The 70489-nt window shown below is 58.2% G+C and overlaps 1 protein-coding gene across 1 annotated transcript; it reads left to right on the top strand.

Moving 5' to 3' along the window:
• Window positions 1-30443: 30443 nt before the first annotated feature.
• Window positions 30444-43363, top strand: dac (dachshund family transcription factor; the record flags this gene model as incomplete). The annotated part of the gene is made up of 4 exons (XM_025306222.1): window positions 30444-30783; window positions 32227-32484; window positions 40942-41028; window positions 42947-43363. Coding segments are annotated over 4 exons (738 nt in total), but the record flags the coding sequence as incomplete, so codon positions are not given.
• Between the last annotated feature and the right edge of the window lie 27126 nt (window positions 43364-70489).

The raw sequence follows: 70489 nt of genomic DNA, 5'->3' as shown, positions 1-70489 counted from the left end.
CCGGCGCTCTCACAGCGATGTTTGTTCGATCTCGCGTCATCAGGGTGACAAACTCGGCGAGCGATGCTCGCTCGCTCGGTTCTCCCTCTTGCCGGCCAGACCCCAGCTAACCCAGCAATCGTACTGGCTAGCTGGCCCAGCGAGCGATGGTGCCGCCGTGGTCCCAGGAACCGGCGTGTACACGTCGTTCGTTGATTTGATTGTTGGTCAAGCCTTACACAGCGCGGGGTTAGTGCCGCGGCACTTTGTGAACTAACCTGGTTTTGCCCGCTGATTTTAATTAAAGTTTCTCGCCTAGATACTCGCCCTCTCTCGGTCCCACCTCCCTTTCGCCCGTTGCCAACCCTCCCACAGCGCGTTTACGAACAACCCCCTCCCCCCCTTAATTCGCTTCTCTCGACTCCGCCCCGACTCCGGCTCACGGACACTCCTTTCCCGCCGCCACGACCTCGTGAATAGACTACTGTCCCTTCGACACGCGGAGGGCGCGACGTGCTGTGCGAGCGAGCGATAGCGAGCGAGCGAGATAGAAAAGAGGAGAGAAAGAGAGAGAAAGAGATGATTAGAGACGAGAGATGAGAGAAAGAAGAGACGGAGCCGAAAAACAAAATTTAAATCGCACCCTACTGGTTAGACGCGCGAGCAAAGGGTAACCGAAACGCCCGGCGCGGTCGCGCCGCGCCCTTCCGCCGTCGTCTTCCTTCCTGCCGTCGTCCTGCTCTCGCGGCAACGCGCGGACAAAAAGGGAGAGAATGAGAGAGAGAGAGAGAGAGAGAGTGTGGAGAGGGTGCCCCTCCGAGATTCGTTAATAACTACGAATGCGAGAGATGAAAGCGAGCGAGTCGAGTGTCGCGGCGCGTCCAACGAGGGATAATGGAATCTCTCCGGCCGTGCGCGAGAAAGAGAGAGAGAGAAGAGCGAGCTCAGCTTGCGAGAGTGCGCCCTTTAGGGAGCGCACGTCGATCGGTCACTCGAGATCCCACCGTTCACCGGTGAGACGAGCACCGTTCCCGTCTCCTCTGGTCCGAAGCAGCGACGCGCGGATAGCTAATGAGGGGACAGAGAGAGAGAGGGGGGGGACAAGATGGATAGATAAATAAATAGATAGATAGATGTATAGAAGATCTCCCCCTCCTTGCGCGATGTGTGCGTTTTTTCTTCCCTCCGTGCCGCACCCCCTCGACCTCTTCTCTCTCTCTCTCTCTCTCTCTCTCTCTTTTTCTCTTTTCTCCGGGACCCGGAGGCACGCGTATGAATTCGCTCGCGCGTAACAGTGAGCTTCCGTAATATAATTGTTAATGCGCTGATGGACCTCGGGCGGCGTTTATGCATTGCACACGCCGATGTGGCTGGCAGCGGCGCGTCGGCATGGGTGCCAGCCCTCCTTACCGTAAAAATAGACGCAGAGCGGCGCATCAGCGACTGCAGCAACAGCAGCGGCGGCGGCGGCGGCGGCGGCGGCGACGGCAGTGGCGGCACAGTGGCCGCAACAACGGCAACGGCAACGGCAGCCATTACGGCACGCCTCGTTCGCCACCTCGCATTACGGATGATCACTGATCGCGAAGCGGAGAGAGCGCTCTCTTTAAAGAAGTACGCGCGCCGTGTGCGCGTGTCTCTCTCTCTCTCTCTCTCTCTCTCTCTCTCTCTCTCTCTCTCTCAGCCTCTCCCGCACGGTTCTCGCACGCGCGACTCAAAGGGACGCGCGCCGATGGCTGCTCGCGAAGAGGAATCGTTATATCCGAGATCGGCTCGGTGTTTGCGTCAGACTTTTTCCTCTTCCACCCTGGATATCTTCGCGCTGATACTAAAGATAACGCCGATAACGCGACAGCCACGCGTGCACGTAGCTCGGCGTCAGAAATACGCCGGCAAAGGGGTACCGTTCTCGCGGCGCACTCTTCCGCGGGAACAAACCGCCGTCCCCTCCCCTCCTCCTCCCACCCTCGGCCGCCCTCCTTTCCTACCCTCGTCGCTTTAGCTGGCGATGTTCGTTTCGATACGCGTATAGACAGCTCTCTCTCTCTCTCTCTCTCTCTCTCTCTCTCTCTCTCTCTTCTCTCTCTCCCTCTCTCTCTCTCTCTCTCTCTCTATCTAGCTCGACTCTAGTCTTGTCGTCCTCGCGCGAGACACGTCGATGACGGAGCTGACGATATAAAAATCCGCTCGTCACTCGCTCAGAATTAGCCGGCGGCGATGCGTCCGGCGTAACCCGTCTGTATCCACTTTCGGATTCGCCGAGACTCAGCCTTCCTCTGCCTTCCGGTCTCTCTTTCCCCGTGAGAGAAAACGAAGAGAGACTACCAGAGAGCGACGTATCCAGAGTGCTTTTCCGAACGGAAGCCGAGCGATGATACTTAAGCGGCCGCGAGGGGGCGGCTGACACGCCGGAGGGGCGAATTTCTCGGTTACCTGGGCAAGTGTGCGCGATGCGTAATATTCCCGGCGGGCGGACGGGCGGAAAATATACCGCGAGCGACGATGAAAGAAAGGAATAAAACGCGAGAGCTTATTTACGCGAGCGCGCGCGCTCGCGCTCCGCCGGGAAATAGGCGGTGGCTCCGGCTTTTCTCGCGGATTTGTATACGTGCGCGCGCGCGCGTGTTGCAAGCCACCCGCTCTCTCTCTCTCTCTCTCTCTCTCTCTCTCTCTCTTCCTCTTTCATTCCGACGCGCGCGCGCGAGATAGGAGAGCACGCGATTTTCCGTTGGCGAGCGCGGTGCGCTCCGAGACGATTTAGCCGGCGAGAGCCGGCCAGATAAAACCGCCGCGATTATTCCACTCGAGTCACGTTATGCAACGAGAGAAGTTGAAAATCGCGCCGCGAGATACCGCCGCGCTCGCGCGGATAACGTCGCGCTAATGGCACCCGTGGCAATCTCGCGGAACCGTTGATTAATCGTCAGCGCCCTTCGCACGCGCTCTTCAACACCTCGCGGCGCGGAGATACGGCCAGCGGGAGGGAGGGAAGAAGGGGGGATGTCTGCGTCGCGTCGTCGGTATCGGCGAATGCCGATAACGCTGAGAAGCTCGCGAGAAGCCGGCGACGGTGACGGAGCGTCCGTCAACTTTCTTCGCGTTTGTCAGCGCGAGAGCTCTCCCTTTCTCTCGTTCCCTTCCTCGGCGACGAGCTTGGAGCGGCCGCTCCAAGTGTACACCGGGCCCTCGACGAGTGCATGAATTCATACACGTGGGGCGCGTGTCTCGCGCACGAGAAACATTCCCGCGGATATTTACGCGGTGGCATTTGGAGTATCGGTCGCGCTCACAAAGGCTCGGATGTCTCGGATGCCTCGAATCGCCGCCGCGCGAAAAGTCGCCGCCGAGGGACACGAGCGGACAGAGGCGACGGGTGGGTGCGAGGGCTAGGGCGAGGGCGAGGGAGAGGGAGAGGAAGGGGGTGTGAGAGAGAGAGAGAGAGAGAGAGAGAGCCGCAGCACCTAATCATATTTCACGATACATATAATGCCGCACCGAGCAACTATAATAAACAAAAATGGCGTAAGAAACGCGCCGGTGTACGTGCATGCGCCCGTACACGAATACGAGAGAGAGAGAGAGAGCGAGGAGGGGGGGAGGGAGAGAATGAGCGCGAAGGAGAGCGAGAGAAAGAGACAGCCGGTGTCTACAGCCGGTGCTCGCATAAATTCGGGCGCACACCCACCGTGTACACTTTCCCACACACACACACACATACGTAGAAAGAGATACACACACACACGCGGCGACCCGCGCGAACGCAAACGGAGCATTCGTACGCGGGCGCGGGTTTACATAGGCTCGCTTGCTCGTGCGCGAGGAGACGACGACGCGAGAAATTTCGTCGCTACGGAATTTAGATGAAATTGCGCGAATTACTTGGGAGCCCGGGCGTACACACATATTTACGCCCGAGCACACGCTCGCTCGCTTGCCCACGCCAGAATACACACGCCGTGTGCGCGGATATGCGCTCGCGATGCTCACGTCGTCGTCCTCGTCGTCGTCGTCGTCGTCGTCGTCGTCGTCGAATCCGCGCGTGAGAGGTTGACGCGGCGAGGCGAGGTGCGGATCCGCGTACGTGTGCGAACGCCGCGCACGTGTCTTGTACGCCGCGCGTACTTGCAGGGGAATTCTGAGCGCCCCGGCACTGCGTCTTCTTCCGGGGGCGCGGAATGTATGCACGCGGAGAAAGAACACGCGTAATATTTCGTAACGACGACGAAGCCAGGGCGGCGACAGGGGGTTGCGGGCGAGTGCACTTTTCACGGTTACCAAGAAGAACCGCGCGACAGCGGGAGGGAAAGGGAAAGAGGGGAGGAGAGAGAGAGAGAGAGGCAGAGAGATAGGGAGAGGGCCGCTCATGGAGAACGGATTTTTCGCGATCCCCCGCGAAATTTGTACCGCGACGGGAATTATCGGTTTTCCATCGGGCTCCATTCACGGCCGGGGACCGCGATTGGAAAACGCGTAACGCAGCGAATATTAATACACCGCGCCGGCTAAATGTATCTTGCGCGGCGGCCGCGGCGTTACATGAGCGTGATAACCGATAAGATTACGCGTAACCGAATGTAACCACCGGTGGCTGTCTTCGGTGGCTCTCTCTCCACCCTCCGCCGGCCCCCACTCTCCTTGTCTCTCTTCTCCTTCTCTCCGAAAATCTAATGCGCAACGCGTATAACGAGATACATCCGGAACGGAGGAGAAAAAATAGAGAGGAAATAATGTAACGTTCGCGCTCCTTTTTTTTTTTTTTCCGTGTTTTGCCCGGCGCGTAACCGATTTTGGCTCGCTCTCGCCGGTGCGACCGTTAATGGAGATGTAATATTTAAATGCGCGACCGGGCCGGCGTTGCGTAATGAAATTATTAATAATAACGATCGCGCGCTGCGGTTCTCGTAGTTTCAACTGGTTATTAGATTTTAATCGCACTCTCGCGTTGAGCCGCTCCGCGCTGCGCTGCGCGCTCACACAACGCGAGAGCGAGCGAGAGAACGAAAGGGAGAGGGGAAGAGAGAGAGAGGGAGAGAGAGAGGGAGAGAGATTGATAGAGAGCGGGAGGGAGGAAGTCGAGAGCGGGATTCCACCGGGCCCCGACCATTTTTTCCGGGTGCCTGCCGACAGGCGGGCAGACCGCGCCAACCCGCCATTTAAAAGTGATTTTCCCCCATGAGAACGGAACCTCGAATTATGCGAAATTACCCGGCGGTAGGTGTAAATAAATAAATGTCCGTACGCGTAACTGGTAACCCGTTATTACGTGTCGCCCAGCCTCGACATCCCGCGCCACCGCCACCGCCGCGATCCTAACACCCTGCGCGTTCCTTCCTCCCGCCCTCCCACCTACCTCCCTCTCGCTGCCTCTTCTTCCCTCCCATTCCTCCCTGCCGCCCCCGCAGCCGCCGCCGCCGCCGCCGCATGTGAATATCTCACCCTCTGCTCTGCTCGCTCGGAGCCACCCCCGTTGCCTCGGCAGCGTAACACCGCTACACCGGTGGATGTCAATGCGGGGAATCACGCTAAGCTCGATTCTCTCCGGGCATTATCATCCTCGCGCCTGTACCGCCGGTCGACGGGTCCGTTAATAGCTACAGTTATCGTTACACGCGATATTCGAATCGCGTTAGCGAGTCCCTCTCGGCCGATTGCGAGTATTCGAGTGCATCGTCGGAGGAGATCCGCCCGAGCGTGTTGCCCTACGACCATGTCTCTTTTTCTCTCTCCCCCCCCCTCTCTCTCTCTCTCTTTGCTCGCTCGCTCGCGTTCCCTCTCTCCCTCTCCCTCTCTCTCTCTCTCTCTCTCTCTCTCTCTCTGTTTCGTCCGGCGGCCTTGGCTCTTCGACAGAAGCGACGTAGGCCGTGGCTCGTAAATTCGCTTTTTGCGAGAGCCGCTGGAAAAATACGCCCATATATTCCGCATTATATTCGGGAATCTCGGGAGAAGGGACCGGGAAGCGCCGGGAGCGCGATGCTCCTCCGGGCGATGCGTGCGTGCGGGCGATGTGCGGGGCGCGCGCGCGCGCGCGCGCGCGCTCGCGTATGAAAGACGACGAATCCGCAACCCTCGTAATACGAGTCGTCGTAAAGTAGCATTCTCTTGTAAGTCCTTCTGTCGGTCGGCCGGCTACCATCTACGGCTTTCTATTATGCATGCGTCCCTTATTGGCAGTAAACGCGCTCACCCTCCTTCGACTTTGCCGCCGCCGCCGCCGCCGCCGCTGCCGCCGCCGTCGCCAACGTCGCCGCCCCAGTATTCGGAATTACGGTCGTAAGCATATTTCTAATTATAACATCGCGAGGAAAGACCACCATGGACAGACGGAGAATTCCATAAATTATGTAGGAGCCGAGACTAACGCCCGGGCGTTTTGCCGGCAGTAAGAACCAAGCAACCCTACTTTCTTGCCGAGGGACGCGCTGATGAACGCGAGGGCTGGGTGTTCGCGAGACGCGAAAGTCTCTACAGCCCTTTTAGAGCGATTTATTATAGAGGTGGTCGCAACGCGCGCAACGCAGCATCGCCGATAGTTGATGCCAGAAACAGAGACCAGAGAGAGAGAGAGAGAGAGAGAGAGAGAGAGAGAGAGAGAGAGAGAGAGAGAAGAAGAAGAAGAAGAAAAGAAGGAGATAAAGTGTTCTCAAGCGTTGCAAAGATTAAAAAGTAACGCACACGCGTAACCGACATATCTCACACACGCCATCTTGCAAAAGCGGATTTAATTAAAAAAGTACAAGCGGATTTAATTAAAAAGAAACGTCGTGTTTAACGAACGGTAGCGAAAAAAAAAAAAAGGGAAAAAGGAGGCGAGAGGCTACCGGGACTAAAAGCGGAGTGTGTAAGCAGTATAATAAACGAAAAAATATGAATTGAAAACCGCGCGCGTTCGTATTCATGGCGACGTTAAATGAACATTGTGGCGCGATCGAGCGGAAAGTTGATTCGAGTGGCGTTATTAATGCCGCAGCACGCTCGCTCGCTCGCTCGGCCGCCGCGCCGCGTCCGCGCTTAATTCGATAACGTGCGCGGTGCCTTTAAATTTTGATTTGTCATAACGAGAATTAACGTCCGCGTAAATACGTTCGTCATCGGCCGTGGCGTCAATTCGCCGGCGGTTCGCGCGCGCGCTGTTTCACGCGGTTACGCGCGCGCGATACGCGCGCGATTCCGGCCGCCAGCAATTTGGCATCGAGAATGGTCCATAGTCATTAATGGGTCGTACGTGTTAACGATTATGTTTTCGGCTGTAATCATCGGATCGATTGTGCCGATCGTCGGAGTAATAAAGCGTGATAGGGAAAGAGAGAGGAGAGCGAGAGAGCGAGAGAGAGAGAGAGAGAGAGAGAGAGAGACAAAGCGTGCCGCCTGCGCGACGCACATACATGCCGATGACAATGACGATGGCGCGGCCGTAATTGCTGGCCGCTCGGGCCGCCGTAACTTTTGCGGTCATCGATGATCCCCGCTCAATAATCGTACTTTTCGCGCCGGTCGTTCGCCGATCGGGGCCGGCGCGGGCGCGCGCGCGCTTTACGAAAACGTATGAATATTCTTGTTACATATTTGCAATTTAAAGGAAATATCTCCTGTGGCGTGGCGTAATCAACTTATTGCTGTCGGCCGACATAACTCGATTAATAAACGCGACTCGACTTTACGTCCGTTTTTCGGAGAAACTGGCGCGGCTAATAATTTGCCGGTACTTTGCTTTTTGTTATATATATATATATATATGTGTGTGTGTGTGTGTGTGTGTATATGTGTGTGTAAAGCCTCGAATCTCATAATCTAGCCGGAATTTGCGCGAGAGAGGCCTCCTCTTCGGGAGTCTCGCTCCGTCGATGGGCCCGATTTCGCGATTACGGTATTCGAGCAATTCGCACGCGCGAGGCGGGCGAGCGGGGAGGGCGGAGGGAAAATCGCGGAGGTCGGAAAACGGCCACGGGGCAGGGGGCGGGGGAGGGGCGGGGGTGGAGCGAGGAGGGTAGTGAGACGGCGGCGAGGGTGAGCTAAGACGTTCGCGGTTTCGCGCAAGAGGCCGACGGAGGTCCTTCGCCGTAATTACGTTAACCGCAACCGCCAAACAGCGCTACCGGCACGAGAGGGTCCCAAAGTGCCCTAACCCGCTCGTACCTACCACTTCGTCTTACCCTTACAGCCGCCGTTCACCGTCGAATTAGAGACGCGTACACGAGGCCGCCGTCGCGCCGCCGCTCGTGGAAATCGCGGGTTCAGCCGAATTACGCGCGCTCACTGCAATTTTTCTTCGCGATATTCCACATTAAAACACAGCTCGCCACCCGCCTCCGCCAGAGTCGCGCAACGACGCGACGGAGGGATGGAGGAAGCTTATAATTCGCGAGACGTCGTTGCGGGAAAGAGAGAGAGGAGGGGGGCGGATGAACAAGTTCCCTTCGTGAGAGCTAGACGGATTCGCGTCTTTTCCCTTCCAAGCTTCCAAGCTTCAACCCCAAGTATGATAACAGTACACCGGACATGGAAACAAGAATACACGTGCTCCTTCTCTCTCTCCCTCTCTCTCTCGTCCACGAGAGAGCGTCTGGCCTATTGACTATTTCAAGAGGGTTGAAAAGCGACCGGAGAAAACGAAGCCCCGACCGGCAGCGGCCGCCGCAGCCGCGCGCGCCGGAAACACATCTCTACGCGTTCTCTACATTGAATTAGTAATGGCGGCGGTCTTAGAGCCGAAGGGACTTGTGTGTAAGCTGTAATTGCATTAATCGCGGTGATATTTTGGGCTCAGGTGCCTTCGCGCCCGCTACGGCTCGTTAATAGCTACCATTATCGTTCCCGCTCCTGACGTAGGAGGACGAACTGCTCGCTGCACTCGAAACTCCGCCTGTCCCGAACTTTCGAGATGAACGCCCGCGAACCGCTTTGACGGTTAGACTCGTCGGCGGAGAGCCCCGGCGGGAGAGAGCGGGGCTGCTCTCCGGCAGGACACACACGATTCACAACAGCCGCCAAGTCGTTTCACAGTTACCGCGCGAGTTTGCTCTCCCTCTCTTTCGACCCGCAGCCTCCCCCGAGCCCCCTCGCCGGCGAAGTAATTCGCGTCCGTCAAAACTCAGTCGTCGATTACACGTGTTTACGAGAGAAGAAGGTTCATCGATCTCTCGATGCGCTCGGCCCGTACGATCGAGCGGCGGCAGCGCAGGAGGATGGGGAAGAGGAGGAGGAGGAGGAGAGGAGCTTTCGTGCCGCGAATCACGAAACGATATTATCTCGCCCTCGATCGTCGACGACGCGTCCACTCGCGCTGGGACGATCGAGGGAAACGAGCGAGAGATGCACAGGGGGAGGAAGAGACAAGAGTCGGAGAGAAAGAGAGAGAGAGAGAGAGAGAGAGGGGCACACCGGAGAGAGAATATGCCGGCGCGTCCGCGCTCGCGCTTCTGTGTGTGTGTGTGTGTGCGTGCGTGCGTACGACAGAGGACAGGTTACGACGAAACATTAATCTCTCGCGGTGGCAATATCGGGCCGATGATATTCGAGGCACGAGTATTATACGAGGCGGTGTCATTAGTTCGCGGTGTGTGCGTGCGGCCGAAGCACAGAGCGAGCGAGCGAGCGAGCGAGCGAGCGAGCGAGCGCGGCGCTAAGCGGGGCGTTTGTGACTACGGGAGAGAGACGTCGAGGTATGTGTGCCGTCCGCGCGTACGTGTGTGCGCGTGCATGTGCCTTTTCGCGCGAGCGTCCGCCCGGTGTTGGACGGTAGTATCGATATGCAGGACCGTGATAATCGATTGCCGCATTCCTCGAGACGGAGCGACGTTGCGCACTTTGAATACGCCAGAGGGGCTCGATCGTGCACGACGCATACGAAGCGCGAGCGAGCGAGCGCGCGCGCGCGCTCGCGCGCGCGCTGCAGAACGCCTCTGTCGTGCCCTCTCTTCTGCCACTGCATCCCCCGCGCCCGTAATATACCTCTCTCTGTCCGTCACGCGGCCGTTCACACGTGCGCGAGCGATCCAGCGCCCACGCGCTGCGAGAGAGAGAGAGAGAGAGAGAGAGAGAGAGGGAGGGAGGGAGGGAGGTCTCCTCGAGCTCTCTCTCCCGCACGCCTCCTCTCTCGCCCTCTTCGCCCGCCCGCTCTCGCTCGCTCGAGGCCGATCTCGAAAATTGCTTTTTCATCTCGCCCCGTTCGCGAATTCGTCACGAGCCACCCGATATCCGCGGTACCTCGTCGCCGCGAGTATCGGCGCGATCGGCTGTATCGGAGGGGGCGACCTACCGGATTTTTGCTCACCTCGCCGGGATCGCGGCACTACCGGGTCGACACGGCGCGACGCGCCGCGTCGATATTCTCCTTCGTCTAGATTCGATTCGCGCGCTCACGCGAAAGATGCTCTCGCCCGCCAAACACGCACCATGATGACGACGCGTCATTGCGCGTATTCAACCAACAGCTGTCATTTCGCGAATATAATCGTGCGAGCCGCACCAAGGGTCCTCTCTCTCTCTCTCTCTCTCGCTCTCTCTATCTGTCCATCTATCTCTCTCCCATTTTCTCTCTCTCGCCCTGCGTTGACGCGCTCGCCCGCCGTCCTACACAACACCCTACTACACCCTTGCACCCTCCCTCTCACGGCTCGGTTATTGTTCACGTTAATTGATGCGTTATGTTTGATGCCGTTGTGATAGCCATTGTACGCGGGGTGTCCACTGATAACTGAGTTACCGACTGCGGCGGCCGGAGTGCACTCAAACCTAATTATCTCGGCCCAACTGCGACTGCCGCATTGCGTTGCCGCTGCCGTTCTCGTCCCCGGAGTCATGCGCGAGCGTTTCCGTCATGTCGATGACTCGCCCGCGCGTCCCGGGCGGAATTTCGGCGTCCCGCTCGAAAATCTCGCATCGTCGCGAAATTCGCGGCCGCCGAGTCGCTCGATAAATCGCCGAGGCCCGGCCTCGGCGTCTCGCCAAACCGAACTCCGCCGGCTCCGCTACCGTCGGGTGTCAACGAGATGGTGCTTGGCTCTTTCCAGGGTGGTGGAAAGCCAAGGGACAAATTCGGACCGGCGAAAATGCGTAACCGCGGAGGGAAATGGTGGAAAACTCGGCGAAAAGTTGCGCGATGCAAAGAGCGGCGGCCGCCCGGCGGAGAGGGAGGAGGGGCCAGGGGGCGTGCGGTCGAAAGCATCAACAAAGCCTCTTGTTTCCGTCGCTCGGTGCTCGCGGCACGTGATTAGACGGGTCTTCCAATTAACCGGTCGGAGGCTGCTTTCGGGCGCAAGCAGCCTCGTCGTAAACCCGGCTTCTTTACGCGCGCGACTCGCGCGAACGAGCCGGCGCGGCGCGGCGCGGCGCGGCGCGGCGCGGCGCGGCGGCCGGCCGGCCGGCGAACGGAAGCTCTCGCCACGATAAATTCCGAAAATCAATTCCGCCGCAGACCAGTCGCGTCCCTTCTCCGATCTTCCTTCCGCGCGCTCGTCAGCGCGCCGAAGAAATATTCTCGCGTCGGTCTCCCGTCGTCGCCGCGCCGCGCCGCGCCGGCGAGAACGAAGCGGCATCAGAAAGCGGAGCTCTCTCCCTCCTGCTCTTCGTCCCTCGCTCGCTGGACTTTTTTTCGGCGGCCCCTTTAACGAAGAGTCCCACCCCTCCGTGTCTCTTTATTGTCCGGTGAAATTTACGATCGAGAGCGAGAGGAGTCTCGCGCGCGCGCGCGCGAGAGACCTTCGGGGGATCATTCGACAGCCGCGCGCTGCGCGCGCTTACGACGCACCCCGAGAGACCCGCCGAACCTGAGAAATCTCTCCGAGAAAATCGGCCGCGTTCCGCGCGCCGCCCGCGACGAGAAAGATCACAAGGAAATATCATCGGTCCGCGCCGTCACCCTCCCCTCCCCTCGTGCCGCCGAGTTTCGCGAGCGTCCGGCGAAAGAGGAGCGCGAGGAAGCTTTCCGCTCGCGAAACGGCGAAAAATATTTATCGAGGAAATAGCCAATTTCTCGTTATAACCCTCCTCCGTCGGCTAGCGCCGGCGAGCTTCCGTTCCGGCGACAATACTTTCCACGCGCGCGCCCTCTCTCTCTCTCTCTCTCTCTCTTTCTCTCTGGTCTTGCCTCCTCCTCCTCCTTCCCTTCGCCCCGTCGCGTCGCCCGTAGCCGTGTCCGCACACATATCGCAGAAAATTACATTTTGTCGGTTGTAAAGGGAACGTCGTAAAAATCGTAACGCCGACGACGCTGACTGCGGGTGCACGCCGGACGAAATTGCACCGGCCCTCCGCCTATCTGTTGGCCATCAACATTGCCCCGCGCTTGATAGACCCTTTGTAAAACGTCATTCTACGGGCTTTTATACTCTTGCTTCTAGGCGGACAACCCGGACGAGTGGCTCTCGTCCGCCGATCCTCGTCCTCCGTCCGTTGTTGCGCGCACACCGACCGACCTACCTGCGCCGCTCGCTCGCTTTTGCGCCGCGCGAGAAAGATGGCCGAGCGCCGACGTTTAACTGCTATTTCGACTCGCCCCGTCAGTACGAGCGAGTCAGTGTGAGAGAGCCGACGAGTTTTTCTCCAGCGCGGTTTTCTCCAGAGCGCGCGCGCGAGACCAGAAGCTGGCTCCGTAGCTCGCGCTCGTGAGAGTCGACGAGATCGCGAGCTCGATCGCGAAGCCCCCGAAGAGGGGGTGAGTCGCGGCATGATGCAATGACCGCAGGCCGCCCGCGTCGTCTGTGTCGCCGGCGACGGCAAAGCCCCGTAATTAAACTCCGGCAACGTCTTGGGCGCGGAGCGTACTTAGCGCGGCCGAGGCTTACTGTATATTCTCCCTCTTGGTCGCTCTCTCTCTCTCTCTCTCTCTCGCTCTCTCTCTCTCTCTCTCTCTCTCTCTCTCTCTCTCTCTCTCTCTCTATCTCTCTCTCTCGCTCTCGGCTTTCGCTCGGCCGAAGATCGGCAGACCTTTGCGCGTATAAAGGGGATCTTGTCCCGCCGGTTTCCCGGCGGCCGGGAAAGCGGCCGGAGAAGAAGAGCGACTGCAGGCGGAAAGGGATCGGAGCGCGTTTCCCGCGCGCTGTCCCTCCCGTCCTTTCGTCGGGCGTTGATGGATTTTCCGAGCTCCCTCCACCCCCGGCCTGCGAGAACCCGGCTGCTCGGACGACCAGTTTCGACTTGAACTACGGATCTAGTTTCCGACGCCCGGCGCGTGGAGGTAAAGAGAGAAGTGAGCGGCAGAGAGAGAGAGAGAGAGAGAGAGAGAGAGAGAGAGAGAGAGAGAGAGCGAGAGAGAGGGAGAGAGAGCTCCGACGGGAGATAGGACCGGACGAAGGAGTTAGACAGGGACGAAGAGAGGGAGCAACTCGAAGCCGGCTTCCATCCATAATGGCATGGTCTCTTCTGGGTTCCACAAGTTGGCGAATTCGCTACCGCCGCGCTACACCGTCTCGTCGTGAGCCTCCGAGAGACGCGAAGCCCTCCGCGTGTCTTTCCCCAAACGGCGGGTTCGTGCGACGGAGAAGGCGGGTTCGTGCCCTCTGCGTCGAGACTTTACCACCTCCGCTTTGTTATTGCGATAAATTGTTGGAACAAAAGGTCCCGCTGCTTCCTTGAGAACGAGACCGCTGCGATAACGATATTGCCTCTCGATTGATGCGTCGAAAGTCTCGGGAACGGCGGCGGCGGTCTAACGAGGATTTAGAGCACCAGGTGCGAGGCTATCACAGGGCTTAGGGACTAATAGAGACGTATTCGTGCGGTTCTCGGGGATCCGCCCCGAGTCGTCGCGGCGACGGCATTCGCGTTATCGGGGTGATTCGCCGATCACCCCCCTCGAGAGAAGTAATAAAGTAATGGCCGCGCGGGCGCCTTCTTTTCCGCCGATAGAAACGGAGAGCCGCAAAATAACGCTCTCAGGTAGAGACGGTGCTCATTCACGACGGCGACGCGACGGTTTCACGTTCCAAAGCGAGACACCTTTGCGCTCACGTTCCAATGGAGACTCGACTCGTCTCGCCTCGCCTCGCCTCGCCTCGCCTCGCCTCTCCTCTCCTCTCCTCTCCTCTCCTCTCCTCTTTTCGCCGGTCCTCTCCTCCCCGCCCCTGCCCTCCCGTCGTAGTCTAGCCTCGCCTGGCCTCGCCTCGCCCGGCCTGGCCTCACATCGCTTCGCGTGTCAGACTCCGACGTTCCTCCGTAAGTGTCTACCGCGTTCGCTTTTCGAGCGCGCCATGGTAGCGGCTTTCAGGTGCGAGACCCTCTCGACGCGACGGCGACACCTCCGTCGATCGCCCGTCGGCGCTCCGTTTCACAAACGAACTCGGCCTCTCCGCTCTTTGAATTCGAGACACCGGCCGCGCGAGCGAGCGCGCGCGCGCGCGCGTACAAAGTTGGCTACCGCTGATTGTAATTACTCAGCCCTCTCTCGGTTAACGAGACATCGGCCCGTCGCCGTCACCGTCGCCGTCGCCGTCGCCGTCGTCGCCGTCCGACGCGGTGGATGATGGATCGCTCGCGCTACGCGAGCACGCCGGCGAAAATCGCCGTCCTCCTTCCGTGTAAATTCTCCCTTGTTTTCCGAGCGCGTCGCGCGGCAAAAGAAGGGAGAATTCATTAAGCCGCGCGCGTCGCGTCGCGTCGCCCGCCTCTGTCAATAAAGAGGATCGGAATGTGGATACATCTAATTAATTGGACAATCGACGACGCGCGATACGCGACGCGAGAGCGCGCGCGCGCGCGCGCGGCGCGGCTCCATTTTCCTCCTCCGGCGAGCGTGTGTCTCGACGGCGTCGCGCGGGGCGCGTTCAAGGGGTGTGTAGGCCGATGCGGTAATTGTCGGGCAAATATTAATAACCGCGGCGGACGGGGGCGGGGGCGGAAATAACGACGACGACGACTCGCGCGTGGATTCAAAGAGAGAGAGAGAGAGAGAGAGAGAGAGAGAAAGCTGTCTGCCGGGGGGCGGAGAACGACGCCGACTCCGCGAGGGTGAGCCCGTCGAACCGGTTATACTTGAGAGCAAATACATAATGCCTCGATGATTTTCCCGCCGGAGGGAAGAGCCGGCCGTGATTGAAATTTGGGAACTCGCTTTGACACAATTACCCAAACCATTTTGCTCCGAAGACGACGCCACCGTGTCGGCTCGCTCGCTCGCTCGCTCTCTCTCTCTCTCTCTCTCTCCCTCTCTCTCTCTTTCTCTCTCTCTCTTCGGCTGAAAGAGGTATTGCTCCATCTTTCGCGAAAGAGAATTGCTCCCTCTCTCCCGGCCATCGCCGCAACGTCGCGGCGAGTTGCGTTCATATCGCTCCCGTAATGGATGGAGCGAAGGCCATCCAGTCATCCGGATTAGCGCGACGACAGCTGTCGAACGCGTCCACCGCGATCGATACGTCCGCGCCGCGCCGAGGCAAGGGGTGAATCGGTCCTTGGCGAAATTCCACGGAATTCGTTATGAGAGAGGAAGCCTCCGAGGTGCGTATCGTGTGCGAGAGAAGCCCTTCCTCTCCCGATCGCCGTCGCCTTCTCCTCCTCCTCCTCCTCCTCCTCCTCCTCGGGCCGGACTTATTCATCGCCGATCATCATCATCGCGGCCGCATTAATATTCGACGCTCGCTGCGAAGGAAGGCACGGTTCGGGACGGAGACGATTGAAGCGGCGGAAAAAAAGGCTCAATTCAACCAACTCGGAAGGCGCGCCGCGGCCGCGCGACGAGGACGAAAGTCTCGAGAGGAGTAGATTCGGAAGACGGACTCGCTCGCTCGCGCGCGCGCGCGTTGTTTGCGATGCTAAATCGGCGCGACGGGGAGAGGCCGCGAGAAGATTCCACCACCTTCAATTTAACTTGATTGCACGCTTCCCCCGCCGCGTTACGATACGTGCGCGCCGCGTAAATGGACCCGGGCGCGCGGTGATTCTTGTTATTTGCTAATGCCGGGATACTGTTACGCGGCAAATATCCTAGGCGTGCGTAAATCTTTATCAATCTATTTATCCCGCTCTATCTAGGCATCTCTCGATTCAGCCGATCTATCTCCGCGCGCCCCCTCCTCCTCCTCCTCCTCCCTCGCCCGCCCCTGCTCGGCCCCAGACGCGAAACGCACGGCGACGATACGCATCTCCCTGTGCGCAAACAATGTACCCGTGGCAATATTATCTGGCCAGATTGTACCGAGAGGCATTCGTGGCTACAGGCACGAAACGTAAAACGATTCGTCTTCTTCGATATCTCTCGCCGGCCACGCGTGTAACGCGATACCGTATACCTGGTGCACGACCGAGATGCCGATCGTCGGGGAGGTCGCCCGTCTTCCACCTGCCATCATTTCGTAGATCCCCTCGCGCTCCTCCCCGTCATCGTCATCGTCATCATCATCGTCGTCGTCGTCGTCGTCGTCGTCGCCGTCATCGCCGTCGCCGTCATCGTCATCAGTCGTCGCCTCTTGGCGCGATGCCCTCTTGAATTTCAAAACGCGCCATCGTCGACGAGGCGGGCGAAAGGCTGCGGAAGAAGGAGCTCGGTATCGAATTCCGATCGCGCGCAGACGGAAAGAAACGTTCTCTGCGAATCGCCGGCGATAGGTGGAAACGATTAACGTCGGCGACGCGCGTCGCCGCCCTCCGGCGCGCTCCGTCAAACTACTCGGGGCCGGCGGGGAGAAAGAGAGAGGAGGGTCGCAGGAAAGATAAATAACGGGACGAGCAGCGAGAATGGAAATGGAACGCAAAGCTCGCTCGCTCGCTCTCTCTCTCTCTCTCTCTCTCTCTCTCTCTCTCTCTCTCTCTCTCTCTGGCGTGTATAGGAGAGCGAATGGGAATCCTTTCAGAGCTCGCGGCCGGCGCAGCGTCGCGCGGCGTCGCGCAAGGGTTGAAATTCCCTTTGCTGGATGTTTAATGCGGCAATCTAGGGGCGTGATAAAGTGCCAAACGAATGCCGAAAGGGAATCGCGAAGTGAGCGCCTACCGGCACGGTCGGTACACCGCTAAACGCTGGTACAATGCTGGCACAAGCTATTACATTGTATAAACACGGCTCTCTCACTCTCTCTCTCTCTCTCTCTCTCCCTCTCTCCCTCTCAGCGGCTCAGCGGCTCCGCAAGAGGCGGGCGGGCCACTTCAGAAATTGAAACGCAGCGAGAGAAAGCTGCGGCTGCACTCGGCGATTGAAACCGCGACGGCCAACCCTTCCGGTACTTTTTCCCTCTACACGCTTCTATCTCTCTCTCTCTCTCTCTCTCTATTTCTCTCTACGTCTCCCCCTCCCAGCCTCTCTCCCGCGCTCTTTCTTTCTGCCAATCTTTTTTCTCTTTCCCGACGGGAAGACCACAAAGATTTCGTTCCCTTTGCGGCAGAGCACTTGAAAGAACTCTCCGCAATCTTCCGCTTCCTTCCTTTTTCGTATTCGGTCGGTCTGTTCTGTTCTTTCTAGCGCGATAGAGACGGGGCCTGCTCCTCGCTACGAAAAAGTCACGCAACGTAAGCTCGCGCGCGCGAGTCCGTTGCTTTAACAATTATTTCGCGAAAAGCACGTGAGCGTATCCGTGAGCGTGCCGCGAATCGAGGAAATTGTCGAGCTTCCGGACGCGAAAATTCCACGCGGACGGGGGGGGGGGGTTTCGCGAGCGATCGAAGGGATAATGTAAATTCTGAGGCCGTTGCGTTTTCCGACCGTCTCTGCTCTCACTCTCACTCTCCTTCCCTCCGCCTGTCCGTCTTCCTCCTCTCCATCTCGCTCGCTCTCTCTCTCTCTCTCTCTCTCTCTCTCTCTCTCTCTCTCTCTCTCTCTCTCTCTCTCTCTCTCTCTCTCTCTCTTCCAGCTCCTATTTTCCCGCTTTTTGAGTCCCGTGTCGCGGCGGAAGAGAAGAATAACGTTCTTTGCATACTCGGATTAAAAAGCAAACAGTCCTTCGCATCGTGGTACGGGGATACGCGTACCCGTTGAAAGGAAATTTATGGGAATTAATATTGGCTCCCCAGGGAGCAGGAGCCGCAGGGGGGCGGCAGGGTGGTTCTAGATGTCTCGGGGACTGGCGGAATGCGACTTTCCGGCATACATCGGAGGGAACTTTAAGAATTTAATTCCTACGCGCTCTCGTGCCTCTCTTTCTCTCTCGTCTCGCTTCTCCGCTCCTCCCCTTCCTCTCGCTCTGTCGGGGAGCGCGCGCGCGCGCGAGAGAGAGAGAGAGAGAGAGAGAGAGACACGAGCGGGACTTTCAACGTCTTACATGCTCGAAACGATACTCCTCGAGCGAGCGCGCCACGGCATAATTTCATTCGCCGCGCGATCTCGACCCGCCTTTTGTTCCCCGCTTTTCTTCGCCCGCGACACAAAAGAGTTCGCTCTCTCTCCCGCCGCTGGATTCGTATTGTTTTCGGCCGCGGAGAGAAATTATCCTCGTCGCGTCCATCGGAGCCCACCTCCGGCAAGAAATTTGTTTCCAACACTTTTTCGCCCCTTCTACACCTCCCCCCTCCCCCTCCTCCTCTGTCGCTCTTCCCACGGCTATTCATTCGGCAGGTCCAATGTTTCTGCGAGGCTGGGAAACGCACGAGCCCGAAATCAACGCGGTTCGTCGTCCGAGCGGCGAGCAATTTCGCACGAGGCGTCGCGAAAGACGAAGGGTGAATCGCGGGGGGCGGGAGCGGCGAGGGCCGCCGCGGCAACCTGGGGCTTGGTTCGCTATGACGTGGCGGAAAAGTGTCTCCTCCGCGTGTCTCCTCTCCGGGAAAGACGCGTATCGCTCCCATCGCGGCCGCCGTACTCGTATCGTCACGTAGCGCGAACGACTGCGTGGCGACAAAAAATCACCATTAAGCGCCGCCGTACGTCTCCCCGGGGATGGACCCTACATCATACAGGCGGCGGCAGTGGAGGAAGAGGCGGGGAAGGAGGAGGTATTAAACGTACAAACGCGATAAGCTAAAACACTTCTCGTCGATGCGCGCCACGGGGCGCACCCCATGTCCCCTCGATACGCTCTCTCGCCCTGTGTGTTCCTCTTCCCACTCCTGTTTTCGCTATTTAGGAAAAAAAAAAAACACCCCGGGAAAGCGAAACGTCATCGCGCCGAGTCGCGGCGCCGAATTTCTGCGAAACGCACGAGCGAGGCAATGGGGAGGAAAACGCGCGACCAACGAGCATGCCAATGGCGGGCGGGCGGGCGGGCAAAAAACGAGCCGCGGCTCTCTTAGTCGAATAAACAGGGATGATATCGCGGATAATCTATGCGCGCGTGGCGTCGCGTATCGGCCAGTCGATATATCAATTAAACCGCGCCGCGCCGTCGCGTGCGCGCGTCCACCGTGAACGCGAAAGAAGCATCTCCTCTCCGCGGGGGGAGGAGGGGAGGGGGTGGGGTGGGGGGTGGGAATTCGCCCGCGGTTGCTGGAGCGAGAAATCGCGCTGGCGCGGCGGCGGCTCAGAGGCAGAAAGAAGAAGCGAGTACGATCGGCGTGATACTCTTTCCATTCGTCTCACGTTCATTTCAACAACCGTTGTCTGTCTCTGAGAGCGCCGCCGTGAAGAAAGCCGATCGGTCGCGACGTCTTCGAGAAAGCCATCGAGAGAGCCACCTCGCACTCTCGCCCGACGCATGGGATGCAGGTGAAGCCCCTCGGCTCATACGGCACGTCCCGTTTGACGGCCGTTTAAAGAATAACCGGGCATTAGAAGCCCGCTCCCGGTCGTCTTATTTCATCGACTCGGCCCGCGATTATGGCGATAACCACCCAACTGGTGTTTTTCGGACTCGGGGCATCGCCGCCGCCACCAGGCGCTCTCTCTCTCTCTCTCTCTCTCTCCCTCTCTCGCTCTCGCTCTCTCTCTCTCTCTCTCTCTCTCTCTCTCTCTCTCTCTCGCTCTCTCGGCATCACCGCCATTATCACCAGCACCAGCGAGCGACGGACAGCGAGCACGATCCGTTTGATTCGACTATCATCCCTCTCCGTGCCGTCCGCGGCCCCTCGCCTCGCCCGCCGTTTCCGTGCCGCTTATTTTCTGCCAGAAAGCAATATCCGTTATGGCCAATAAACGCAACCGAAGTAAGCGACCGTTCGGTCTCCGTACGTTCAATGTCCCGCACGGGGGAACCGTGCCCTTTTCCGAGACGAGCGGTATCGATCACCCTCGCGGCGCGCGGGATTAACGAGGAAATCTAATCGGTCGATCGCCCGGCGGGCGAGACGTCAATCAGCAGCGGAAGAGAACACGAGCGCTCCGCTGACTTCCGAGCCACGGGGAGGTCGCGAGGAGAAGTCGCAGGGTGGAACATCTCGAGTATGCCGAATATCCTTCGAAAACTCGCTTCGACTTCGACGAGCCGGTCGCAATTATCGCGCGCGCGTCGCTTCGCAGCTTCGAAAGAGAGGAGAGGAGAGGAGAGAGAGAGAGAGAGAGAGAGAGAGAGAGAGAGAGAGAGAGAGAGAGAGAGAGAGAGAGAGAGAGAGAGAGGGGTTCTTTTTTCCTCGGCGGATCGCCGAGATTTGCGGAGGTGTGGACTCGCGCGTAATGTTCTCGCCCTTCCCCGACGACCCTCGTCGGGGAAGCACCCTCGCTGTTGCGCGACGTCTATCGGCCGTGCTTCGGCGGCGCTTCCTCCCAGTCAGCGCCGCGACGGAGCGGAGCACATAATCCTGATATCTGTCGGTTTTCGGGCAATAAAACACGCGTCCCATACAGACGGAGCCCCCGAGAATCGGGCTACTGCTTCCGCCTGATAAAGAAACGCGCCGCCGCCGTCATCATCGTCGGGGAGGGCAGGGGGGCACTCCCGCCATTTTCGAGGCAACGCATCCACGTGAAACACCCGCGCGCGATAGCGTCGTCCGTCTGGGAAAACTGACAAGATCGCGGACAAGTCCGCGAGAGGGGCGGGGGGGGGATCCTCGCCGGTCCGACCGGTCGGGAACGAAAATTCCAGGACGAGCATCGGCGCGCCGCGGCGACTCGCGCGCACGGATCGTTGTCCGCTCGTCTATCATCGGGAATTACGCTTATCGCCAAGACGTGCGCGAATGTCCAACACCTCGGCTCGCGCTTGGCGGCGCGGCGAACGCGCACACGTCGCGTCGCGTCGCGCTCGCGCTGCGAAATAGCCACCCGCGACGGATCCACGCTCGCGCGGCGGCCGATCTTTCACGTCGCGACGACATTACAGTATCGAGTGGCAGCAGCGTGCGCGCGAGTGAGAGAGAGAGAGAGAGAGAGAGAGAGGGAGGGGGGGAGCAATGCGCTATTCGAAATTATTGACCGTCTTGGAACGGCCTACCTAAGAGCGAGATCTCCCTCTTCGGGGCCGTGAGTACTTATCGGGCGGATCGGAGCGCTCAAAAGATCCGCTCGGTGGCCGCGAGGCAAACGGCCAGGTTCGGCTATTACGTTTCTGCATACGGGAGAGAAGCCGGTAACCAGATCGGAGGATCTCGAATGACCCGCGCGGGCGCTCAGCCGCGCGGAGTAAATATTTTCATATTACTTTACCCGTGTAATTCAAGCGTCGCAAATCTGCACGCGGCCCGATAACTTTCAGCCGGGCTTCTGCCGCGCTGCCGGGGGAATCATCCTCCGGAAGGGGGCGGAAGTCGCGAGAAGAGACTGCACATCCGGTTTTAGAGATAGCTGCCGATCGCGAACGCGAGAGAGAGTTGACGAGTTCTCCTCCGCGCTCTCCTTTGCCGTCTATATCCGTCCGTTCATCCACCAGCCGCCATCCGTCCCGCCTCCCCTCTCCCCTCTCCTCTCTCTCTCTCTCTCTCTCTCTCTCTCTCTCTCTCTCCTTCTCTCAACGGCAATGCCTGAAATGCGTTATGAAATCAGCAAACAAAATCGCAACGCGCGCGCCCGTTAAGCGCGCGCGCGGAGCCCGATCGAGTACACGGCGGATGTTAATAGGATAAATTAGTTTATCCTGCGAAAACATCCCGGCGAGATGAAACAGAACCGCCGCCGCGCGCGCGCGCGCGCCTCTCTCTCTCTCTCTCTCTCTTCCTCCCCAAGTGCGATAGATTCGGCCTCGGGCGGTCGCCGACTCTCTATCCAAGACGCGCTGGATTTTCCCGTATCGCCGGATGCCACCACCACCAGCCGCAGCACACCAGGCACCATTACTGTTACTGCCGCCGTCGTCGCCGCCGCCGACCCTCATCGACGTATCGGATAAAAGAATAATACGCAAAAGCGAAAAAGCTTTCGACTTTACGACGGTTTATATAGCGCGGAGGGAGTCGGGGCCGACTCGGAAAATGGCAGGGAAGCGGATAAGACGGCTGACCCTCTCGGGATGTTTCCACTCGCAAACTGGATTCCGATGACCGATCTCCATTTCCATATGGGTCGCGGAGGGTGGCGAGCCGCCAAGAAGTTGTCACCGGGAAATTGATATTTGAACGAGGCCACAGAGCCCCAACAATATACGTGCGAAGAGCGGGCGAGAGTGAGACAGGTGGAGACAGAGACAGAGAGAGGGCTCCCGTCGATTGTACCGAGCCGAAATTCGGCTTTAAAGCCGACCCGCGGGTCGAAATTTTCATTCTACATTAACCCTGCAAATTCGCTTAAATTTCAAGGGCTGACAGGGAATCTGGAAATGTAATGCTAACAGGCTATAAAGTCCCCTCCTGATGCGGCAAATGATTGTTTACCGCTTGGTCGTCACCAAGTTGAAGCTCGAAAAGAAATATTCGCTCAACAATCACTCGATATTCGATCGTCTCTCCCTCTCTCTCTCTCTCTCTCTCTCTCTCTCTCTCTCGTTATATATTTCACCGGCATTTCATCTTTCTTCCGATTCTGAATTGCAACTTTCAACGAAGTAGACAACAGCGAGACAAAACATTTATCGTATACTTGCCGTTAATTTGGCCGTGAGATTATAACGTGTGGCTTGTTGAAATCAAGAATCAACACTAATTAAGCGCAGGTAAAATATTAAGACCCAGCCAGAGTATCAAATAATTCTCAACTCGCGTTTCTCGTGTCCAGTGCAACATGGAGAATATGACATTAACTATTTACCGGGCAGGAGAGCTTGTGTCACAGTAGGTCAACAGGCGGTACAGGCTCGTCCAAGTTGAACGGGCGGAGCCCGATGAAATAATGTGGAACGAAAATCTCGACCGGAGAACCGATCGCGCAGCGGCCGATCGAGACGGTAACTTTTCTTTCGCGTTCGCGCAGGCCCGCGCAAAAGGATCGCATCGCCGAGATTAGCATTCGCAAAGGATGCGCGCGCGGACTAACTACTATCGTCGTTGCCTCCAACTATAATCGTCCGAGAACGTACGGCGGTACGGGCTAAGTGTAATATTATTCAACAGACAGCTTTGTATGGATATCGAGAGCCGTAGAGCACAGATGCTGTCCGTCGGAGGAGACCGCGGCGCGCGCGTATTCTCTAGAACGACCGCGGCTTTTCCAGTAGGTGCCTAAGAACCGCCCTGTCACGGATAACGGGTGTTTCGGTTGCTTTCGGGCCCTCGAGGACGCGTCCTGCGGAGATTACGAGCTCGTCCAGACGCAGCTCCGTCCGCCTTCATGAATCGTAATTACGCCTTTGCCGCGTGCGCGCCGTCTCTCTCTCTCTCTCTCTCTCTCTCTCTCTCTCGCGCGCGCGCGCGCGCGCGCCTTTACGCAACCCGAATCTCCTAGGGGGAGGGGGAGGGGTGGCAAGTCGTAATCACGCCGTCGTTTGATCGCTCGCGATTAATTTGCAAATACGGATAATTAACGAGCGGCCGCGAGTCATGACGGGCGGTCGGCGGGAGAGCGGGCGGGTTGGGCGAGAGGGAGGGAGGGAGGGAGGGAGAATGTCACCGGACGGAAAAATCGCCGGTTACCATTAACACGGATATCACTCGACGTGGCCGGGGGCCGCCCGCGTGCGGCATTCAGAGAGAGGATGATTGTAAATCGCGGCGACAGATCGCGAGAGGAGGAGGAGGAGGAGGGAGGAGGAAGGGGGATGGGGCGAGCAGGCGAGAAACGCATAAAAAAACGCAAAGAAACGAAAACGAAAAATGCCGGCGGTGTCGGAGTCGCAGCGGTGTTACACCGAACGATAAGCGCGGTAGTGCGCTGATCGTTTAACGAACCCGAAGGCGAGCTATTATTAATTTTTCCGGAATGGAAGCCGGTCATTCTTGGCGCAGGCCGGGGGCGACGAAGGAGCGAGTGCTGCAGGTGGCGAGAATGGTCAATATAACCACAAAATGTAAATCATATTGCTATTCCCGGAGGGCCTCTCGCTCTCTCCCGCCCTCTCTCTCTCTCTCTCTCTCTCTCTCTCTCACCCTCTCTCGCTCGCTCTTTCGCTCTCTCGACCCCCGGTATTAAGCACAGTCCGGGTAAGACGCCCCGACTCTATATTAGTTTGTGCGGGTTTCCTGATTGGATTCGGCTATTACGTTTCCTGGCCTCGCGCTGATTGTTTGCGCCCGGCAGACGCGACCCCGCCGCCGCGTTATTCGATCGACCGCGGCACGCTCTCGTCGTCCGAAATCGAACAAGCTCCCTCTCTCCCTCCTCCCCCCCCCTCTCTCTCTCTCTCTCTCTCTCTCAATCAGAGAAATTCTCTTCTGCGCCGATCGCCAGCGTCACCGGTCGTTATCCAGCCGATCCGACAATGTAATCTCAAAGTTACTCGACTCGAAGGAATCCGCGCGTCGGTATCTCGGGATAAATCTGCCGGTACTTCCCCATCCAACCGGGGTTAAGTAGCTCCGGTGGTACCGCGCGCGCGCGCTCGCTCTCTCTCTCTCTCTCTCTCTCTCTCTCGCTCTCTCTTTCTCTCTCTCTCTCTCTCTCTCTCTCCGTCTCTCTCGACGCTACGGAACCCGGCGATTTCTGACCTATAGCCGCCGCCCGCGGAACTCGATATCGCCGATCGAGATCTATCGTGTCCTGTCTCGGCCGAGCGTTAAACCCACGTGAACTTCGAGAGTCCCCGGCGCGGCGCGGCGCGGCGTACGGCCGACGAGTCTTCGACGTGGGGAGTCCACGCCGAGAGCGGTCAGAGGATTTCTGAGCGAGCGCACAGCGGTAGCTGATGTATTTTGACGTGCCCGATGAGAGAGGCCGCTCTCTCTGTTGACTGCATTATCTAATGGACCACCCTCTCCGCCTTGCCGCCCCTCCTCGATCGTTCTCTCTCTCTCTCTCTCTCTCTCTCTCTCTCTCTCTCTCTCTCTCTCTCTCTCTCTCTCTCTCTCTCTCTCTCGCTGCTCTCTCGTGTGTCTCCCGTTCTCCCCTCCGCCGCGGCCTTCCCGGCTGATGCACGTTTCAGCTATCTGCGATCTGCCACGTCGAGGTCCGATCGAGAGGCCCGGCCGACTCGCGCCGGCTCTGGTTTCATGACCGACCGCGAATTTCTTCCCTTTCTTGCGCGTTTTGCGTAATCGCCGATGTCATCCTCGAGTACGCACGAATGCACGCGCATAAACACGCAAGCACGCATGCACGCACGCATGCCCGCCCGCACGCACGCACGCACGCACGCACGCACGCACGCACGCACGCAAGCACGCACGCGGTCTCGTTCACCAAGTGAAATCGCCGCGAGGCTCTGCGAGATTCGAAATAAAAGTGCTTTCCGAACGATAGTCGGATATAGAGAGACAGATAAGTGGATACGATAGATCGCTCGACGCCGCGCTCAAAGCACGAGCGTGGAACGCTGGATGACATACGGCGCGCATAGGCCGTATGCGATTACACGCGCTTGAGGCTAATTAAGATCGAGCGAGATACATAAGAAGCAGATGCGCGCGGATGGGACTGTTTCGTCGAGATAGAAAGGGGGAGAGAGAGAGAGAGAGAGAGAGAGAGAGAGAGAGAGAGAGAGAGAGAGAGAGAGAGAGAGAGAGAGAGAGAGAGAGAGAGAGAGAGAGAGAGAGAGAGAGAGAGAGAGAGAGAGAGAGAGAGAGAGAGAGAGAGAGAGAGAGAGAGAGAGAGAACGCAGCCGAGATTCGAGCGGAGCTTTCAGCTCGTCGACGACGTGTTCACGACGATGACGCGAGGAAAAGGGTGTTGCGTTGAAATCTTCGGCCGATGATGGCCGATAGGCCGGCTCACCAGCAGCGCTTCCAACGACCGGGAAAGAAAGAGCGAGAGCGAGAGCGAGAGCGAGAGTGAGAGAGAGTGAGAGAGAGAGAGAGAGCTCCGACACGACTCGATTTGGTCGGGAAAGAAGTTACGCCGCCGCAGTTACATCCAAGGCGAGGTAACGCGCAAAAAGGCCAAGTACCGAGAGAAGGACGAGGAGCAGGAGGAGGAGGAGGAGAAGGATGGAGAAGAGGAAGAAAAGAGAAAGAGAGAGAGAGAGAGAGAGAGAGAGAGAGAGAGAGAGAGAGGGACAAGTCGTGGAGCGTTTTTCGCGGCCGGCAAAGTATTGTCCGCGATATTCTCGCGTCTCGTCTCGGAGCGAGAGCGAGATCGTGCGACCGTGACTCTGGAATCATCCCTAACCTTAGACCCCCGCGCAGCATCATCCGCGCCCAGCTATCTTCAACACTCTATCCCAGACCCGTACAATTTCTCCTTCTCTCTCTCTCTCTCTGCCCCTCTTTCTCCCTCTCTCTTTGTCTTTCTCTCGTATCCGCTAGCATCAAATTACCAGTTCCTCCTCTCTCGTCGATCCACAGGCCCGCTGTCGTCGTCATCGCCGCTCGATTGGTACCTCTCTCGAGGAACGCACCGTGTCGGGGTTTTCTGTCGAGTTTGCGCGGCCGTTGCGGCGCGTCTCGATTAACGCGCGTGTGAAAGCACGCAATCTCTTCGAGTTTGTCGCTCAGACCATCGGTTCGAGGGACTACTACACACCTTCCGCTTCTCTCTCTCATTCTCTCTCTCTCTCTCTCTCTCTCTCTCTCTCACGGCTTCGCCGGACCACACGTGTGCGCGGGGGCGATGCAAACGACCAGGACGACAGTTGCGGGACAATCGCGAGCAAAGTGTTTCCACCTGGTCTGCGTTTCGGGCGAGAATCGAAACAACGTGGCCGGCCATCGGCGTACACAATGTGGACGGGGACGGGGATATCGTGTCTAAATTTATAACCGCGGGGACCAGCAACGCGAGGTCCTCACGCAACTGTTCGGCCGTCGAGGAAGAGAAAGAGAGAAGGACAAAGGAAAAAAAAGGATCGTCCTTCGTCGCGATTCGGGCAAGATAGAGAGAGGAGAGAGAGGAGAGACAGAGAGAGAGAGACAGAGAGAGCGATATACACAGTCTTCGTCCTGGCCGGCACACCGTAGGTGGACGACGTCGGGCCCGAGAGAGCAGCCCCATTCGGGGCAATTCTTTGCCGGCTCGCGTGTATCCTTAGTATGCAACGTATGCAGTCGGTTGTTACTGAAGGAGTGGTTTGCCGAGCGGCCAATGGCGAGTGCTCGAGCTAATTCTAGGGTGCCGCCGCCGCGCCATCTTTGCATCATAATGCTGTCCCCCCGTACCCCGGCGCTGTTCTCGCTCTCTCACTCGCGCGCTCTCTCTCTCTTTCTCCTCTCCTCCCGTCCCTCCCCGCCTCTCCCGTCACTGAGAAGTCTGCCCCCTTCTTCCTCCCTGCCGCCGTCCCTCCGCCGCGTTCCCCTTCGTCTCCCGCCCCCACCCTCTCCCACTTTCTCTCCACCCTTGTTTCGCTCGGCGTAGGAGAAAGAGACGACAGAGAGAGAGAGAGAGAGAGAGAGAGAGAGAGAGAGAGAGAGAGAGAGAGAGAGAGAGAGAGAGATAGAGAGAGAGATAGAGATAGAGAGAGAGAGAGAGAGAGAGAGAGAGAGAGAGAGAGAGAGAGAGAGAGAGAGAGAGAGAAAGAGAGAGAGAAAGAGAGAGAGAAAGAGAGAGAGAGAGCGCGAGAGAGAGAGCGCGAGAGAGAGAGAGAGAGAGAGAGAGAGAGAGAGAGCGAAAGAAAAGGGACGAAGAGAAACGTCTCGGAGGCGCGTTATGCCAAAGTGGATAAGGAGAAGAGTGCGCGAGAGGGAGACGGAGAGGTATAGAGGCAGGGAGGAAAAGGAGGGGCACGGCCATGGCGAAGAGGTAGAGGGGACGAAGGGGTTGTCTGCGCCTTGTCTGCCGGGAATCAATCACGTATCAGTGATGCTCAACCGGTGGCCACCTGCGAGAGAGACGGGATCGATAGGATCGCGATACCTGTGGCTGTACGACCGCAGAGTCGACTCGGCATCCGCCGTTGTTTCGCACCTTCGTTCTCTCGCGACTCTCGCGCTCGCTCTCGCTCTCGCTCTCGCTCTCGCTCTCGCTCCCGAGAGGCAGCTCTCGAGAGTGGCGCGCGAGACTCCTCCAATTTCGGAGAGGTGTCGCGCGCGCAGGTGCGACAGAAATGACGACGGCGACGATCACGTGTGTTCCGTCTGGTCTGATCGCACTCGCAGCGATCCGAGAGAATAAGTATGATATTCTGGCGCGATGCCGGTGGCCGAATAAGAAATACATTTGCATCTAAAGTGGATGGATACCTCTTTGCGCGCGCGCGCGCGCGCTCTCGCTCGACGATTTACTTCCACGCCAGCAATATGATCTCTGATTACCGTTCCAGAAATGACGCGAGTAGGGCGATTAAATCCGCGTGCCTAATCTCCATGCTATACCGCCGCGCTCGCGCGCGCGCGCGCGCGCACGAGGGAAGGTAATGTCGTCGTGCTCGAGGACGCCCACGGCGACGTGGTACGCTACGCCTCGCGCTACCGTCTTACCTGTCAGGGTAGGGCAATGTTAAGCCGAGGGAACGCGAGTAGCTACCGTCTTGCGCCGAGAGACTGCGAGCTGCGAGAGAGCAATCGCGACAGATCCATCTCGAGGCCGACGTGCGCGCGCGCGCGCGCGTGTATTACCGATGTCGAAGAGGAAGCCGAGGGGAAAAGGGCCAAATGTCACGGACTTTTCCCCATGTCCAGCGCAACGTCTTGCCGTCTGTCTGTATCTGCCATCGTCGTCGGCCTCCCGCTTCCACGTCGGCCGAATCGAGCCGGGCGCGCCAGCGCTCTCGCTCCCGATCGAGTCCTAATCTTTTTGCCCCGAGGTGCCTTTTCGCGGGAATCGAACGCGCGCAAGAACCGGTCAACGTGTCTCGAGCGACGGTCAGACCGGCGCGGCGCGGCGGCGCGCCGCGCCATTATTCGTCGAACTCGGACCGCAACGAGGACCCGAGGAGCGATCAAGGCAGGACCGTCGACAACAAAGCCGGAGTTCGCGAGAGAGATCGAGTCGAAAGTGTCGAGGGCCGGGATGCGCCCGGCCAAGATACAATGGCCGGACGCGGCGGTTCACAATGACGGAAAATAATTAAAGCGGCCAGAGGGAGAAAGCCGTTCAAAGACGCCGACACGGGACTCGACCGATCAAACTGATCGGCCTGCATGTACAAGCGCATCGGGCCCTGTGCACGACCGTCGCCGTGTCGAATGCGCGCTCTCCTACGTGTAGCCTAACGCGCGCGCGCGCGCTCATGTGTACGTGTGGGTGCGAGAGAGAGAGAGAGAGAGAGAAAGAGAGAGAGAGACTCCCGACGCAAATTTGTGTGTACGCATCACGCTGGATTGACTTCGCGCGCCACGTCCGCCCGCGCCACGTCGGCGGCGCGCGGAGGAGAGCGGGACTTGGAAAATGCAGAAGGACTCTGAGGGTGAGGACGAGCGAGATTGATAGACGCGAAAGCGACGAGTAACGAGGAGCTACACGCAACGTCGCGGCGCTGCCGATCGAGATCTCTCTCTCTCTCTCTCTCTCTTTCTGGAGCGCAATCGTGTCGCTCGCGCGTGCGCGCGATCTCGAGAGCGGCGTACGAGAGGCGAGAGGAATTTTACGCTAGACTGAGAATCCGTCAATTGGGCCATGCGCTCCACATTATGCGCCGCGTCGAACTAATGGCGGATAAAGCATGTCGCTGCGCAACGTCTCGCGCGCCTAACGGCTTGCGTCAGCGCTTCAAACATCATCGATAACAACGCGCTCGCACTCCGCCCTCTCCCCCCTCCGCCCCAACTGTCTCGCCGCGCGTACGCGAGTTGGGAGATTTTCGCCCGATCTTTAGCCCGAAAGATTCCGCAGGAGCAATGAAGAGAATTCGTTTATAATTCACAGCGAAGTTCAAGTCCCACTCAGCGCCTTCGAGTGGGACTTCAGAGACGCACAATTTGTCACTTGCAGGCCGCCGCTCTCGGCAAAGTTGAGTCGGTCAGATTCGATCGAGAGAGGTTTTTAAAAAATTATTGCAAATTCGCAAAGTCAGGTGGAGGTGGAGGGGATATCGAGATAAGAACGCCGAGCCGGTCGCGCTCTCGCAAGAGTCCGACAGCTTCGAGCCCCGGCGCTGCATCTTCTCAGCGGCGTGACTCACGGCGGAGAATCGATGGACGATTCGACTCGGCCATGGCTACCGTCGGATCCGCGCACGGTAGCTGACGAGACGATCGGACCCCCGCTTAGACGTGTACTTTGAGTTTCGGGGCCCGCCGCGCGCTCGGTGTGAAGCCCCCCGCGGTAGAATGATACGCCAGGATAATTCCCTCGGACTCTGACCACGCCGGGGTTCCGCCACCTGGGGGACGAGGACTCGGCGCGTGTTCCCCGTCAAGTTTTACACCCCGAGATATCTCGATACCGAGTCCGCGGCGCGTCCTGGACGCCGGCCGGCGTCGCGCGGAATGACCTTGCGAATCGCGCTCATCCCGCCGTCTCTCTGCTTTCCGTTGCAGTGGTCTACCAGAAGCGGTTAAAGAAGGAACGGAGAGCGAGGAAACGGCTGCAGGAGCAGCTGGACCTGGAAGTCAAGAGGCGCACACAACTGGAGGAGGCGCTCAAAGCCACGGGAGCATCCTCCGAGCAAGTCAGAGCGATCACAGGTACGTACGGCGGAAACACCCTCTTCTCCACGCGCGGGGAGACCTTCACGACGGAGTCACCCCGAGATCACCGAGGACGGTAGTCGCGCGCGTCGACGACGCGCGAGAACCCTCTCGGTGTGTCGCGGCAAGCTACCACCGTCGCCGGGACTTTGCGGCGCGTTCGAGAAAGAGAGGGAGGGACCGAGGGAGAAAGAAAAAAGGACTAGAGGGAAGAGAGAGAGAGAGAGAGAGAGAGAGAGAGAGGGACCATCGCAGCAGCAAATGAACGGGTTTTCTCGGGATTTCGCGAGCTCGTCGCTAGTTTCGCCGTTAAGAGCCCCGGGGCCCCACTGGTGATCTCGGAATAAATTAATTAATACGCCGAGGCAGAGCAAACAGCCTGACACCCGGCAGAATATGATTCCTTACTTATCCCCCTGCCGGCGGTGCCGGCAATCCCTCTCCGTCGTCGGCGCTGGCTGATGGCAGCTTTCTTCCCCCCTCGCTGCCCCTCCTCCTCCCTCCGGCGTCTCGCGACTAGGCGCACACCGCGCGCGCGTCTCGCCTGCACCCTCCTCCTCCGTTCCCCCCCCCCTCCCACGGCTCGTGATCCTTCTCCGGCGGTAGAAGTAGCAGCAACAAGCGGCACGCCACCACCCCTGTACCCTGCTGTCACTACCAAAACTCGAACGCGAAACCCTTTAAGTGAAATCTCTTATTCCCGATATAATGTTTCATGCTGGCCCCCATTTCCTCCGCCCTTACTTCTCCCTCTCTCTCTCTCTCTCTCTCTCTCTCTCTTCCTCTCCCTCCCCCCTCCCTCCCTCCCCCGTCACGGCCTCATCCACCACGTCGTTTTCGTCTTGTACCTCCGTTGCTGCCGCCGTCGCTGCTGTTGCTGCTGCTGCCGCCGCCGTCGCTGCCACCGCCGCCGCCGCCGCCATCGCCATCGCCACCGTCTCATGTCTCCGTCTCCGTCTCCGTCGTTGTCGTCGTCGTCGTCATCGGTATCGCTGATTAACCCTGTCAGATCCAGAGTCGCGATACTAATTTCGAATCAAACGGCAAGTCGTTCCGACACTTTGGCGCCGCGGGGAGCGTGGTGAGCGGGGGGCGGTGTGTTATGGTTACGGTATTTTGCGGACTGCCTCTTGCGAACTCTCTGCGTCTGCTCTCGCGCACCTCGCGAAGCTTTCGTCTTTTTTCTCCTTTTCTCTCTCTCTCTCTCTCTCTCTCTCTCTTCCTCTCTCCTGAGAGCGCGCAAGAGTTACCTCCTCGCCCGTGGGTCCTCCGCTCGTCGCGACGGTCGGGAGTGCCGGAGCGCCAGAGTGCCGGCGCACCTCCGAGCGCCGCGTCGAGAGGAAGGGCTTAGCAGAGAGACGGACACGTCGTCGTCGTCGTTGTCGTCATCGTCGTCACGGACACCGCGATAATCGAGCGACTGCTATCTCTATGACGCAGAGAACGTCACGGCGGAAGCGCGCACGAGTTCGGAGCCACCGGAGGCTAGCCCGGTGCACTCGCAGTCGCAGCAGCAGTCCTCGCAGCAGCAGCCGCCGCAGCAACCCCTTCAGCAGCAACAGGCAGCGGCTCAGCAGTACCGGGAGGCGCAAGTGCCGCGTCCTTCCCAGCAACCGTCGACACCGGAGAAACCCACATGGGGATACGGGCTGGATCTCATTGGCAGCCAGGCGTCGGCCTTCTGGCAAAACTACCAAGGTCAGTCTCTGCCTCTTTCTCTCTCTTTCTCTCCTCTCTCTCTCTCTCTCTCCTCTCTCTCATTCTCACTCCCTCTGTTCCTCTCCCTGTCGGTGCAACGGCACGCTACCCTTCGTAAGCGACGGCGAGAGAGATTCCCCGTTCCATCTCTCGCCGACGATTCGGTTTCCCACGCTGTCCTCCGCGGCGGATCCCGGTCGGAAAAATGCGGGACTCTGGCCACTTATAGTTAACTTATAGGCAACTTATAGAAAATCCCAAACTCCTGTATCGTCCCCTCCCTAACCACTCACCGTGGTCTTTACGTCTCACCGGTGTCTCTGTCTATACCCCCGGTACTGCGCGGAGAGAAACCGGAGGGGCCAAAGTTGGCCGATCCGAGGAGGAGGAGGAGGAGGTGAACGCGGTTAAGCGCGGTAAGCCGCGTCCGCGGCAATTCGGGAAAGTAGCGATCACGCGTTAGCGACTCGGAGGAGAGAAAGAGAGACGGAGGTCAGACGGAAGACGCGGGGGAGCGCGCGAGCGATCGGTCCAGAACCCGCGGCGGGATCCGCTAATTCGGATAATCGCGTTCCCGTATTAGGATCCACTCAATTTTTCTGATCTTCCGGCCGAGTGCGCTCGATCCTCGATTACCCCGACGAAAAAAAGGAGAGAGACGCGAGAGGTGGGTGGGTGGGTGGGTGGGTAGCAGTAGGTAAATGGGAGAGAAAAAGAGGAGATCGAGGCCCGAGGGCCGCGTCGAGAGGCGAGGGAGACGACGGAGGAGGTGTGTGTGTGTCGTGGTGGTATCGTGCAAAGTAAATTATTCGAAAGATCTCGAGCGAGAGCAATCACGCCGCCGGCAATAACAACCCCGCGCAGGGGGCGCGCGGGGGGGGGGGGGCGAAACACGGCGGGGGTGGAAAGAGAGGGTGGCGGGAGAGGGCGAGCGAACGACCGAGTTGGCCCTGACGAGGAAACACGAGGTATTTGAATAGGGTCCCGCAGCCACCCGGGCATCATGATGCGGAATCCATTTGCAATAAACAACGGAGATTTAGACGGGGGTGACGGGGCGCGGGGAGGCGAGGCGGCGCGCGCGTAGCGGTAGCTACGAAGAAGGACGGGCGGAAGGGGGTGGCCGTCGGGAGGGAACACGGGGAAAGAGGTAGTTGGACGTAACGTCGTCTGAGGTGGGTACTTACGCCACTGAGGGGACCTCGGGGCCGCCGCCGCCGCCGCGTCTTCGAGTCATGCATTCTGTACGAGCGACGGTGGCTCTCATTCCGCTCGACCCGAGACCGCGTCGTCTCTCTCTCTCTCTCTCTCTCTCTCTCTCTCTCTCTCTCTCTCTCTCTCTCTCTCTCTCTCTCTCTCTCTCTCTCTTCTTTGTCGCTTTTCTGACATTGTGACACGACGCGACGCACCGCGAACGACGTGGCCTCAGGACGAAAATCCGCGCGAGTTCCAGCGGGAGCTGATCCGCCTGTCGATCGCGACTAGGTGAGACTTCGAAACGGCCTCTCTCTCTCTCTCTGTCTATCTGTCTGTCCGAGGTTCATCTTCGAAACGGGATATCGCTCTTCGCCGATTCCGAGCTCTAACCGTCATTACAGGTACTCGTACGCGAGTGACCCTTTTGGGAGAGGGAGAGAAATCCTCCTCCTCGGTGGCAACGCCGTTGTGCGTCGCTTTTCGCGCGACCTCCCGACTGCTCGACTGCGCGCGTACAGCAGACGCACACAGACACATCTCTCTCTCTCTCTCTTTCTCTCTCTCTCTCTCTCTCTCTCTTTCTCTCTCTCTCTCTCATACACACACGTAACTCACATGAGCGCCACTGGGTGTAATGCAGAGTTTATGCACATCTCTCGCAAGTAAGGAAGGAGCCGTAATTTCCCCGGCGGCCACCGCGGCTCTCGGTGGCGTTACCTGTCCTCCCTCCTTCTTCCACTCTCGTTCCCTCCGCGTTTCCCTTAAACTCCCTCCTCTCTCCCCCTCGTCCTCCTCCTCCTCCTCCTCCTCGCATCGTTGCCCTCTTCCCCCCTTTCTCTCTTCGTGCGTACGCGTATATGCATGTCTGGTACATGCATGTGCGCACACATGTGCGTGTGTATGTGTGTGTGTGTGTGTGCGTATGCACGACGCGCGATTCCTCCACGTCCACCATCCGCGGAGCACGACGAAGCACTCCGCCACGCTTTAATATTCAGACTATATGCAATAATTTCGCAGCAACCATAACCTCCTCCCTCCCCCTGTGCCTCCTCCCGCTCGCCCTCTCTCTCTCTCTCTCTCTCTCTCTCTGTCTCTCTGTCTCTCACTCGTTCGAACAGTGCCTCCGCTGTCCTACCTCCCTTCCGATTCACAGCACTCTCGCTTTCTCTCTTCCTCCACCGCTTTCGTCCCCCTTGCCGTCCTGCCGCTCGCACCATCGTCTTCAGCCTCGCCGTCTCTATCGCTTATTTCCCCTGCCCCCCGCCCGGCTCGCCCCCTTCCCCTCTTATTTGCCGTTTCCTCCACCACTCTCCTCGACTGCCGCTCGAAAACGTGCTTCTTCCACCGCACGAAGACGTGGCACGTTCGAACACACCCACACCGACTTTGCGAGATTGCTCCGCGGTGTGTGCAGCGTACCTTCATCCACCCCGCGACCGCAATCACTCTAAATCGCCCGCGCGGGTATTAATATTTGATGGACTCGAGTCTTTGGGAATTATTCGGAATGAGAGTAATCGCGATAGCCAGCCAGTCAGCCAGCCAGTCAGAGTCTCGGCCGACAGATTGGAACACGGCGGCGGCGGCGTGGCGATATATCATTTTTCATCGACATCCTCGCGGGAGAGCGACATCAGCCATGCGGCATCTACGGTTGCGACGTCCTTCGACGTGAAACCCTTTACACACCGGACGTGTACGACGAGCGCGCATCCGCGAATGAATTAACCTTGGACAGCGGAGCGGTCCGCAAGGTAACGGAGACACAAGTAAAAAGTTTCAAACTTTGCTCTTCTCTCTCTCTCTCTCTCTCTCTCTCTCTCTCTCTCTCTGTCTCTCTCTCTCTCTCTCTCTCTCTCGCAAATCAAGCGTGTCGCCGTGAGCGATAAAATAACGACGACGACGACGACGACGATCAGCTCTCTCCTCCGTCGGTCGTACCGGCGCGAACGCGTGCACGCCGGATTATTTCCAGCTTTCCAGCCGCCCACGCGAGAAAATGCGGAGCGTCGCACCTGTGCGTACACGTGCGTAGACCATTACGCGAAAGACAATAACCCCGCAAGAGTGATAAAGCGTGACGCGTGTGTACGAGCAATATAAAGGCCGCGAAGGAAGCCGACGCGTCGACGTGGGCGGTAAGGGCGACGACGAGGGGAGGGTGACGGCGGGGTGGGGGATGGGGGAACGTTCCTCGCCCTGAAATATCCACGAGGCACGACGTGGTTTTCCGGCGAACAAGCCGAGACAGGAGAAATCGAGGCGAGCGGGCGGGCGGGCGGGAGGGAGGGAGGGGTGAGGCGGGCGACGGCGACGGGGACGGAAGGCGAAAGAAGGGCGGGAAGGTAGAGTTTCTATCTGTACGCGATGGTAGCTCGCGTGGTCGTAGAACCGAGCCGGTGTGAGTAGGTGTTGTCAGGAATATTGGGGTTGTTGGCAGACCCTCCCCGCGCGGCGATTACGAGCTACGACTTCGCCGGGGAGTTTCTTCCGTCGCGCGCGCCGGGGCGTTTCTTCGCGCAAAATCAGCGGACGTCGCTGCGGAGGTCGCGAGGAGAGAACAATCTCGGATCGCTCTATTATTAAGATCGAGTAGCGCGCGCGATGAAACGTGCCGTGTCGCCTCGCCGAGACGCGGCGAGTCGCCCCGCTCGGTTTGTGATGTCGCACTCGAGACACGCGAATAAATCAGTTATTAAGCTCGCCCGAGCGGAATCGCAAGACACGCTGCTGCCTCTCTCGCTTGAGATCTCGCCAGCTGCCGGCTGCCGCTCGAATCTTCGCCTCACACCTCCGATGATCGGCCTTTGATGATCGGCGAATCAATGCGCGAGACTTACGCTCCGCGAGCCGCGCTGGAGAGCCCGGAAGTCTCCTTCCATTCCACGGCAGTTCAAATTTTCGCAATTTAAGTCCACATCTTCCTCTTGTTGCGGCCCTCTGTCTCCATCTCTCTCATCTTGCGTTTAATCAAATCATACAGAGAGAGAGAGAGAGAAAGAGAGAGAGAGAGAGAAGAAGAGGAAAGGGAAGGGAGAAACAGTCCTGCCCCTGACTTCTGATTTTGCGTCGCCGCGGGCGCCGATCGGAAGGCGCGCGGATTGCGAGGGGATTAAATTCGTTACCGGAGCGCTCCCGGACGCGAATGGCATACTGAAGAGAGAGATTTACGCGCCGGGAAAAAAGAACAATTACCGAGTTCCATTGATCGCCCTAGATAGACGCTTTTTCCCAGCGATATTGACGACGTCGGCCGCGACCGGGGGACTTTATCGACAAGTCGACCGAACCGCGAATTAACGTCGCGTTTGTATCGCGCCCCTCCCCCCCTTCCTTCCTCCCGTGCCCGCGCCTTTCCAGCCGACCAAGAGAGCCCTCTCGACGGAAGAGCGAGACCAGACGAGACCAGACGAGACGAGACGAGACGAGACGAGACGAGACGAGACGAGACGAGACGAGATTCTCACCCCCCCCCTCCCAGCGCGCTACTTGCGATTTTGCGATACGCAGGAAGAACGCGCGGGGAGGGACAGCACAAGTTGAGGGATGAAACAAGAGGAGAGGACGCGCGCGCGCGCCGACGACAGATCGCAGCCGGCGGAAATTTGAAATTATAAGAGTCGCGCGATTCGAAAGCGAGCAAGGGAGAAAGAGAGAAAGAAGAACATCGCCGCATTCCTCTCCGTTTCTCTCCTCCTGCCTCCCTCATTCCTCTCCCCTCCCCTTTCTCTCTCTCTCTATCGTCCAGGTAGGTTCCTCCGCTTTTTGTGTCTCCGCGTTACTTCGTGCGGCTCCTTGATTCATACAATTTCACGCTCGGCTTGACGCTCAAGCGCCTATCCCCACCCCGCTCCCCGCGTCTTCCGTCCACCCCACCTGCCCCTGTCGTCTACTGCTCCCCTCCGCCCTTCGAGAGGAGCGATTCTCTCGTCTGCTTTACATAAAGATCAGAGCATTAAAAACGCGACGCGCTACACGAAATCAACCCTCTAGCTGCCCCCGCGTTCAGCCGCGTCCCTCCCCTGCGCAGCCCGCGCGTCGTATATCCTTTTCTGACTGGCGAAATGTCGCCAACCCCTCGAACACTCGAGAGAGCACGCGCGCGCGCGCGAGAGAGAGAGAGAGAAAGAGAGAGAGAGAGAGAGAGCATTCAGCCAATTACCGCCGCTCCGCGATGCGATACTCAAATTGCCTCTTTCGCCGTTCGCGCAAGAAACACGTCGAGCGCACTCATCGCGCTGACGGTTATTTTCGATATCCGGCGCCACTCGCCGGCGGACTCGGTGAAATCCCAAGGACGTCGTCTCGCGGAGGACGAGAAGCGCAGGAGGGCTGCGTGGCAAATCGCAAAAACTCCCGTGGAACGGAAAGCGCTCCGCGCGGGCGTTTATCAATCGCGGATTATTGGTCTTTTTCGCGCGCTCGTGTAGCAACCGCCGCGGCAGAAGCAGCAAAGAATCTCTCTTCTCGTCGGAGACAGGTCCGTTCAGTGGGAGATTCTCTCCTCCTCTCTCTCTCTCTCTCTCTCTCTCTCTCATTGTGTCTCACTCTCCCGGACGCGACGTCGATGCAATAATAAAGTTGGTACGAGCGAACGCGCGCGAGCGTATTCTCGCCCTCGAAACGAACAATGAGAGAGTTTTTCCAGTTCTTGCGGGATTCCAGACGCGACCGTTCCTCTCTCGCGCGCATTCTCTCTCTCTCTCTCTCTGTCTCTGTCTCTCTCTCTCTCTCTCTCTCTCACTCACTCACTCAGTCGCTCGCTCGCTCACTCACTCTTTCTCGGCCGCCGTTCTCTGTTTCGATTCGGTTCGTTTTCTTCTTCTACTCGGAGGCAAGGTGGCCTCCTCGCGGCGCATTGTGCCGGAGTTAATTACGTGCGGATAAATGCGGAGTCATAGAGGGGCGAGCCTCGGGGCCCTTCTTTTTCAGCGGACGTCTTTTTTAGGGGCCCTCCTCGCCTGGCGTCGCCACCCCAAAAAGCCCGGCCGATATGGCGCGCGATGTGGCGGCACAATACCAACCGTTTAGGGCCCGGCCGTGGGCCCGTACGAGGCTCGCTTGAAATTGTTTTCATTGTCCGGACGATTTGTCAGGGTGTGTAAGACGGTAGCGAAACTATTAGCGGGCTCATTCTTCTTGGACGCTCGAGATACTCCGGCCGCGGACTTCCCCGGGATTGAACGGCGAGCTCCCTTCTTTCTTCATTCGATACGCCGTGCACGCAACGATACCCGCGTCGAGGAATCGCGAATCCGGGTTTCCAAGTCGTCGGGAGAGCCGTCGCTGCACATCATTTTCTTACGGCGATCGGCCCGCGCGATCATGGACGCGCGCGCGCGCGCGCGCGCGTTATTGCAGCGCCGGCCATTTCAACGGAACAAAATGACGGGGAATCCCAAAAAAGACGCGTACAATCAATCAAATCACTTTTTCCCGGCTCTTTATCCCGGCTCGACGCGGCAAAAGCGTGAGGAACGCGCGCGCGCGCGTCCACGACCGTTTCGAATGACTCTCGAGAAACTTTTCTCAAATCGTGCCCACCCCGTCTCTCTTCTTTACGCTCTACTCTCTATTCTGCTCTTCTCTCTTCTGCCTACCGCCTGTCTATCTCTGCTTCTGCCTCTACCTATCTACCTACCTACCTACCTACCTACCTACCTATCTCTTCTTCTTCTTCTACTTCCCGAGCCAACCCGCCAACCGAGCGAGCCCGGCCCGGCCCGGCCCGGCGAGGCCGGACGAGAGCGGGGCGCGCGTTGTATATCTGGAGCAGTTAAATTGTCATTTGGATATCAAAGGGACGCGACACCCCGCGCGCGGATAAGGGCGCGAGAGGTAATTTGGCTCAGCGAAACGCAAACATTGCTCCGTGCCCCAAAATCGTGGAATATAACGGCCCTGACGAACGCACGAATTCACACCCACGTGCCACGAAACAGCCCTCAGCTATTGTTGCTCAAAGCATAATGGAATCTCGGCCCCGCCGTCTCTAGTCCCCGGCACCGGCACCGACGATACACACACCGAGCGGGACGGAACGACCAAAGAAAGGAGAGAGGGAGAGACAGAGAGAGGGGGAGAGAGAGAGAGAGAGAGAGAGAGAGAGAGAGAGAGAGACGCCGACTCCTCTCGCGAGCGCCGGTTAACTGGGACTTAATAGCTTCGCAATTGGATTTTACCATTGCTCTTTGCCCAAGGAGGCGCCATTTCACGCTTACCGATCAGATCCGCGTCCCTCCAGATCGCGCGCGACGTGACACCCCGCGCCGCCGCTGCTTAATCCTTCTCTCTCTCTCTCTCTCTCTCTCTCTCTCTCTCTCTCTCTCTCGAATTACGAACACAGTTCCCTTTCCCCCGTCGGGTATGTAATTAAGCCACGGACGCGAGATTTCTTCGCACTCGGCCCTGCCGTCAGTCCGACACTCTGCGGTCTCTGAATCTTCCATTCCGTTCGACTGTCAGTTGGACGCCCGAAGATCGTTAGAGGGGCCGCCGGTCGGCGGACGAGTCGAATGTTAATTATCGCCGGAATTCTTACGAGAGCGCGGTCGCTCTTCCAAATGAAAAATCCGGCAATTTCGTTGCATTCTACTGTGGGAAAGTAAGAGAGAGGAGGGGGGCGGCGGGGGGGGGGAGGGGGGAAGATAGGAGAAGGAAGAACGCGAGAAGAGAAGAACGCCGCTGCATAAATCGCTCGAAGGGACAGGCGAGGGAGGTTGGGGAGCGGCGCGGAGGGACGCATGTGGCCGGTTAATTCGGCGCGATATCATTAAAGGGACATTTTCCAGTTTTCACCCTAATCCTTGCGAAATTCAGTGAGCAAACCCGCGGCCTTTTCACGCCTGCCTTCGCCCGTTATCCCGCTCGTCCCTTTTCCATCCCCCTTTTCGCGCGCGACTGACGGTAGCGCTGGTTTTGCACTAATTACTGCTCCGTTTCATCCTTCGCGCGCGCGTGCTTCACGCCTCGTCGAATCCGCGCGCGGGTTCCCGCGCGCGCGTTGCGAGTTCCGACGGACCTCACCTCGAGGCGATTCCTTCGACGTCGAGGGCAGCGGAGCGCGTTACCCGAGAACGCCGATATTAATCTTAAGTCGAGAACGCGCTGGCGAGACTGTATCGCGCGCGCGTCTTGCGCCGACATCCAGCGTTACATAAGCCATATTGTGTGTGTGTGTGTGTGTGTGTGAGTGGCACATTATCGCGCGGCGCATTACTCAGCCCTCTGAATTTTTCCTATGTTTTTCTGTCGCAGAATCGCTGGTGCAGGAACTCGAGCTGGAGAGAAAATCGCGGCAGCACCAAGCGGCCGAGAGGGACCAAGTCAAGTCTCCTCTTCAAGGTGCGTTCAATAGAAACTCCAAGTACACGCTGTCGCGAGTGCGCACGCTGCGCAGAATTTGAAATCGCCCAGGTGTCTTGCCGTGTTCCCCGTCATTGTCTCCCGACCGATAGCTCGCCGAGTTTCGTCGCGACACCCTCGGAACGATTCACTCCTGCCCCTTCTCTTCCCCCCACTCTCTCTCTGTCTGTCTGTCTGTCTGTCTGTCTGTCTCTCATTCTCTCATTCTCTCATTCTCTCGTCCCTTCCATTCGGAGAGAGCGCGCGCCGTCGGTTCTCGTGCAGTGCGCGTCGAGCGCGATTTCTTGCCGTACGGAATAAAGTTCGGATCTTTAATTAGAAACTCTTGAGGGGCGGTCGCGTCCCGAGAGGGGTGGGCGAGGCGGTTCTTGCAGCGGCGTCAGCGGCATAGCCCCGGCATATTCGAAACTTGGCCTCGCTCCTCGTGGAAACTTGTCCGAAGGAAGTTTCCAACTCGCGCAAAAACTATATCCGTGGCGCGATTTCGATGCTCCAAGGCCCCCGGCCGGCGTGACGTTGCACGTAAATAATCGTTTTTCGCCCGCCCGCTCTCCCGGGGGCTCTCGAAAGGAATTAACAAGTCGGCTCTTAATTGGCAGCATCCTTGCAAAATCAACTCCCCGAATTTCGGCCGCGCGCTTTTTATCGCGGCTGCCAACTTTTGCTCGCGGTTTCGACGTCGCGGCGGGACGAGCGCGGCGACGCGCCCCCCTCCCCCCCCCGGTGAAACAACGATTGCACCGGCGATCAACGCGACACCATCGTCGCGCGCTGTCGAACGTCGCACAAACAACCTCGACAAAGGAGACTGACGCGCTCAGAGGCGGAATCGCGATTTCGAGAAGGAGGAGGCAAATTAGAGTCGAGAGGCAGACGTTGGTGCGTGCGTCGATTCGCAAACGCGAAGCTTTCTCGTCGCGAATTATTCCTCCCCCTCCCTTCCTCTCTCTCTCTCTCTCTCTCTCTCTCTCTCTCTCTTTCTCAATTGACCGCTTGACGGGCGAGCTACGAGAGAAGATAATGATAAGCGTGCATGTGTTGAATCAAACAAAGTGACGCGCCGTGAAAGGGCCGGAACGGGTAGATTGAAGAGGTCCGGGACGATAGTGGGCGCGGAGAGACGAGTAAACCGAATCACGCGGACTATTAACGTATAGTGATTTTCAATCATAAGCGACAGTTCGATAAAAAGTAGAGTGGCGGCTCGGATCACAAAGGAGCGCGCTAAGGCCGATGACTCGGCCGCTCTCGTATTTACGGACGCTCGCGCGCGCGCGCGCGCGTCTCTGTCTCTCTCTCTCTCTCTCTCTCTCTCTCTCTCTCTCTCTCTCTCTCTCTCTCTCTTTTTCTGCCCTTATCCCCATTCCCTTCCCGGTCCGTACACCCGCCGCCGCCCTTTCACCCTTTTTCTCCATTCGATTCGTCCGTCTCTTCATCCACCTCGCGGCCCTCTCGCGTTCATCTACGTCTCGAGAGGCAACGATAATTAGTGAGCGGCGCCTCTCCCGGACGAACGATCATTGGAATGACCCAGCTGGTCCAGCTCCACGAATCGCCACCGCGCAGCCACCGAGAGAGCGTATCTCCGGCGTCCGTAGCGGAATTACGCCCACGACCATTCATCTCCCGCACGCATCTTCATCCGCGAAACACTGCCTCTCTCTCTTTCTCTCTCTCTCTCTCTCTCTCTCTCTCTCTCTCTCTCTCTCTCCCTCCCTCTCTCCCTCTCTCTTTCTCTCTGTCCCGCTTTCTCTCTCACGCGCCCGTCGAGGAGCGCAAGGTCCTCTCACCCCGTCGGCGGCGGTCGCGTAGTCGAGTCAACCGGGCGACGCGACTCGCGGCTGTAAAGCAGTGTCGAGCGCAGACTCCCAGAGTGCGAATCGCTTTTCTGTTCCAGAATCGCGGACGGGTTACTACAAGAACTCCGTACTGTTCACGAGCGCGACCTAGAAGAGGCCGGACGAGGGCAGGCGAGGGCACGCGGAGCGTGCAGCGAACAGCCGGAGCGAGTGATCGATCGGGCGAAGAGGGCGCGACTCGAATGCGAGGAGCCGGACCTACACACAACGAGAAACGACGAGAATCTGCGGATTCAAGCAACTATCGTCACGAGAGATGATGCTCGATCGCACCCGGTAGATGACGGGGGTGGAGGGACGCACGGATCGGCCGACGAGGACGACTCTCGTAGCTCCGAGTGACGACTGGACTCGCGCGAGTGTCCGCGGGGACTCACACAGGTCGGCGAATGACAATGCGAATGAATGCGCGCGCGAATGACGTGAAACAGAGAGATAGATAGATAGATAGATAGAGAGAGAGAGAGAGAGAGAGAGAGAGAGAGAGAGAGAGAGAGACACACACAGAGAAAGAGAGCGTGAGAGAAGGGGGAGGAGGGAGGGAAGGAGGGAGTATCTTATACATATATATAAATATATATATCGCGCGGACGGCAAACGCGACGCGTTTCTTTTCTGGTTTCTTTTCTGGTTTGTCAACCCCGGACACAACCGCGCGCGCGAGAGCGAACGAGGAAGAGAGAGAGAGAGGGAGGGAGGGAGGGAGGGAGAGAGAGAGAGAGAGAGAGAGAGAGGGAGAGAGAGAGAGAGAGAGCGAGAGAGTGAGAGAGAGAGAGCGATTAGGCGCGATTTCGCGCGACGCGACGCGAGCTCGGCGCGAGGGGCTGACCTCGTTTCGGCGATCGGCGGAGCACGGAGCGGGGCCCTCGGCAGTCGAGAGGATCGGTCCGGCGGGACTCTCGACACCACTTGCACTTGCGGACCGGTCGCACACGACATATCAGCGACGCGATGGATATTTGCGCCGCGCGTTTCGCCGCTTCGCGTGCGCGGCGAGCGTGCGAGTCGCGTCGTTCGTTCGACGACGATGACGACGAAACGAAGAGAGAGAGAGAGAGAGAGAGAGAGAGAGAGAGAGAGAGAGAGAGAGAGAGAGAGAGAGAGAGAAAGATTCTTTACATGTTACGTACCATCGATAATTACCCGTGAATGATGATTGATCGAAATCGCGTGTACCGAGACGATCGCGCGGGATCGTAGACGAGCGGACAGTGGGGGAAACCGAGAGAGGGCTTCAGTGGGGGGCAGGGGAGGCTGCACACACACACTCATTACATCCCCACACACACAGAACGTACACACGCAGAAGGAAACACGGACACGGATACCGAGATAGCGAAGACAGGGAAAGAGAGAGACAAAGAGAGCGAGAGAGAAAGAGACAAGAAGCAAGAGTAACGGGAGAGAAAGAAGAGAGGCATATTTCTAAAGACTGCTGGAGAGTGCGTGCGCGCGTGCATGCGTTCCTAGAGGTACCTATCTCCTAATTATCGAGCGAGTTAATTAGCTAATCGTTTGTAAGATTCCGGCGATCGGGCCGCGCCACGTGGCCGCGCGGCGCATCGCGAGGCGCGCGCCGCGATTTCGAGTATTATTATCATTATTAATATTATTACACGTCGCCGCGCGCGCGCGGCCACGCGGGCCGGCCCGATCGCCAAGCTGCGGAAGAAACGAATGTCGAGTCGCGGGCCCTCGTCGCGAGCGCGAGCCGCTCGACGACGTCCGGCGGCGGCGGCGGCGGCGACGACGTGCCGCGTCGGACCCGGTCGAGACGGAACGGATCGCGACGACAGCGCCGAAAACGCCGTTCTCTCGTCGGACGAAGGCGCGGTGCGTGCTTCGCATCGCAGCGCCGAGAATGCGCCGCCTTTTTTTGTAAAATGCCCCCGAAGCGGAATCAGAGGTAGTACACGATACACAACACGGGACGACTCTCCTCTGGGTTCCGGCCTCGGGGCGAGGATCAGAGCCGCGACTCGAGCGCTGTATCATAGCAAAAGAAAAAAAAAGAGCGAGAGAAAGGGAGAGAGAGAAAGAATGACGCGACGAGCGAGTGCGAGCGAGCCAGCGACAGTGCGAAGGGAGAAAAGATGGAGCGCTTGAGATATTGGAAGATTGCGAGGGAGAGAAAGGTCGGGAGAAAATGAGAACGAGTGTGAGAGAGAAACAGCGTGAGAGCGTGAGAGCGGGAGAGAGAGAGAGAGAGAGAGAGAGACAGAGAGAGAGAGAGAGAGAGAGAGAGAGAGAATGCATGTGTGTGTGTGTGTGTCTGTGAGCGCGTGCGAGAGAGAGAGAGAGAGAGAGAGAGAGAGAGAGAGAGAGAGAGAGAGAGAGAGAGAGAGAGAGAGATCGAGAGAATGACGACGAGAGCGGAAACAACGGAGGATTCTCTCCTAGCGTCTTAAATCGTATAACACCTTATTTATATAAATAACTTAGTTACTACCGAAACAAGTAAGTCTAATCCATATTGCGTGTGTCCCGCGTTTGCGTTGACCACCCGAGAGAGACTCCGGCGAAATATCCCTCGGTGCACGGTGCGCGACAGGAAGAAAATCGCGAGAGAGAGAGAGAGAGAGAGAGAGAGAGAGAGAGAGAGAGAGAGAGAGAGAGAGAAAAGAGAGAGAGAGAGAGAGAGAAGTATACACCGCGTTGCAAGCGCGGGAGAAGCACGAGAGAGACGAGGACGAGGCTTCGCGAGGGATCCTGCGTGCGTGGCGAGCGGCCACGCCGACGCGGGGCTGAAGGAGCAAGCGCCGAGGACGATATTTCCCCGGGGGTCGGGTGGTCCCCCGTATTTAAGATCCATGTACAAAGTCTTTTGCCGTAAGGTTCTTGTGTTGTAAAGTTCACATAATCATAGTGTCTAGTATCGTACCAGCTAAAGCCCGTTAAGACGATGCTAAACGTAGAGAAACGAGAATTTAACCACCGATAGCTGATCCGTATTTGCCATCGCCGCTACCGATTGACACGGAGGGTAATTGGGAGGGGGTGGGATAAAAGGGCAGATAAGAGAGCGGGGCGCCGAGAGCAGAGAAGGGTGATCGGCGAGAGAGAGAGAGAGAGAGAGAGAGAGAGAGAGAGAGAAAGGGAGGGAGGGAGGGAGGGAGGGAGGGAGAGAGAGAGAGAGAGAGAGAGAGAGAGAGAGAGAGAGAGAGAGAGAGAGAGAGAGAGTGTGAGTGAGAGCGCACGCAGAGCGCGGACGCCGAGAGGAAACGCGCGTCCTCCTCTCGCCTTGCGAGAACCGCCGGGGGAAAGAGAGAGAAGTTTGGCTCGAGATTGGCCAACGCGACGACGATCGCGACGTGTGTGGAATCCTCACCGACGTCAGATAGTACAAATTAAGCTTTTCGACCTCGAGACTGAAGGCGCGACCGCGCGCGATCAGTCCGCCTCGCGCTCTCGATCCGCGATTTTTCACGCGAGACCAGGCTACGCCGTCGTCGTCGTCGACGGCGCGCACAAACCTACGGTAGCAGAACCGGAGAGAAGGAGAGAAGCAGTCCCATCGTTTCCGCGTATCGCGCTTCATTTCACATCCCGGTGCAGACGACGGATGTCGGGGACGATCGTCGAACGGCGGTTCTCGCTCGGAGACAAGCGACCACGAATAATCGCGGACAGCCGCTTCGCGAGCGGCCAGCGTGCGTGCGGCAGGAAAGAAGAGCGGGGGTTGGGAATGGGGAGGGACCGCCGTCGCCACTGCGAGTCACGGCGACGGCGAGCAGCGACGCCGATCTCGCGACCGGACTTATACAATCTAGTATCGAGGCAAGAAGTGTATTCATTGTAATTCAGCATTATTACCTATAAATAAATAGTTGTTATTGTACTTTCGTCGTACTTTGTTCAGTCATCGCACACGCAACCCGCTCCCCGACCCCCCTTCATCCCTTTGTTCCTCGCTTCTCCAAAAACCCGATATCGCGCACTCTGCCCTTCTCACACTCCTGCCTGCCTGTCAATCTTGATCCCTCGTTTTTTCCCTCAGCTTGCCAGTGTCTCATCGAGACCCCAAAGAGAAAGAGAGGAGAAGGAGACGGGGAGGGGGAGGGAGAGAGGGAGGGAGGGAGAGAGAGAGAGAGAGAGAGAGAGAGAGAGAGCCGCTTTCTTTCTCCATTAAAATTTTTGCACCTCGAAGAAAAGAATCCCTCCCTCTTGCCGAAGGGATCCCGAGCTACTTGTGGCTTCTCAAAGTAGCTCGTCGACGAGCGCTCCAAGGAGCCACCACCAGCACCGAGTGTGTTCTCTGTACGCACAAATCGAATCCGTATTTTAGAGAATCGACAAATTTCCAAGGCTTTCGGAAGAGCGACGAGAGAGGGAGCAGGCGCAAACGCGCACGGGCGATAAGGCGATCGCCCTGGGTGCGAATAAAAATGTACTAGGCCGTCCGACATCTTCGGCCGACGGGGCGAGAGAGGGCTAATGAAGGGCCGAAGGGCACACGACGATGCATTCTTATCAATTTGCAGGTTCCGTAACGACCCGAGGCACGCGACGACAGCCCATTGGCCGAGCCAGGCTCCACCCTGCCGGTGCGCGCGCGAGGAATATATTTTAATAATAAATATACGACGACACACAATACGTCGCGCGAGCGACGGCGGCGGCCGGCCGGCTTTCGTAATTGATTCGGTTGTGCGACGAAATCGCCGCGCCGCCGGCCACTTGATTGCTCGTTTCCCGGCGCGTTAATTAGACGTCTTCGGCGCTGTTGTCAACGATTGTGCGTCGAGTCATCGCGCGAAACGCGCGAGGGAGAGACAAAGTATCCGCCACTCTCGGCCGGATTTTATCGAACATTACAATGTACGCGGTATTGCGGAGCTACATAAATAAACCAGCGATTATAATAAAAATCCCCCCGCCTCCAAATTTCAATTTCAGCTCAAATTTCAGCCCAAAGCGCGTTTTCTCCATCGCGCGACGCCGCGCCGCGCCGCGCCGCGACGCCAAACTCGCAGAGGAAAGACAACGTCGACACGCGCGGTGGTGCGTCGTCGCGTTCGCGCCCGCGCTATAAGAAGGTGAAACGCGCCGAGGGGGAGCGCGTTTCGATGCAAATGAAGGGCTTGACTCTTGTCGCCGAGGATTGACGAGGTCTCCCCCTTCCCGCTCCCCAGGCCGCTCTCCTCTCCTTCGCCGAAATCATAAAGATAACCGAATTGCTCCGGCCCGGTACTTTTATTCCGAGGACATATTGCCCGACAATCATTCCGGCATTTGCATAATTATCGAATAAAACGGGACCGCGAGCGCGGGCGGGCGGACGAGGGTCCCCGGGGCGCGTCTAATGCTTCTCGAGCCGTGCGACTACGACTAATTTCGTGCTGGCTCCGACTTTTTTTCCTCTCCCTCCCCCGCGCGGCTCTGCGCAGTTTCCTCCTTCGACCCTCGACGCTCGCGCGTCTCAGCGTCTTTTATCCGGGAACAACCCCCTCGAAGCCGGGAACAGTAGTATCGCGCGCGCTCTCGCCCCCTCCCCTCGGCCGGCTGCTTTCCCGTCGCGACCGATTAGCTTAATTTGTCCGGCAGAAATGGCGGAGCCCCTTCTAATTAGAGTCGCGACGAGCCGACGCACACACGCTCTCTTTACGACTCGCGTTATCTCGTGCCGAGCGCGCGGCCGACTTCTCCTCGTTCGGCGGGAACGAGATCACGACACGGTGAGATGCTAATCGGATCGAGTGCGTGCGTTTCAGAAAAACTCTGGCTGCTCTCTCGACGATGAGAGAGAGAGAGAGAGAGAGAGAGAGAGAGAGAGAGAGAGATAGCAGGATGGGATAAGTAGAGGAAATTAACAAACGCTTTTTAACCGTCTCTTAATAAACTCTTCAGCACTCCAGCGACGAGAGAGAAAGAGCGAGAGAGCGAGCGAGAGAGAGAGAGAGAGAGAGAGAGAGAGAGAGAGAGAGAGAGAGAGAGAGAGAGAGAGAGATTGCATCACGCCAAGAGTTCCGCTGGCGATTCGCGTCCCGGCGAAACCCTCGTCGCCGCTATAATCATCGCCGACAACGCGTTCCTCCTCGCGAATCGAGCGCGAATCGTGCGCGCCTCGCCGTAATGAAACGTGAAGAGTGAAATCTACGCGCAACCCCGGAGAGGATAGGACGCGGAGCTATCATCAGAGAGGCCACTCTGTTACTTAATCGTCCGTCGAGCGAGAGCTTCTCTCTTTCCGGCGAGAGCTCGAAACGCGGGCGAGGAGAGAAATCGCGCGCAGGGATCGCGGTCGGGAGAGAACGGCTTTCCAGCGTGTGTTTCCGCGCCAACGTGGCGTCGATCGCCTGGAATCGCCGCTGCTGAGCGCGCCGCCGCCGCCGCCATTTCGCCGATTGCTCGGACCGCCGCGCCGCGTTTCTCCATTCTTCAGCAACGCCTCATCACCTCGCGCCTCCTCCGCCTGCAGGAGCGTTGCTTACGCACGTTGCTCGCGAGAAAAATAGCCGAGGTGTCCCGCGGGATTCTCCCCTCCCCCGTTTTCCCAGCGTTCTTCTTTCCCGCGGCATGGCCTTTCGTCAAGATGTCACCGCGGCTAACGAGGAGAGTTAAGCCGAGCAAAACAAGGCATTTTTGTCGGTGACGAGCGAGCGAGCGAGCGAGCGAGCGAGCGAACGGCGGTGGGACCCTCGCAACGTCCTCGAATTATGCTAAACGCTCTTACCGAACCTCCGGCGTGCGTCCGCCCCGGCAACAGACGCTCGTACTTTGCGAAGCAATGGGGACGTCGGGGTAAAAACCAAAGACAAATTCGCGCGGGGCGCGGGGGTGGAAAAACGAGCCGTCGTCGTCGTCGTCGTCGTCGTCGTCGTCCTTGTCGTCGACGCGTTTTCCACCGCGTGGACTTTCCGTGAGACGCGAAAGAAAGAGATATATATATATATATATATAGAGAGAGAGAGAGAGAGAGAGAGAGAGAGAGGGAGGGGGGCGGGGAGACTCGAGATTGAAAGTCGCCCGAGAAATGCCGTCGCTCCTGATCTCCGAACGAGATCCATTAGGACATCTCGGTAATTGCGAGGCCCACGGACGTGTTCCCGAGCGGATTGTCCGGGGCCCGAAAAGCATCTCTCGCGGGAGAATGAGAATTTCCAAGAATAATACTTGGACAGGCGGATCGGGGAGATACGCGAGATGCACAATGGCGGGCTATACGCACACGAGGTAAAACACACACTTTGTAACGTCAGGCTGTGAAGGGCGGCAGAATAGCTGGCGTTGTTACCTCGTTGCACGTTGCGGTGCAAGGAGCCGGGCTGCTCCCCTTCCCTTCCCCGCACCCGCCGCCGCCGCTGCCGCCGCTGCCGCGCTCGCCCCCTCTCCCTGCCGCTCTCTTTCGCGATAGCCTTAAGTGCCGTATCTAAGTGGGAAGCGAGCAAAAAATCTCAAAGGAGTTAATTTACGCTTCCGCGAAGACTAAATGCAAAAACAGAACGGCAGAGCGAGCGAGCGAACGCGCGCGCGCGTAACGGGGCGCACGATGAGACGGCAGGGGTTCGATTCTTGCACGGGCATGAAACCAGTAATCAGAGTGTCGAGACGGACGAGATGAATCGTCGTGTATGCGCGGGACTTTCGCGTCACAACACATCCGATGAACCCGGTGCGCGCCTACGAGGGGACAACATGACTCCAGGCGGCGGTGGTGGCGGCGGCGGCGGCGGCGGCGGCGGCGGCGGCGACGTCGCCGTCCTCTTCTTTTTCTCTTATTGCCGCGACAAAGATAAATCCTTCGGCGGTAATGCGATACCCCCGGCGCGGCGCACCGAGTTCCGCGAGCGAGGAACGCGAGGAACGCGTGTTCCCGCGTGTGTTACCCTCGTCCCGAACGGATCAAAATCCGCGCCGGAGCCGGCGCGCGCGGGCGGAGGGTTGCGAGGAGGGTAGGAAGAAAGGGCGACTCTCCGTTCCGCGAGTGCCGCTGCGCGACTACGCGACGCACGCGGGGGGCTCTGCCCTCCCGGCCGAGAGGACAGGATGTCGAAGGTCGTTTACCGGCTGCCTCGTTATCTACCGATCCGAGTGCAAACGAGCGGAAGGGAATCCTTCGTTTTTCGCTATTTCGGTCACGGTCCGCGCCGGGGCATGCTCTCGCCCTCTCTCTCTCTCTCTCTCTCTCTCTGTCGCTCTTTCTCTCTCCCGTAGGGAGCCGTCGAGGACGAGGACGAAGACATCTTCGACGCGCGAGAACGAGCGGGATCGAGCGCGCGGACGCCAAGAGCGTCTTCGAAGGGCCCTCGCGCGATTGGCTCGGACCCACGGACGTATAATTACACCCTTGCGCATCGAGAGAGCCAGCGAGCGAGCGAGCGAGAGAGGGTGAGAGGGAGAGGGAGAGGGAGAGAGAGAGAGAGGCGAGCACGGCTTCGTCCATGCTCAACACTTGCCAACGCCGCGCGAGCAGACACGAGGAATTTCGTAGTTTGATTTACAGCTGGTCGGATCCCGCCGCCGCCGCCGTCGTCCATCGAGGAGAGTCCGTTTTGATTGCGCTTCCCTCTAATGGAGGGTAAACGCTAGGACGTTCATGAATTTGTATTAGAGAATTGGTTCCGAGAGCTGATTCTGCCCGGGAACGATCCTCTTATGCCGTGGAGTTTCGGCGAAACTTCGTGCGCAGGAAGCCGCGGGGACCTTGACGCGGGAACCGTTAAAGGGCCGGGGGAAGAGCACTTTTCGAGCGACGGCGTCAATTCGGTACCTGAGAGTATCGGATAATTATTCGGCACATCGGAACGCGTCCTCCCGTTCCTTCTTCCTTTTCTTCCCATTTCTCGCTCCTCGGCGATTTTCGCGACTGCCCGCTCGGATCCCCCGATTATCCCGGCGCCGCGGCGGATCGCGAGTGCGTAATTGAAGGGCTCGCTCCCGCAGGCGAGAACCGCGACAGTCCAGCTCGTTTGACGGCGAATGCATCCGCGTGCGGAGACGGCGGAAAAATAAAATATATAGAGAGAGAGAGAAAGAGAGGAGGAGGTTTGGTAAAAATTTCGCCGACTGCCTTTTTTTAGGAAAAAAAAAAATAAAAAAAAATAAAAAAAAAAGAGGACAGGAAAATGAGAAACAGTTCCGTCGCCTTTTAATGGCCAAACTTTGAAACGGAATGGGCTGCGGATTTGAGCATAAAATACGACGACAATAACGCACACACAGGCCGGTGATGTTTGAGGAGAATATTTTGGACGGGGCAAGTCTCGAAGAAGGATTAATTTTCTGGAACGAGGACCGCATCGGAAACACATAAGATGCTCTCCCGGGACCGGCGTATCGCTAATCTGTTTAAATAACGAAACATCCCTCCTCCCCTAGGGGGGTGTTCACGAGCAGAAGGGACCCGTCGGGGAGGAGTCGGGGCGGCGAGAGGACGAGAGAGGCGGGTAAACGAAAATCAATGCATCCGACACCGAAGCGAGGAACGTCGTCGTTTCGCCTACCTAATGAAACGTACAGCGCGTACTCGAGGCTCAAGTTTCTTCGCTTTCGACATATTCCACCCCGAAACTTTCCCACCCGAGATTCTCCCACCCTCCCGACTTGAAATCGAACGAGGCGTTCGCCTCCACCCCTGCTTCCCCCCTCTCCCTCCCTCCCTCCCTCCCCCCCGCACCACCGCCACCACCAACCTGCCAGAGGGAGAAAGCGCCGGCGAGACGTCCGAACGTGGCTTTTGCGGCGCGGTTTTGCAACGACGTGCAAAGTTCGTCGCGATTTTTATTGCGCGCGACTTCCACACGGCCGGAATAAATTTCCCGCCGCTAAGTCTCCTGCCGCTCTCTCTCTCTCGCTCTCTCTCTCTCTCTCTCTCTCTCTCTCTCTCTCTCTCTCTCTCTCTCTCTCTCTCTCTCTCTCTCGCAGCGCGGGGCGGCGAGAAGAGAGAATGTGCATAGAAGCACAGAGAAAGAGAGAGGCGGCGGCGGGGTGGGGAGGGAGAGGGGGGAGAGAGAGAGAGAGAGAGAGAGAGAGAGAGGGCACACACGCGCGTACACGGCAAACGAGTCTTACGCTAGAAGAACGCTCGCTAAACTAACTCGCTTGGAATGCGGCACGAGGGCGGGATGGCAATGCAAATTTATTCAAAACTCGAAAGAGCCCTCGGCTCCGATCCACATCCCTCCCTCTTTCTTTCTCTCTGCGCGTCCCTCCGATTTCTCCCCGTCTCCCTCGCTCTCGCCCTTTCGTCCCGTCGTCTTCGTCCCTTTCCGCAGAGAAGACACCCGTGCGGTCACCCGACTACTCGCTTCGCCGCGAAAAGCGGCCAATTATACCGCAGAAAATTCGGAGCGATTCGTTCCGATCAAGATCTCGTTGTGCCGCGTGGGCTCTCCTCTCTCTCTCTCTCTCTCTCTCTCTCTCTCTCTCTCTCTCTCTCCCCCCTCCCTCCCTCCCTCCCTCCCTCCCTCCCTCCCTCCCCCTCTCTCTTTCTCTCTCTTTCGGGTTAGTTAACGCAACAAAGCGAGCCGGGCATCGATCAGGTATCTCCCGTTAGATCGTCGCGAGTGAAGAAGAATGACGCAAATTCACGCGAAACAGAGACGCCGCGGGATATCGAGTCGCGCGAAACGCAGCAGCAAAACGGGGTTTCGCCCTCGCGATCGCGATCGCTCGCTCTCACAATAATAACGAGCACCGCTGTGTCCGGGAGTGCACGTTACCGCGAGAACCTCTCTCTCTCTCTCTCTCTCTCTCTCTCTCTCTCTCTCTCTCTCTCTCTCTCTCTCTCTCTCTCCCTCTCTCCCTCTCTCTCTCTCTCTCTCTCTCTCGTTGCATTCGCCACCGCGAGCCGATGTAACACGCGGGGCGTCGTAGGCACAGCGAACGACCGCGGCGAGGCAGAAAAATGGAGATAAGAGCGGAAGGTCGGGCCCGCGCGCCCGCCGCTGGAAGTAAGTTTCTCACGGAAGAGATTTTTCCGTCTGCCCCGATTAAGCGTCGACCACATCCGGCGATCGTTACGAGCCGAGGTGTACCGCCGGCCCCGCCGGCCACACACTACCGATCGCGCCGCATTCTTGCGTGTACCCGGCACGAAACACGAGCCGCTGGCCGGAGAAGAAGAAGCGCAAGAAGAGGCGCCCGCCTTGTCAAGGTCTCCGGGGCGCCACCGATGGAAAAAACGGCATACGGCGCGATCGTGATCCGGTCGCCGTCGAACGACGCGCAACAACGTTCCGCCGCGCTCCCGTCATCGTACATCACGTAATAAACGATCGACAGTCGTTTAGCGTCTCTTACACGCGCATAACTCGCGCATAAACGGAAGGGAAACAAGGTAAAAAGAAACAGAGAGAGAGAGAGAGAGAGGGGGGGGGGAGGGGAAGAGGGAGGGAAAAGAAAGAGGGAAACTCGCCCGCATTCTTCGCCGCGCTCCCCCCCCCTCTCTCTCTCAGTCTCTCGTTAATTCGCGCAGCCCATTTTCTGCCAATCATATACCGCGCGTCCATTCTCCCTCTCCGTCTGGCGCGCATGAGAAGGCAACGCGTCTAATTAGCGGGCGAGAAGCAGCCGCGCACGTCGCCGTGAAAATAAATGCTAATGCTCGCTTTTCATTAGTTTCCCCAATTATTCTCCCGAGGCCGCAACCGCGGCCGGCCGTGCGTTGCTACGCGCGGTCATGCGACTGCAGGCAGCTGAGAAGGCAGCGGAGTGGACCAAAAAGCCGGCGAGTCGGAGAATATGCAAGGATCGCACGAATGCGAAGCTCTCTCGTTACTAGCCGGGCTAGTAATTTCTGACTGCTCTGCGCGGCAGTAAGGAGCTTTAATCGTTGTCCTGATTAACGTAGGTCACGAGAGCCCGGGCGCGGGGCTCGCAGGCAGGCAGGCAGGCGCGAGAGAGAGAGAGAGAGAGAGAGAGAGAGGGAGAGAGAGAGAGAGAAAGAGAAAGAGAACGAGAGAGAGAAAGAGAGAGAGAGAGAGAGAGAAAGAGAACGAGAGAGAGAGGCCTAGCGCGATCGTGGCTGCTTCCTTTCATCTCCGTAATTGAAAACTCGGTTCATTCACACCATTAACGCAACGAGCATTACACTACAATTAAGACGTCGGACGAGTCTCACGATCCGCCACTGGCTTTGTGGGCTAGATTAAATCGCCATGCTACATTTACCCGCGCGTGGTTACGTTTCCCTTCCCGACGCCCAATTATTTTTCTTTTTCCTCCCCCTCTCCTTCGCTCACTCGCTCTCTCTCTCTCTCTCTCTTTCTCTCTCTCTCTCTCCCTCTCTCTCTTTCTCCCGCTCTCTTTTTCTCTTTTTGCACAAATTAATTCTATTTATCGCGGGAATTCAGAGTAGGCGCATACTTAATAACACACATTTGCGGTGCCAAGGTACGGCTCGATTTTCATACGTGCTCGCCTGTTCCCAACCGAACTCGCCCTCCCCCCCCTCTCTCCCTCTCTCTCTCTCTCTCACACATCACCATCTCTCCGTTTCCCGGCGAGGAGTGTGTGTGTTTGTGTGTGTGCAAGGTTACTACGACTCGTTAGTATTCAATTTATTAGCGTGCGCGCGCGCGTGTAGGAGGTGTCGGCCGGATTACACGTCGAAGCTGCTGCTTTTCTCTTGCACGGTTCCGTGCGGCGCACGGTGCCTTTGCCGACGCCATCGGTACGAGAAGGAGAGCCCGCGAGGCGCGATGCACCTCGTCTTTCGATCCGTCCGCATGCATAGCAAAACGGCCGAGAGGCGAGAGAGTCGACCGCGAGAGGCATTATCCCCGGGAAAGGATGGAAATTCAAGCGGCGCTCCGCAACGCGGATAAACGACTCGTCGCGGCCTCGTCGCGGCCTCGTCGCTGTCTCCCCCCCTCTTTTCCCCCTTTGTTTCCGTTTCTCTGTATTTCCCTTCGAGCCCTCATATTTCATTTCATCTTCCGCCGCCTGTTTCTTTCCCCCTTTTCCCTCTGTTTTCTTTCCGCCTTTTTGCGCAGCCCCGCGCGGTGTCCCGCCTTTCAAAGCCGTGATTAAAAATTTCCGAGTGTCGGCAGGGAGGGAGGGAGGGAGGGAGGGAGAGAGAGCGCGCGCGATAATCTCGTCGATGTTGCGCGCGATCAAACGTGGGATGCCGCGCATACCGAGCGCCTGTCGTCGCTCTCGCGGAAGCGAGTGTTACGTGCGCGCCCGGGTCGTCGGATCGCCGAGAGCAGATCGAACACGGGAACGAACCGGGGGACGAGCGACGCACACGTCGGTCGAGAGAATGATGTCGTCGTCCGGACACCGTCCGCGATCTCCTTCGGCCGTCGATGTTGCGCGTCGGGTCGCGGCCGCGGCAGCGGCAGCGGCGGCGGCGGCGGCGGCGGCGGAACGAGGGGAGGGGTCGGAAAAAGTCCAGGTGATCTACGAGAGTTATACACGGTAATGGAATAACCACAGGGACGACGAGTAATTGTAAGAATTAACTAATAACACGGCAGCGAAGTAGGGTCGTGCGAACCCGGCATCCTCGGGCCCCGTAACCTGTCATTCCTCGATCCCTCCTTCGCCATCCAGAGGGATCTATCAATTACTCGGCCTAAGTGGATCCTAGATCGGACAATAGAATTGGGCCCCCGCCGGATTCTCTCCCGCCCGTCGCCCGCGCCCGCGGCCGCGCGCTGTACCTGGGCCCAGGGGGACGGATTTGCATGTGCAATTAAAGCTCCTCCGCGACGGATCGCTGCGTCGCGCCGCAGCAAGGCGCCGCGCGCGCGTTACGCTCTCCATCCGCGAAATTACAAGCAAGCTCGTAGCACGAAGCAAGCAAGCAAGCAAGTAACGAACGAACCAACGAGCGAGCGTTCCACTTGGGTCGCGCCGCGCCGGCAGCGTGAGAAGTCGAGTGCGCGGCGAAATTCGCCGCAAAGTCGTTCTCGCGTCCGTCAAACGCGCGTAATGACGCGCGGCCAACGAGCCGCGGATCGGATCGATCGACCGATCGATCGTTTCATCGATCAAAATTGCCCCCGCCCTCTCCCGCCCCCCTCTCTCCCGACAGCGCGCCCCCGAGGGCGCAGGGCTCCGATTTTAATCGGATTCGTCCACCGAACGTGACGCAGCGCCGACGTGGTATATCGTATATTTCCGTCGCGGTCGCTCGCTCGCTCGCTCGCTCGCGCGTTCCTTCCATTTTTCATTTTCCGCGTTTTGTTTTTCTTCATTTTTTTAATTAGCGACATTGGGCGCACGAGAACGCGCCTTTTACTCCAACGCCACGGTTACGCGCGACTCGCGCGTCAAGCGGAAAGTGGTAGGCACGCTTGCACAGCCCGGGCACGGTACAAAGCCAAAAAGTGACTTACCGGCGGAACGTTGAAATTCCATTCGCGTGGCCGCGCTATCGTTGCGGGCTTTTCGCGCTCCAACGTTTTTAAGCCGACAATTCGCCCGCCCGCGCGCGCGCGCCGCCATACGACGTGTCATTTAATTTCCGCAATAACGCTTTTGTTACCGATTAAAAACAGAAAGAGGTACGAGGCACGATGAGAAAGAGAGGCATCGGCCGGCGTGGAGAGCACGGAACGCGCGCGGGATGCGAGACAGAAAGAGAGAAAAAGGGGTCTCCGCCGCCGCCGCCGCCGCCGCTGCGGTGGAAAACCGTCGAGCGGGCGGGGGGGTGTCGAAGGACTGGCGGTCGGGGCATTCGAACGGGGCGGAATGGGGTGCTGCGGCCGAGGGACACGAGAGAGAGAGAGAGAGAGAGAGAGAGAGGGAGAGAGAGAGAGGGAGAGAGAGAGAAAGAGACAGAGAGGAAAAAACGAACGGCGCGGAGCGCGGCGGTATTGTTTCGCGCTCGCGTCCGAGCGGCGGCGCGCCGCGGGGGCCCCATCGCGGTTAAATGCCGTGAAATTGTCATCCTACAGTCACAAAGGGAATTCACTCTCGCAACCGGTGAAATATAAACGCGTTTTTCCAGCCGGCCGTTTTTCCACTCCGATTGTTTTTTAGGCCGGATTATTGTTCTCCGCCGCCGCCGCCGCGGCGGCGCAACCTTTCCCCGACTGTCATCAACTTCACCAGCGCCGGCGAGAGATCGGCCGGTTATTATTAGCAAAGCGGAATCGCGACTGCCGCGACGAAATGCTGGGGGGAGGAGGGGGGGAGGGTGAGTCGTGGCGCGCCCGCCCGGTTTCGCGATGTACGATCGAACGACGGAAAATGTCGACCGTCGGGTTTGCGGCTTGAATCATCTTCCCTCCCTCCCCTCGCTTGTTCTGGATTTTATACCAAGAGCGAAGAACGCGGCAACGACGACGACGACGACGATGACGACGACGGCGGCGGCGGCGGCGGCGGCGGAGGAAGGGGTGGAGGAACGGCGAGGCACGGCAATTTCGGTCGGGCGGTGAAATCGATCGCGACGACGTGCAGATAATTCTTTTCTAGACCGCCTGTGGAAAAATTCGCGGCCACGGAACGTGCCGTTCCGAAGCGAATTAAAAGATTATCCGTGTGGCTGCGGGCGAGCGGCCGCTTGAAATTGCTCCTTCATTTCTGGGGCAATGCACGCGAACCTTTCAATCTCGATTCGAGTCGAGAGAGCGCACGATCGATTAGGGAATTTCGAAGCCCGAGACGACGTGTCCCTCGGGTCCGCTTAACCCCCTACTCATCGACCTTCCTCCCTCCCGTATCCGTCGCCCTATCCCGAGAGAGAGAGAGTCCCCATTTCCCCCGAACTCGGAAATTCAACCGTGCGTGATCCGATGGAGTCTCTCTCTCTCTCTCTCTCTCTCTCTCTCTCTCTCTCTCTCTCTCTCTCTCTCTCTCTCTCTCTCTCTTCCTCCTACGTCCTGCCTCCTTCGCTCCCCATTGCTGACGTAATATTGGAAAATAATGCACCGCCTTGTACACGAGCCGCGCGACTCGGAGAAACCGGCAGCCTCGCCGCCGCTCAAATATCTCCATTCCACGCGCGACCAAGAGGTACGCGCCTCGAAAGGGGCTCCCGAGTTCGCGCGCGCGGAAGAAACGCGGACACGATGATAGGAAGAAGGAAGAAGCGCCAAGCGCACAAACACGCGGGCCGGGCTCGAGCGGCAAGAGGAAGAGGACGGCGACTCACTGCGGAACGGCGGTAGCGGGAAGGAAACGCGCAAATGCGAAAAGGCCATTTCCGAGTTTCCGCTAAATTTCTCCCGCGGCTCGTCCCTCCCGCCCCGACGGCGCGGCGCGGCGCGGCGCGGCGCGACGCGAAGCGACGCGGCAGCCGGTGCGCACGAGGGAAGCCTCCGCGTCAAGACGATATCTTTCTCTCGGCGGGTATGTACGCACGGTCGATGAAAAGCCAAGGGCAATTAAAGGAGGAGCTTAACAAGCCGGAATCACTATCGTTTCCTCTGCATCTACCCGCTCAAAGGATCCAGCGCGCGTAATAAGCCGCGCGTCGTACATTCAACGGCCGCCGCACCTCGAGCGCGCACTTACTCGGCGTAATACGCCGAGTGCGATATCAGCGACAATTAGTTTCTTTCGGCCGGCGCCCGCCTCAATGCGAGAAACAATGCTCTTCCTGCGGATGCGGCTCGCCGTCGCCGTCGACGCCGGCGGCGCCGCATTTTGCAGCGTGTCGGCGGCGAGCGATCCGCCACTCGCCGGGGGTGGCGGGGGGTATAATCAAACGAGTCGCGCGCGCGACGACAAACACGGGTGATACAGACGTCACGATATCTCTCCTGTCCTCGATATCGCGGCCGCGCATCGGAGCGTGACCGTGCAAAGTGGCCGGTCAGAAGGCGCGCGGGAAAAAGAAGGAAATGAAGACGCGCGCGCGCGCGCGAGTCTCGCTTGTCCGGTCGGCGGATTCTCGCGATGGCGCGCGCGCGCGCGGGTCCGACAGTCCCAATTTCCTGCCATAGCAATCAAACCGCGGATAGACGAGCTCTTGCACTTGCTCTTGCTCCTCCTCCCACTCTCGTCCCCCCTCTGTCTCTCTCTCTCTCTCTCTCTCTCTCTCTCTCTCTCTCTCTCTCTCTCTCTCTCGCTCCTTCTCTCCTTCTCTATCTACTCATCTCCCTCTCTCGGCATTCAGCTGGCAGCTAGTTACCTGCCGTGTTATCTCGCATCTTTCCCACTGGCATCGTTAGCGCCTCCTCTTCTCGTTGGCACCGAAGACGAGGTGAGCCGGTCGTAACCCGTGGACATGTAAAAGTTTTGTAGACAGCGCGCCCCGGCTGTAATATACGTTTGTTTACAAGCCGGAGATACGAGACGCGCGGCGCATCGCCGTGCCATCGCATAACTGTCTTGGCGCGCGGCGCTTTTTATCGTCCGGCGTATGATTTAAAGCGGAATTATCATTAATAATACCGTCGATAATTGAAGACCGTAAATGGGAAACGGCCGAGTCACAGATTAATAGTTTTCGGCTTTGCCCCCTCTCGTCACCCCCCCCTCCCCCACGACGACGGTTATTTTGCGCGTTTATCGGGTATTTTCACGCCGCGTCTCTCCGCGTGCCGCCTCCCCCCCCCTCTGCCCTCACGGATTTCATTAGCTCATTTTTCGACGGATGTTTTTTATTAATAAGCGGACAATGCGACGCCGAGCGGCACGCAATCTGTAAGTATAAGAGAGCTGAAGGTCACCACTCGTCGACGACGTGGTCGTCGACACCTTCTGCTGTCCGCAGACGCGAAAAGCGCGGCTCGTACACGCGTACAACAACAGTGCGTTTGTGTGCCAGGGCCACGGGGCAAGAAGCGAGCGAGACGAGAAAGGAGCGAAGGATAAAGGAGCAAACGCCAGGCCCGCCGAGTCGAGGGTGAAGGAGAGCAGAAACGATTGAGTAGGCGCTGGGCAGCTGTCGAAAGATTAAGATAACCCTGAAGTTAAGTGAACACGGGGTGTGCCCGGGCTGTGGATTTAAGGTGATTAAAGGCACCTGATATCGAGAATTATTATACCATATATTTCGTAGAGAAAGAGAGAGAAAGAGAGAGAGAGAGAGAGAGAGAGAGAGAGAGAGCGCGCGTCATGGCCGGGCCATATTCTGACGGCTGCATAAATTTCGCGCCGAAGCCAATAGTTGAAGCGCAAAGGGGGACCGTCGGATTCTCTCTCTCCCTCCCTGCCCCGGTCGCCATGCTGAAAAGTCTCGAGGCGCCGTAAGCGCGCGCGCGCGCGCGCGCGCGCGAGGCCGCGAAGATCGAGGGAAGAGAGCGACCGGTCCCGGAGGAAATCGTCTGAAAACGTGCATCGTTAAAGTCGTGCGCGCGCGCTTTGGCGCTTTTAGCGTTCGCGCCCCGGCTTTTCCTCGGGCTCCGTGTCGGTCGCGGTAACGAGGAAAAGTGAACGACCGATTTCCTCCGGAACGTCGTCGCCGAGGTCCGCGCGCACGGCCGCACGACCGTTAATTGGGGTGAGATCGCATCGGCGCACCGGTGCGCCGAGTCCGATGCGCCGTAGGCTCGTGTCACGAGTCCGGTCACCGAGGATGCAGGTACGCGGCAAAGAGAAACACTGAGAGGAGAGAGAAACAGCGAGAGAGAGAGAGAGAGAGAGAGAGAGAGAGAGAGAGAGAGAGAGAGAGAGAGAGAAAGAGAGAGAGGGGGGAGAGAAAAGAGAGAAAGAATGCGGGGGGTGACTCCCGACCCCGCGCGCGAGGAGCGTGACTCTGAGAGGAGGAGGAGGCGGCAGAGGAATTGGTGAACCCGTCCCCACCCGATCAGATGATCCCGGGACGACTTCGTGACTTCGTATTTGCTCAGCCATTTCCAGACTGAGCTCTATCCGCCCCGCCGATCGACGTATCTACCTTCGAGGATACATAATTATATTATAATAAACTGTAACGATATACGGGGCCCGGCTATCCTTGCTTGCCCTTCTGGCTCGCCTCGTCGTCGTCGTCGTCGTCGTCGTCGTCGTCGTCGTCGTCGTCGTACCTCGGCAGCGGCGCGCCGCTTCCACGAGCACGCCGGCCGTTCTCATCGAGGTCGCCTACGAGCGAGCGGGCATCTCCTAGCTTTTTCTCCTCAGCGTAAAGCCTCCGAGAAATCCTCGACGCGTCTGCCGTGAGCGCGAGCGGGACGACACGAGCGAGCGTGCGGGAGCGAGCGAGAGGGAGACGCTAATTCCTCGCGGAGGTACTCTCTTCCCGAGAGAGGGACCTCCGTGTCAGAGGGCCGAGTTTATCACTGTCATCTCTTGACGCCGCGGCTCTGCCGTCTTAATAGGTTTAATGCCCGTCGTTCCAGACCCGGGGCCTGACTCTCGATAGCCGTAACCACTGACACGTACGCGTACACCACCTCCAACGCCCCCTAGCCCCCGCCCCCTTGCCCTCCAGCCGCCTGTCGCCCTCCCGTAGCGCACGATTTTCCGGTTTCTCGGCTTCCGGGAGCATCTCGCGAGAGCTCTCGATCGATATCGTAATCGCGAGAGCAGTGGGAGAGCGGGGGGGGGGGGGGAGAGAGAGAGAGAGAGAGAGAGAGAGAGAGAGAGCGTTTTCTCTGTTTTCCTCCCACCTCCTCATCCCACCTTTTTGCAATTTTCGCGCCACCGGCTCGATCGAAGGGCACGCCGTAGTCGGATTCTTTCTTTATCTTTCCCGAGGGCGAAGCTCCTTTTTCACCGAGGCTGAAATTCCCTCACTCGTAGGAATCGTGAGTGCCCCCTTCGCCAGCCCGACGCGCACGCCACGATGTTGGTTAAATCAAGGTGCGCCTGGGCGCGCACCTTATCTCACGATGTTTACTCGGCGAGAAGCTCTACGCTCTACGAGCACTGCAAATATCGCAGAATGCGGACATTGTCGAGGCACGTATATTGGTACAGGTAAGAGAGGAGCAGAGCTCGGAGGCCTTCGGGTCGAGAGACGGATGGATCTTCATCTCTCTTTCTCTCTCCTCCTCCTCCTCCTCCTCCTCTTTTACTTCTGCTCCTTCGCTTCTTCTTCATCCTCTTATTTTTTCTCACATTATTGTTCGCTCTGGCTGAGAAGCAACAGCATCGATCAATATGTTTCCCCGAGCGAGGCGATCCGGAGGAAACAATGCTATACTTGGCACCATTTTGTTTATCCGACATCGCTATATCGCGTTACACATATCCCCGGGAAAGTGTTAATGGCACGGAAAGTGTGGCGCGTCGGCGACGGGGAGGGAAGAGGATGTGTGAGGTGAAATTTCGATGGACGCTCGACGTCGCATGATTCGTTCGCTGTTAAACGACTGACGAGAGCTACACGAGCGAGCGTGCCGGCGTGATCCGCGGAAACGAATAAAAAGCAAGGTAATGAGGCAACGCGAGGGTCGGCAGTCGTTGACAAAACGGATTACCCTAAGACGCTGAGTAGCGGCACAGGGCGTAGGTGAAGAGAGAGAGAGAGAGAGAGAGAGAGAGAGAGAGAGAGAGAGAGAGAGAGAGAGAGCGGGCCGCGCGGGGGCGAGGAGGAAGCCAGGCCGAGCGACCTCCGGAAGAATGAGACGGCCCGAGATCCGAGACGCTGTCTAAACAACCCTTTTCCTTAATCATTTAAGTGATTCGGTAAGCACTCGTCTCGCCCGACTCGAATCTCGCCGACTAACTCTTGTGTAAACTCAACCCTTTCTTACGGGGGCGTCCCTTCGCCCGATAATGATAATACGGCCCTTCGCGCTCCACTGGAAAGGGAAATAATGCCTCTCGCCTCGATCGGCCGCCTTCCCCCCGTCTGACACTCGGCAGCTCGGAAAAAGCTCTTGCGCGCGCGGCGCCGGAGTCGTATGAATAATCGTTTAGAAAAGCAGAGAGAGAGAGAGAGAGAGAGAGAGAGAGAGAGAGAGGGAGAGATCACGGAGAAAAGACTTAAAAAGACTGTGCCTTTTCGTCGCCAAATTCGCCGCCAATTTCGTCGCCAAAGACGCCGGCGAGCCGAGCGCGATAACGTCGAAATGGTCGTCGAAATAACGAAAATACGAAGTAACGAAAATACGAAATAACGAAAAGAGAGATAAAACGAGAGCGCACAACTCGTTATCGGCGAATCGGCTGGTCTCTTCGTCGCGTGTGATCGTTCCTCCGCGATCAAGCGTGGATCAAGTCCGACTCGCTACTCCCGGCCGTATCGCGATGGATTTTACATTCGAATTGCCACGTCGGAGAGGGGGGGGGGGGCAAAGTTCACGAGCTGGCAGGAGCCGAAGCGACGGGCCGACGTCGAGTTCGATTAATTTTCCGGTCATTATTTTTTACGACTCCTTATCGCCAGCTCAGCTCCGTGCGCCTTGTCCTACCCTCCCCCGTCCCAGCCTGTCGAGACCCTGCGAGGTCCTGACGTAAGGATTCAACCGCCCCCGGGAGCCGGAGAGAGGCTGCTCTCCCGGCTCGTCCTCCACGGGCTTATTCGCGCCACGATTATCGTGGAAGCTACGTCGCGCTTATTCCGCGTTTTACGTCAACGTCCTCGCGGATCGCGACGGCTCCTAAACATGTCCCCGAGATAAGCCGGAGTCGTAGTGAAATTTGATAGACAGCTGGAACGACAAGGACGTCCAGCAATGTTCTCAGCTGCAACTCTCTCTCTCTCTCTCTCTCTACAGACGGAAATGCACGAGCACGAGCGTTTAGATACGAGCGCGCAGAGAAATATGCAGACAGAAAAGGAAAAAGAAACGCCGACGATGGAAATATGAGTTTGAGAAAAATTGCTCACGCTAGGAATTGAAGCGAAGGGCCGAAGTGAGAACGCGCGTGTCGCGTGTTAAATTCTCGCCAGAACGCTCGGTGACGGTTTTCGTATACGCGATCAGCAGGTTAAGACGACGATGAAGACGGTCCCCGTCTGCGATGACGCGGAAACCGCGAAGAGACTTTGTGATTTAGCGTGACTCTGACTGCCCAAAGAGAGGAGGGAGTTTCGACGAGATAATGACGATATGCTTTGATTAAATAGACGCGTAACAAGTGGGCATTACAAGACGACGGTGAAGACACAAGCCGGTGCGCGCGCGGTCGCGCGCTCGAAAGCGACACGCGATACAGAACGGAATACCTGCGGTCGGGATGATATTATACATAAAATGATGTAAGGTTCTCCTGTCATCTGCCCGAAGTCAGTTTAATGACACGGTGCGAGGGGCGAGATACGATCGTCGCGGCGCGAGTCAAGGACGAAAGAACGTTCGCTCGGACCGGGCTGTGAAGCTTCTGTGTTCCAGGGAGATTCGCGAAAACCGCACAATGTAGTTGCAATGTCAACGAGGCCGGGGGGCAGGAGGAGGGAAATTAATGCAGGGGAAAATTGATGAGTTACGACGCACGAGGAGCGAAGCGGCAAGGGGGGAGAGGACGAGCAGCCAACCGTCTCGCCGAGGCACTGAACGGACGTGAAATTATTATATCGCGCGCGGACGCGCGTATTAACGTCTTCCTCGGAACCGTAGAAATTGCCGAGGGTACCGGCGGCGGCGGCGGCGGCGGCGGCGGCGGCGGCGGCGGCGGCGGCGGCGGCGGCGACGGCGGTAATTATCGAGGAGGATGAAGTGGAGGTTGAATCGCGAGAAGCCGCCGAAAAATTCAATATCTCCGAGTCTCCGGGGCCGGTTAACCGGCTACAATGTGCCGCTGATATTTATGCGGTGTCTCTCGCGTTTAAGTCATTACGGCAACGGCTAATTACGCAACTCGCGCAACTACTAATTTCGCTGCAGTATATCGCCAAATGTATGCGTACGACGCGCATGTAGTGGCGTTTACGGCGGCAATGGTGAAATTGGACGCTTAACGAGGCCGAGAGACGTGTCACCCCCTCGATTGCAATGGCGAACTCGCCGGGCGGGGGCAGGGGGCAGGAGGGGCGGCGGAAGGGGGAGAAGAAGGTACTCGCAGTATGCGCGGAGAAACGGACGGACGGACTCCAGCCGAACTCTGGATGGTTCCTCGCGGACGTCGTCTTCGTTGGTGCTCGCGGTCTCTCTCATGGTCTCTCCTCGCCGGGGTTCCAGGGAGGAGCCCCGGAGTCGGCCTGGGCGGAGCCTCGGGACCGCAAAACACCGGTCGACTCACTTCGCGGCTCTCCGGCTACTATTAATTATTTATGCTGCGAGTGCTGCGCGCCGCGCGCTACCAACCCCCGTCGTAGCCCCGGCCAGCAGCACACGTGTGTGCTGCGCGCCATCCGCGCGGTACCATCCGCGCGTCGGTATTATAGCCCGGGTATACCGATGCCGGGGACCGGGCGAACCGGGCCAATCCTATCGAGAGCCGCGATCGATTCGCCCGGAATAATAATCATGATTGGATTCCCTGGGGTTTTGGGGGCAGGACTTTCCGGTCCCCTTGTGCGCGCATCGGGCCCCGATGTCGGATTAAAAGCGCACGGCTGCGCGCTCGGACCATCCTCGCGCGCTGCCGCCGAGCGGCCAAGGATACCGGCGAGTACCCCGAGAGACAGAGACAGAGACAGAAAGACAGAGAACAGAAAAGTGGAGAGAGAGAGAGAGAGAGAGAGAGAGAGAGAGAGAGAGACCGGTGATTGATGATTGAGCGAAATGCGCACCTAGATCGCGCGCAATCAGCCGGGCAGCGGCTCGAGAGAGAAAGATAGCGAATCGATACCCGATCGCGAGTAAACGCGATCGCGTTTACGCGAAACGCCGCTACCTTCGGGACCGCACTCGCACGGAATCGCCATTCCGAGTGATTGTGTGAGCAACACTCGAATATAATGCATACTCGCATTCGCGACAAACTCGCCAACCGGATCAGAGGGGTTGCGCCTCGACAGGACGCTGCGACAGGAGATCGCTCGGCGCGATTTGCGTCTTGCTTGAGATTTTCGACGGGTACCTTCGCGGAACGGCGGAGGCCGTCTGGCTCGCGGGGGATAGGACAGGAACGACCGGGAGAAAGAAGAGAAAGGCGCAAGAGGAAGAGAGGGCGTGAGGGCATCCGGCGGGAGGAAGCGACTTGAGAGAAAGAGAGCGAGAGCTAGAGCGAGAGCGAGAGAGAGAGAGAAAGAGAGAGAGAGAGAGAGAGAGAGAGAGAGAGAGAGAGAGAGAGAGAGAGAGCGGGGAGGAGGACCGGGCGAAGACGACGGCGGAAAGGAGAGACGGGCAAAAGGAAGCAGAGAAGCGTCTGGCGAGGCATTTTTCTTTGGACCGTGGAGCAGCCACCGTGTGATTACCCGGGACGAGGGGGCATATATGAGTAATTTGTATTCAGCCCGATCATCCGTATCGAAATTCGAATCTACTTAGTTCTGAGAAGCGCCGCTCTGCCCCGGCCGTCCTCCGCGCAACTTCGATCTCTCTCTCTCTCTCTCTCTCTCTCTCTCTCTCTCTCTCTCTCTCTCTCTCTCTCTCTCTCTCTCTCTCTCCAGCTCTCTCTCCGTCTCTCCCCTGTCTCCCCCTCGCTGGACCCGCTGGATCGACTATTCCACCCTCTCTCGGGGCTCTCGCTCTTCGACTACAGCTTAATATAATATTATTCGCCGGTTTAGTTTAATGGTGCCGGGCGATTATTACGTGGCCAGAGTCCGACCGACTGGCTTCTTCGGCCTCGGGTGTACACTCCTGCCCCTCGCCCTCCCTGCGCCCGCCCTCCTTCCTCGGCAGCAGCGTCCTCCCTTCTCGGCTCTTGTAGTCTTTCGTTCGCGTCCGGTTGCCGCACGGCAACCCACCCGGTACCACGGTGCCGAGGTACGAATATACACGGCGACGTCGTTGTGTACCCCGGCTCTTCTCTCTTCTCTCGCTCTCTCCTCACCTACACACGCCGACACCTGCGCGCATCTGCCAAACACGGACCGAAACCGGGTACCGCGCGCCCGTGGTACCGGTGCTCGCGTCTACGTACATAGCCGTGCGTCCGTAGATATGCCCGCACTCTCGCGGTGGCGGGGGCCGTGAGTGATCCTCCGAACAAAAAGCCGCAAAACAAAACGCCATTATGATTAGTCCGAAGGATGGGTGGTCCAAATTGCCGCGGTTCGCGTTCCCGCACCGAGTAGGCGAATATACGACGCTCCTCGCACGCTCTTTTACTCTCTCTCTCTCTCTCTCTCTCTGTCTGTCTCTCTTTCCCCCTCTCTCCCTCTCCCTCTCTCTCTTTCTCTCCCCGTCTCCGCCACCTCGCTGTTTCCGAGTTTCTCCCGACCAGCTCTCGTCGGACACGACCGTAAAATTAGTCTTACACGCTGACCGTCAAATGACACGCGCACGAAAGGGACGCGAATTGCGGCGGATCGTCGTCGCCGGGGACGTCCGCTTCTCGGGGAAGGTTCCTGCGAGAGGAAGAGCCTGCCGGTCCCACGAGGATCCACCTAATGAATCGCCGCGGAATTTGCATTGTGAAAAGGGCAGCGTTTATAATGCATTGCTCGGCGCGCGCTTCGAACTCGTTATGCCGCGTGTAAGAGTCATTAAGAGCCGAATAATTAGTCGTATCGTTCCGGAGTTGATAGATCGTCCGATCGTGGCCGGCCTGACCCGCGACACTCGCACGCCGATGAGGAACAACGGCCCGTCGGCAGTCGAAAAGCTGGCCTCGCGCGCGAGCGCGAACCGCGAACGATTATAAGCCCCACGATGCGTCCGATACAAACGAGCGCACGTGGATAATGGCATCGCCATTACGCCGAGAGACGACGACGACGACGACGACGAGAGCCGCTGAGTACGAATTCAACCCCCGCGCTGCAAATTCCACGTGGTCCCGCGCCGCCGAGGTCTCGCGGCGGCGGGGCCCTCATTACCCTCGAACAAAGCCATCGCACTTTTCCTCGATACCAGAACAATCTCATTTGTTCGCCAATGCCCGGAGCATGACAATGTGACGAGCGCGATGTGCCGCCGCCGCCGCCGCTCAGGCCCCGGCCCCGGCCCCGGCTCCGGCTCCGGCGTAATCTACGTACCGAGATCGATTAAATGGTGGCAAGAAGTCGAGTAATGCATGCGGTCTGCCCGGTGCGGCGGGTGTGTAGCCGGTAGGATATTAATGAAGATATTCAAATGAGACAAAAATGAGGGAGAACTGGCCTTTGTCGGGCGTAAGGCTCCACCGGTGACTCGGCCTATGTAGATTACTCTTCGCCCGCCTTCTCCCCCTCCCCCCGCGCCCTTGCCCTCCTCCCTCCTGCACCTCGCTCGCTCGCGCTCACTCTCTCTCTCTCTCTCGCTCGCTCGCTCGCTCGCTCGCTCGTTCTTTCTCTATCTCTCCCCCCCGGGAGAGACTCACTCCTCCCCCCGCCCGCCTGCCCGCCCCCTCCGCCCCGCTTCTTCTTAAACTCTTCATCCTCGATCCGCCTTAACCTCTCCACCTACCGATCGTTTACCTCCCGGAGATTCGATCGTGCACCGACTCGAGGCGCGGGCCGTCCTTTTAACTTGTAACGCAGATTCCCCGTACTTGGCCGACGGCCGAAGAAAATAGATTTCAAGAGCGTCCCTGCGCTCACGAACAAAGGGCCGATTGCGGGGAGACTCGCGATTTGCGATGCGCGGCGCTTCTCTTTGCTCTCCTGCCGGATATTTCGGATCACTTCACACGTCTCGCCGAGACGCGCTTGTGACTCGCGATTTCGACCAAGTCGCTCTCCGAGTCTTCGAGGTAGGCGAGCTTCAACTCTCCAGAATTAAAGCATTCGCAGGAGAAAGGAAGGATGGGAGGGGGGAGGACAAGGAGGGCGAAAAACCGCGCGCGCTCGCCGGCGCGGAGGATTATTAAAGCGGATTAGCGTCGCGAGAACGCATAAATTGCCGGAATATCGTTACACACGGAAGGCCAGAAAGCGCGTCTCTCGCCGGCGCTGAACCCGATCTGTCATTAGCGGGCTGCTTAATTCACTTGTTTCTTCAGTTTCCACTGGGATGAAATTAGAGCCGCGCCGACCCAGTGGATGTCATTAAGAGCCTTTTAAATCGCCCTTAAGACCCGCCAGGCCATTAGAGGCTCGCGGTAGGAAAGGCCAACCCTTGTACATATCTTTTTTCCCTCCCGCAACGCCATCATCCGCCGTCGCGGCCGCCTAGCTTCGCAAGCCCAGCTCGCCCCCTTCTCCCCCCCTGCCCGGTCCGGGCTTCGTATAGCGCGCCTCGACGCGACGGTTCCTACGCTAACGGTGTTTCCCCGTGACGCTCCGCAGCAATGTGAGGCCCTTCCCTCCTCCGACGGCTTACGGCCCTCTCTCTCTCTCTCTCTCTCTCTCTCTCGTCGACTCGGTGCGCTCAGCTACACGCAAACACTTTGCGCTTTATCCAGTTAGTTGCGACTAATGTCGTTACTCGTCTTCGACGACGCGCGCCGCGACGTGGAAAGGAGTCTCTCAATTTCTCTCTCTCTCTCTCTCTCTCTCTCTCTCTCTCTCTCACTCTCTCTCTCTCTCTCTTTCTTCGCTTAATGGCCGAAACTCGCATCTTGGGTGTTCTTCTCGACGTTAACCGCCAGCCGCGACGGCGGAACCGACGACGAGTGTTTGAATGTCGCGGCGCGGCGCTGCGCGAAAATTGCTCCCACCTCTCATCTCGACCCGCCCGCTCTCTCTCTCTCTCTCTCTCTCTCTCTCTCTCCTGGCCGCTCGCAGCAACACGTACAATGAGGAAAAAAGACGAGAGCGCGTGACGAGAGAGAGCGGGCAGATTCGATTTTAGCGGCGCCAAATGCCAGCGCACGCTGCA

This window comes from Harpegnathos saltator, unplaced genomic scaffold, assembly GCF_003227715.2.
Source record: "Harpegnathos saltator strain DR-91 unplaced genomic scaffold, Hsal_v8.6 scaffold124, whole genome shotgun sequence".
Classification (NCBI taxonomy): Eukaryota; Metazoa; Arthropoda; class Insecta; order Hymenoptera; family Formicidae; genus Harpegnathos; species Harpegnathos saltator.
Note: the sequence above shows the minus strand (reverse complement) of the source record. Positions and strands in the feature narration are given on the sequence as shown.